This window comes from Halictus rubicundus, unplaced genomic scaffold (assembly GCF_050948215.1).
Source record: "Halictus rubicundus isolate RS-2024b unplaced genomic scaffold, iyHalRubi1_principal scaffold0039, whole genome shotgun sequence".
Lineage (NCBI taxonomy): Eukaryota > Metazoa > Arthropoda > Insecta > Hymenoptera > Halictidae > Halictus > Halictus rubicundus.
The window spans coordinates 581249-653337 of NW_027488580.1; positions in this window are offsets into that span (position 1 = coordinate 581249).

Sequence of the window (72089 nt, forward strand, 5' to 3'; positions counted from 1 at the left end):
TCCTATCCTCTTTCCTATCCTATCCTCTATCCTATCCTATCCTCTATCCTAACCTACCCTCTATCCTATCCTATCCTCTATCCTATCCTATCCTCAACGCTATCCTATCCTCATTCCTATCCTATACTCCATTATATCCTATCCGCTATCCTATATCATATCCTCTATCCTATAATATCCTCTATCATATCCAATCCTCTATCCTATCCTCTATCCTATCCTCTATCCTATCCTATCCTCTATCCTATCCTATCCTCTATCCTATCCTATCCTCTATCCAATCCTCTATCCTATCCTCTATCCTATCCTCTATCCTATCCTATCCTCTATCCTATCCTATCCTCTATCCTATCCTATCCTCTATCCTATCCTATCCTCTATCCTATCCTATCCTCTATCCTATCCTATCCTCTATCCTATCCTATCCTCTATCCTATCCTATCCTCTATCCTATCCTATCCTATCCTCTATCCTATCCTATCCTCTATCCTATCCTATCCTCTATCCTATCCTATCCTATCCTCTATTCTATCCTATCCTCTATCCTATCCTCTATCCTATCCTATCCTCTATCCTATCCTATCCTCTATCCTATCCTATCCTCTATCCTATCCTATCCTACCCTCTATCCTATCCTATCCTCTATCCTGTCCTATCCTCTATAATATCGTATCCTCTATCATATCCTATCCTCTTTCCTATTATATCACCTATCCTATCCAATCTCTATCGTCTCCTTTCCTCCATCCTATCCAATCCCCTATCCTATCTTCTATCGTCTCCTGTCATCTATCCTATCCAATCCCCTATCCTATCCTCTATCCTATCCTATCCTCTATCTTATCTTCTATCGTCTCCTGTCCTCTATCCTATACAATCCCCTATCCTATCCTCTATCCTATCCTATCCTCTATCCTATCCTACCCTCAATCCTATCCTAACCTATGCTCTATCCTATCCTATCCTCTATCCTATCCTATCCTCTATCCTATCCTATCCTCAATCCTATCCTATCCTCTATCCTCTCCTATCCTTTATACTAACCAATCCTCTATCCTATCCTCTATCCTATCCTATCCTCTATCCTATCCTATCCTCTATCCTATCCTATCCTCTATCCTATCCTATCCTCTATCCTATCCTATCCTCTACCCTGTCCTATCCTCTATCCTATCCTATCCTATCCTCTATCCTATCCTATCCTCTATCCTATCCTATCCTCTATCATATCCTATCCTCTATCCTATCCTATCCTATCCTATCCTCTATCCTATCCTACCCTCCATCCTATCCTATCCTCTATCCTATCCTATCCTCTATGCTATCCTATCCTCTATCCTATCCAATCCCCTATCTTATCTTCTATCGTCTCCTGTCCTCTATCCTATCCAATCCCCTATCCTATCCTCTATCCTATCCTATCCTCTATCCTATCCTACCCTCAATCCTATCCTATCCTATGCTCTATCCTATTCTATACTCTATCCTATCCTATCCTCTATCCTATCCTATCCTCTATCCTAACCTATCCTCTAACCTATCCTATCCTCTATCCTATCCTATCCTCTATCCTATCCTATCCTCTATCCTATCCTATCCTCTATCCTATCCTATCCTCTATCCTATCCTATCCTCTATCCTATCCTATCCTATCCTCTATCCTATCCTATCCTCTATCCTATCCTATCCTCTATCCTATCCTATCCTCTATGCTATCCTATCCTCTATCCTATCCTATACTCTATCCTAACCTATCCTCTATCCTATCCTATTCTCTATCCTATCCTATCCTCTATCCTATCCTATCCTCTATCCTATCCTATCCTCTATCCTAACCTACCCTCTATCCTATCCTATCCTCTATCCTATCCTATCCTCAACGCTATCCTATCCTCACTCCTATCCTATACTCCATTATATCCTATCCGCTATCCTATCATATCCTCTATCCTATAATATCCTCTATCCTATCCAATCCTCTATCCTATCCTCTATCCTATCCTCTATCCTATCCTCTATCCTATCCTATCCTCTATCCTATCCTATCCTCTATCCTATCCTATCCTCTATCCTATCCTATCCTCTATCCTATCCTATCCTATCCTCTATCCTAACTATCCTCTATCCTATTATATCCTCTATCCTATCCTATCCTCAACGCTATCCTATCCTCATTACTATCCTATACTCCATTATATCCTATCCGCTATCCTATCATATCCTCTATCCTATAATATCCTCTATCCTATCCAATCCTCTATCCTATCCTCTATCCTATCCTCTATCCTATCCTATCCTCTATCCTATCCTCTATCCTATCCTCTATCCTATCCTATCCTCTATCCTATCCTATCCTCTATCCTATCCTATCCTCTATCCTATCCTATCCTATCCTCTATCCTAACCTATCCTCTATCCTATTATATCCTCTATCCTATCCTATCCTCAACGCTATCCTATCCTCATTACTATCCTATACTCCATTATATCCTATCCGCTATCGTATCATATCCTCTATCCTATAATATCCTCCATCCTATCCTCTATCATATCCTCTATAGTATCCTATCCTCTATCCTATCCTCTATCCTATCCTATCCTCTATCCTCCCCTATCCTTTATACTAACCAATCCTCTATCCTATCCTCTATCCTATCCTATCCTCTATCCTATCCTATCCTCTATCCTATCCTATTCTCTATCCTATCCTATCCTATCCTCTATCCTATCCTTTCCTCTATCCTATCCTATCCTCTATCCTATCCTATCCCCTATCCTATCCTATCCTCAATCCTATCCTATCCTATGCTCTATCCTATTCTATACTGTATCCAATCCTATCCTCTATCCTATCCTATTCTCTACACTATCCTAACCTCTATCCTATCCTATCCTCAACCCAGCCTATCCTCATTCCTATCCTATACTCCATTATATCCTATCCTCTATCCTATCCCATCCTCTATCCTATCCTATCCTCTATCCTATCCTATCCTCTATCCTATCCTATCCTCTATTCTATCCTATCCTCTATCCTATCCTATACTCTTTCCTATCCTATCCTCTATCCTATCCTGTCCTCTATCCTAACCTATCCTCTATCCTATCCTATCCTCTATCCTATCCTATCCTGAACCCTATCCTATCCTCATTCCTATCCTATACTCCATTATATCCTATCCGCTATCCTATCATATCCTCTATCATATCCAATCCTCTATCCTATCCTCTATCCTATCCTATCCTCAACCCTATCCTATCCTCATTCCTATCCTATACTCCATTATATCCTATCCGCTTTCCTATCATATCCTCTATCCTATCCAATCCTCTATCCTATCCTCTATCCTATCCTGTATCCTATCCTCTCCTCTATCCTATCCTACCCTCTATCCTATCCTATCGTATCCTCTATCCTATCCTATCGTATCCTCTATCCTATCCTATCCTCTATCCTATTATATCCTCTATCCTATCCTATCCTCTATCCTATCCTATCCTCTATCCTATCCTATACTATATCCTAACATATCCTCTATCCTATCCTATTCTCTATCCTATCCTATTCTCTATCCTATCCTATCCTCTATAATATCGTATCCTCTATCATATCCTATCCTCTTGCCTATAATATCATCTACCCTATCCTATCCTCTATCCTATCCATTCCCCTACCCTATCCTCTATCCTATCCTATCCTCTATCGTCTGCTCTATCCTATCCTATCCACTATCCTATCCTATCCTCTATTCTATCCTATCCTCTATCCTATCCTATCCTCTATCCTATCCTATCGTATCCTCTATCCTATCCTATCCTCTATCCTATCCCATCCTCTATCCTATCCTATCCTCTATCCTATCCTATCCTCTATCCTATCCTATCCTCTATTCTATCCTATCCTCTATCCTATCCTATCCTCTATCCTATCCTATCCTCTATCCTATCCTATCCTCTATCCTAACCTATCCTCTATCCTATCCTATCCTCTATCCTATCCTATCCTGAACCCTATCCTATCCTCATTCCTATCCTATACTCCATTATATCCTATCCGCTATCCTATCATATCCTCTATCATATGCCATCCTCTATCCTATCCTCTATCCTATCCTATCCTCAACCCTATCCTATCCTCATTCCTATCCTATACTCCATTATATCCTATCCGCTATCCTATCATATCCTCTATCCTATCCAATCCTCTATCCTATCCTCTATCCTATCCTCTATCCTATCCTCTCCTCTATCCTATCCTACCCTCTATCCTATCCTATCGTATCCTCTATCCTATCCTATCGTATCCTCTATCCTATCCTATCCTCTATCCTATTATATCCTCTATCCTATCCTATCCTCTATCCTATCCTATCCACTATCCTATCCTATCCTCTATCCTATCCTATCCTCTATCCTAACCTATCCTCTATCCTATCCTATCCTCTATCCTATCCTATCCTCAACGCTATCCTATCCTCATTCCTATCCTATACTCCATTATATCCTATCCTCTATCCTATCCCATCCTCTATCCTATCCTATCCTCTATCCTATCCTATCCTCTATCCTATCCTATCCTCTATTCTATCCTATCCTCTATCCTATCCTATCCTCTATCCTATCCTATCCTCTATCCTATTATATCCTCTATCCTATCCTATCCTCTATCCTATCCTATCCTCTATCCTATCCTATCCTCTATCCTATCCTATCCTCTATCCTAACCTATCCTCTATCCTATCCTATCCTCTATCCTATCCTATCCTCAACGCTATCCTATCCTCATTCCTATCCTATACTCCATTATATCCTATCCTCTATCCTATCCCATCCTCTATCCTATCCTATCCTCTATCCTATCCTATCCTCTATCCTATCCTATCCTCTATCCTATCCTATCCTCTATCCTATCCTATCCTGAACCCTATCCTATCCTCATTCCTATCCTATACTCCATTATATCCTATCCGCTATCCTATCATATCCTCTATCATATCCAATCCTCTATCCTATCCTCTATCCTATCCTATCCTCAACCCTATCCTATCCTCATTCCTATCCTATACTCCATTATATCCTATCCGCTTTCCTATCATATCCTCTATCCTATCCAATCCTCTATCCTATCCTCTATCCTATCCTGTATCCTATCCTCTCCTCTATCCTATCCTACCCTCTATCCTATCCTATCGTATCCTCTATCCTACCCTATCCTATCCTCTATCCTATCCATTCCCCTACCCTATCCTCTATCCTATCCTATCCTCTATCGTCTGCTCTATCCTATCCTATCCACTATCCTATCCTATCCTCTATTCTATCCTATCCTCTATCCTATCCTATCCTCTATCCTATCCTATCGTATCCTCTATCCTATCCTATCCTCTATCCTATCCTCTATCCTATCCTATCCTCTATCCTATCCTATCCTCTATTCTATCCTATCCTCTATTCTATCCTATCCTCTATCCTATCCTATCCTCTATCCTATCCTATCCTCTATCCTAACCTATCCTCTATCCTATCCTATCCTCTATCCTATCCTATCCTGAACCCTATCCTATCCTCATTCCTATCCTATACTCCATTATATCCTATCCTCTATCCTATCCTATCGTATCCTCTATCCTATCCTATCCTCTATCCTATCCCATCCTCTATCCTATCCTATCCTCTATCCTATCCTATCCTCTATCCTATCCTATCCTCTATTCTATCCTATCCTCTATCCTATCCTATCCTCTATCCTATCCTATCCTCTATCCTATCCTATCCTCTATCCTAACCTATCCTCTATCCTATCCTATCCTCTATCCTATCCTATCCTGAACCCTATCCTATCCTCATTCCTATCCTATACTCCATTATATCCTATCCGCTATCCTATCATATCCTCTATCATATGCCATCCTCTATCCTATCCTCTATCCTATCCTATCCTCAACCCTATCCTATCCTCATTCCTATCCTATACTCCATTATATCCTATCCGCTATCCTATCATATCCTCTATCCTATCCAATCCTCTATCCTATCCTCTATCCTATCCTCTATCCTATCCTCTCCTCTATCCTATCCTACCCTCTATCCTATCCTATCGTATCCTCTATCCTATCCTATCGTATCCTCTATCCTATCCTATCCTCTATCCTATTATATCCTCTATCCTATCCTATCCTCTATCCTATCCTATCCTCTATCCTATCCTATCCTCTATCCTATCCTATCCTCTATCCTAACCTATCCTCTATCCTATCCTATCCTCTATCCTATCCTATCCTCAACGCTATCCTATCCTCATTCCTATCCTATACTCCATTATATCCTATCCGCTATCCTATCATATCCTCTATCCTATAATATCCTCTATCCTATCCAATCCTCTATCCTATCCTCTATCCTATCCTCTATCCTATCCTATCCTCTATCCTATCCTATCCTCTATCCTATCCTATCCTCTACCCTGTCCTATCCTCTATCCTATCCTATCCTATCCTCTATCCTATCCAATCCCCTATCCTATCCTCTATCCTATCCTATCCTCTATCATATCCTACTCTCGATCGTCTCCTGTCCTCTATTCTATCAAATCCCCTATCTTATCTTCTATCGTCTCCTGTCCTCTATCCTATCCAATCCCCAACCTATCCTCTGTCCTATCATATCCTCAATCCTACCCTATCCTATGCTCTTTCCTATTCTATCCTCTATCGCATCCTATCCTCTATCCTATCCAATCCTACATCCTATCCTATCCGCTATGCTATCCTATCCACTATCCTATCCTATCCTCTATCCTATCCTATCCTCTATCCTATCCTATCCTCTACCCTATCCTATCCTCTATCCTATCCTATCCTCTAGCCTATCCTATCCTCTATCCTATCCTATCCTCTATCGTATCCTATCCTCTATCCTATCAAATCCTACATCCTATCCTATCTTCCATCGTCTCCTATCCTCTATCCTATCCAATCCCCTATCCTATTCTCTATCCTATCCTATCCTCAATCCTATCCTATCATCTATCCTATCCTATCCTCTATCCTATCCTATCCTCTATCCTATCCTATCCTCTATCCTATCCTATCCTCTATCCTATCCTATCCTCTATCTGATCCTATCCTCTAGCCTATCCTATCCTCTCTCCTATCCTATCCTCTATAATATCGTATCCTCTATCATATCCTATCCTCTTGCCTATAATATCATCTATCCTATCCTATCCTCTATCCTATCCTATCCTCTATCCTATCCTATCCTCTATCCTATCCTATCCTCTATCCTATCCTATCCTCTATCTGATCCTATCCTCTAGCCTATCCTATCCTCTCTCCTATCCTATCCTCTATAATATCGTATCCTCTATCATATCCTATCCTCTTGCCTATAATATCATCTATCCTATCCTATTCTCTATCCTATCCTATCGTCTATCCTATCCTATCCTCTATCCTATCCTATCCTCTATCCTATCCTATCCTCTATCCTATCCTATCATCTATCCTATCCTATATCCTATCCTATCCTCTATCCTATGTTATCCTCTATCCCATCCTCTCCTCTATCCTATCCTATCCTCTATCCCATCCTATCCTCTATCCTATCATATCCTCTATCCTATCCTATCCTCTATCCTATCCTATCCTCTATCCTATCCTCTATCCTATCCTCTATCCTATCCTATCCTCTATCCTATCCTATCCTCTATCCTATCCTCTATCCTATCCTATCCTCTATCCAATCCTATCCTCTATCCTATCCTATCCTCTATCCTATCCTATCCTCTATCCTATCCTATCCTCTATCCTATCCTATCCTCTATCCTATCCTATCCTCTATCCCATCCTATCCTCAATCCTATCCTATCCTATGCTCTTTCCTATTCTATACTCTATCCTATCGTATCCTCTATCCTATCCTATCCTCTATCCTATCCTATCCTCTATCCTATCCTATCCTCTATCCTAGCATATCCTCTATCCTATCATGTCCTCTATCCTATCCTATCCTCAATCCTATCCTGTCCTGTATCCTCTCCTATCCTATATACTAACCAATCCTCTATCCTATCCTCTATCCTATCCTATCGTCCATCGTCTCCTATCCTCTATCCTATCCAATCCCCTACCCTATCCTCTATCCTATCCTATCCTCTATCCTATCCAATCCTACATCCTATCCTATCCTCCATCGTCTCCAATCCTCTATCCTATCCAATCCCCTATCCTATCCTCTATCCTATCCTATCTTCTATCCTATAATATCATCTATCCTATCCAATCTCTATCGTCTCCTGCCCTCTATCCTATCCAATCCCCTATCCTATCTTCTATCGTCTCCTGTCCTCTATCCTATCCAATCCCCTATCCTGTCCTATCCTCTATCCTATCCTATCCTCAATCCTATCCTATCCTATCCTCTATCCTATCCTATCCTCTATCCTATCCTATCCTCTATCCTATCCTATCCTCTATCCTATCCTATCCTCTATCCTATCCTATCCTCCATCGTCTCCTATCCTCTATCCTATCCAATCCCCTACCTTATCCTCTATCCTATCCTATCCTCTATAATATCCAATCCTACATCCCATCCTATCCTCCATCGTCTCCTATCCTCTATCCTATCCAATCCCCTATCCTATCCTCTATCCTATCCTATCCTCTATCCTATCCTATCCTCTATCCTATCCTATCATCTATCCTATCCTATATCCTATCCTATCCTCTATCCTATGTTATCCTCTATCCCATCCTCTCCTCTATCCTATCCTATCCTCTATCCCATCCTATCCTCTATCCTATCATATGCTCTATCCAATCCTATCCTCTATCCTATCCTATCCTATCCTCTATCCTATCCTACCCTCTATCCTATCCTATCCTCTATCCTATCCTATCCTCTATCCTATCCTATCCTCTATCCTATCCTATCCTCTATCATATCCTATCCTCTTTCCTATAATATCCTCTATCCTATCCTATCCCCTATCCTATCCTATCCTATCCCCTATCCTATCCTATCCTCAATCCTATCCTATCCTATGCTCTATCCTATTCTATACTGTATCCAATCCTATCCTCTATCCTATCCTATTCTCTACACTATCCTAACCTCTATCCTATCCTATCCTCAACCCAGCCTATCCTCATTCCTATCCTATACTCCATTATATCCTATCCTCTATCCTATCCCATCCTCTATCCTATCCTATCCTCTATCCTATCCTATCCTCTATCCTATCCTATCCTCTATTCTATCCTATCCTCTATCCTATCCTATCCTCTATCCTATCCTATCCTCTATCCTATCCTATCCTCTATCCTAACCTATCCTCTATCCTATCCTATCCTCTATCCTATCCTATCCTGAACCCTATCCTATCCTCATTCCTATCCTATACTCCATTATATCCTATCCGCTATCCTATCATATCCTCTATCCTATCCAATCCTCTATCCTATCCTCTATCCTATCCTCTCCTCTATCCTATCCTACCCTCTATCCTATCCTATCGTATCCTCTATCCTATCCTATCGTATCCTCTATCCTATCCTATCCTCTATCCTATTATATCCTCTATCCTATCCTATCCTCTATCCTATCCTATCCTCTATCCTATCCTATACTCTATCCTAACATATCCTCTATCCTATCCTATTCTCTATCCTATCCTATTCTCTATCCTATCCTATCCTCTATAATATCGTATCCTCTATCATATCCTATCCTCTTGCCTATAATATCATCTACCCTATCCTATCCTCTATCCTATCCATTCCCCTACCCTATCCTCTATCCTATCCTATCCTCTATCGTCTGCTCTATCCTATCCTATCCACTATCCTATCCTATCCTCTATTCTATCCTATCCTCTATCCTATCCTATCCTCTATCCTATCCTATCGTATCCTCTATCCTATCCTATCCTCTATCCTATCCCATCCTCTATCCTATCCTATCCTCTATCCTATCCTATCCTCTATCCTATCCTATCCTCTATTCTATCCTATCCTCTATCCTATCCTATCCTCTATCCTATCCTATCCTCTATCCTATCCTATCCTCTATCCTAACCTATCCTCTATCCTATCCTATCCTCTATCCTATCCTATCCTGAACCCTATCCTATCCTCATTCCTATCCTATACTCCATTATATCCTATCCGCTATCCTATCATATCCTCTATCATATGCCATCCTCTATCCTATCCTCTATCCTATCCTATCCTCAACCCTATCCTATCCCCATTCCTATCCTATACTCCATTATATCCTATCCGCTATCCTATCATATCCTCTATCCTATCCAATCCTCTATCCTATCCTCTATCCTATCCTCTATCCTATCCTCTCCTCTATCCTATCCTACCCTCTATCCTATCCTATCGTATCCTCTATCCTATCCTATCGTATCCTCTATCCTATCCTATCCTCTATCCTATTATATCCTCTATCCTATCCTATCCTCTATCCTATCCTATCCTCTATCCTATCCTATCCTCTATCCTATCCTATCCTCTATCCTAACCTATCCTCTATCCTATCCTATCCTCTATCCTATCCTATCCTCAACGCTATCCTATCCTCATTCCTATCCTATACTCCATTATATCCTATCCGCTATCCTATCATATCCTCTATCCTATAATATCCTCTATCCTATCCAATCCTCTATCCTATCCTCTATCCTATCCTCTATCCTATCCTCTATCCTATCCTATCCTCTATCCTATCCTACCCTCTATCCTATCCTATCCTCTATCCTATCCTATCCTCTATCCTAACCTATCCTCTATCCTATCCTATCCTCTATCCTATCCTATCCAAAACGCTATCCTATCCTCATTACTATCCTATACTCCATTATAACCTATCCGCTATCGTATCATATCCTCTATCCTATAATATCCTCTATCCAATCCAATCCTCTATCCTATCCTCTATCCTATCCTCTATCCTATCCTATCCTCTATCCTATCCTATCCTCTATCCTATCCTATCCTCTATCCTATCCTCTATCCTATCCTATCCTCTATCCTATCCTATCCTCTATCCTATCCTCTATCCTATCCTATCCTCTATCCAATCCTATCCTCTATCCTATCCTATCCTCTATCCTATCCTATCCTCTATCCTATCCTATCCTCTATCCTATCCTATCCTCTATCCTATCCTATCCTCTATCCCATCCTATCCTCAATCCTATCCTATCCTATGCTCTTTCCTATTCTATACTCTATCCTATCGTATCCTCTATCCTATCCTATCCTCTATCCTATCCTATCCTCTATCCTATCCTATCCTCTATCCTAGCATATCCTCTATCCTATCATGTCCTCTATCCTATCCTATCCTCAATCCTATCCTGTCCTGTATCCTCTCCTATCCTATATACTAACCAATCCTCTATCCTATCCTCTATCCTATCCTATCGTCCATCGTCTCCTATCCTCTATCCTATCCAATCCCCTACCCTATCCTCTATCCTATCCTATCCTCTATCCTATCCAATCCTACATCCTATCCTATCCTCCATCGTCTCCAATCATCTATCCTATCCAATCCCCTATCCTATCCTCTATCCTATCCTATCCTCTATCCTATAATATCATCTATCCTATCCAATCTCTATCGTCTCCTGCCCTCTATCCTATCCAATCCCCTATCCTATCTTCTATCGTCTCCTGTCCTCTATCCTATCCAATCCCCTATCCTATCCTATCCTCAATCCTATCCTATCCTATCCTCTATCCTATCCTATCCTCTATCCTATCCTATCCTCTATCCTATCCTATCCTCTATCCTATCCTATCCTCTATCCTATCCTATCCTCTATCCTATCCTATCCTCTATCCTATAATATCCTCTATCCTATAATATCCTCTATCCTATCCTATCCTCTATCCTATCCTATCCTCTATCCTATCCTATCCTCTATCCTATCCTATCCTCTATCCTGTCCTATCCTCTATAATATCGTATCCTCTATCATATCCTATCCTCTTTCCTATAATATCATCTATCCTATCCAATCTCTATCGTCTCCTTTCCTCTATCCTATCCTATATCCTATCCTATCCTCTATCCTATCCTATCCTCTATCCTATCCTATCCTCTATCCTATCCTATCCTCTATCCTATCCTATCCTCTATCCTATCCTATCCTCTATCCTATCCTATCCTCTATCCTATCCTATCCTCTATCCAGTCCTATCCTCTATAATATCGTATCCTCTATCATATCCTATCCTCTTTCCTATATTATCATCTATCCTATCCAATCTCTATCGTCTCCTTTCCTCTATCCTATCCAATCCCCTATCTTATCTACTATCGTCTCCTGTCCTCTATCCTATCCAATCCCCTATCCTATCCTCTATCCTATCCTATCCTCTATCCTATCCTACCCTCAATCCTATCCTATCCTATGCTCTATCCTATTCTATACTCTATCCTATCCCATCGTCTATCCTAACCTATCCTCTATCCTATCCTATCTTCTATCCTATCCTATCCTGTATCCTATCCTATCCTCTATCCTATCCTATCCTCTATCCTGTCCTATCCTCTATAATATCGTATCCTCTATCATATCCTATCCTCTTTCCTATAATATCATCTATCCTATCCAATCTCTATCGTCTCCTTTCCTCTATCCTATCCAATCCCCTATCTTATCTTCTATCGTCTCCTGTCCTCTATCCTATCCAATCCCCTATCCTATCCTCTATCCTATCCTATCCTCAATCCTATCCTACCCTCAATCCTATCCTATGCTCTATCCTATTCTATACTCTAACCTATCACATCCTCTATCCTATCCTATCCTCTATCCTATCCTATCCTCTATCCTATCCTATCCTCTATCCTATCCTATTCTCTATCCTATCCTATCCTCTATCCTATCCTATCCTCTATCCTATCCTATCCTCAATCCTATCCTATCCTCTATCCTATCCTATTCTCTATCCTATCCTATCCTCTATCCAATCCTATCCTTTATCCTATCCTATCCTCTATCCTATCCTATCCTCTATCCTATCCTATATCCTATCCTCTATCCTATCCTATATCCTATCCTATCCTCTATCCTATGTTATCCTCTACCCCATCCTATCCTCTATCCTATCCTATCCTCTATCCAATCCTATCCTCTATCCTATTATATCCTCTATCGTATCCTATCCTCTATCCTATCCTATCCTATCCTCTATCCTATCCTATCCTCTATCCTATCCTATCCTCTATCCTATCCTATCCTCTATCCTATCCATCCTCTATCCTTTCCTATCCTCTATCATATCCTATCCTCTTTCCTATAATATCCTCTATCCTATCCAATCTCTATCGTCTCCTTTCCTCTATCCTATCAAATCCCCTATCTTATCTTCTATCGTCTCCTGTCCTCTATCCTATCCAATCCCCTATCCTATCCTCTATCCTATCCTATCCTCAATCCTATCCTACCCTCAATCCTATCCTATGCTCTATCCTATTCTATACTCTATCCTATCACATCCTCTATCCTATCCTATCCTCTATCCTATCCTATCCTCTATCCTATCCTATCCTCTATCCTATCCTATTCTCTATCCTATCCTATCCTCTATCCTATCCTATCCTCTATCCTATCCTATCCTCAATCCTATCCTATCCTCTATCCTATCCTATTCTCTATCCTATCCTATCCTCTATCCAATCCTATCCTTTATCCTATCCTATCCTCTATCCTATCCTATCCTCTATCCTATCCTATATCCTATCCTATCCTCTATCCTATCCTATATCCTATCCTATCCTCTATCCTATGTTATCCTCTACCCCATCCTATCCTCTATCCTATCCTATCCTCTATCCAATCCTATCCTCTATCCTATCCTATCCTCTATCCTATCCTATCCTCTATCCTATCCTATCCTCTATCCTAACCTATCCTCTATCCTATCCTATCCTCTATCCTATCCTATCCTCAACGCTATCCTATCCTCATTCCTATCCTATACTCCATTATATCCTATCCGCTATCCTATCATATCCTCTATCCTATAATATCCTCTATCCTATCCAATCCTCTATCCTATCCTCTATCCTATCCTCTATCCTATCCTCTATCCTATCCTATCCTCTATCCTATCCTACCCTCTATCCTATCCTATCCTCTATCCTATCCTATCCTCTATCCTAACCTATCCTCTATCCTATCCTATCCTCTATCCTATCCTATCCAAAACGCTATCCTATCCTCATTACTATCCTATACTCCATTATAACCTATCCGCTATCGTATCATATCCTCTATCCTATAATATCCTCTATCCAATCCAATCCTCTATCCTATCCTCTATCCTATCCTCTATCCTATCCTATCCTCTATCCTATCCTATCCTCTATCCTATCCTATTCTCTATCCTATCCTATCCTCTATCCTATCCTATCCTCTATCCTATCCTATCCTCTATCCTATCCTATCCTCTATCCTATCCTATTCTCTATCCTATCCTATCCTCTATCCTATCCTATCCTCTATCCTATCCTATCCTCAATCCTATCCTATCCTCTATCCTATCCTATTCTCTATCCTATCCTATCCTCTATCCAATCCTATCCTTTATCCTATCCTATCCTCTATCCTATCCTATCCTCTATCCTATCCTATATCCTATCCTCTATCCTATCCTATATCCTATCCTATCCTCTATCCTATGTTATCCTCTACCCCATCCTATCCTCTATCCTATCCTATCCTCTATCCAATCCTATCCTCTATCCTATTATATCCTCTATCGTATCCTATCCTCTATCCTATCCTATCCTATCCTCTATCCTATCCTATCCTCTATCCTATCCTATCCTCTATCCTATCCTATCCTCTATCCTATCCATCCTCTATCCTTTCCTATCCTCTATCATATCCTATCCTCTTTCCTATAATATCCTCTACCCTATCCAATCTCTATCGTCTCCTTTCCTCTATCCTATCAAATCCCCTATCTTATCTTCTATCGTCTCCTGTCCTCTATCCTATCCAATCCCCTATCCTATCCTCTATCCTATCCTATCCTCAATCCTATCCTACCCTCAATCCTATCCTATGCTCTATCCTATTCTATACTCTATCCTATCACATCCTCTATCCTATCCTATCCTCTATCCTATCCTATCCTCTATCCTATCCTATCCTCTATCCTATCCTATTCTCTATCCTATCCTATCCTCTATCCTATCCTATCCTCTATCCTATCCTATCCTCAATCCTATCCTATCCTCTATCCTATCCTATTCTCTATCCTATCCTATCCTCTATCCAATCCTATCCTTTATCCTATCCTATCCTCTATCCTATCCTATCCTCTATCCTATCCTATATCCTATCCTATCCTCTATCCTATCCTATATCCTATCCTATCCTCTATCCTATGTTATCCTCTACCCCATCCTATCCTCTATCCTATCCTATCCTCTATCCAATCCTATCCTCTATCCTATCCTATCCTCTATCCTATCCTATCCTCTATCCTATCCTATCCTCTATCCTAACCTATCCTCTATCCTATCCTATCCTCTATCCTATCCTATCCTCAACGCTATCCTATCCTCATTCCTATCCTATACTCCATTATATCCTATCCGCTATCCTATCATATCCTCTATCCTATAATATCCTCTATCCTATCCAATCCTCTATCCTATCCTCTATCCTATCCTCTATCCTATCCTCTATCCTATCCTCTATCCTATCCTATCCTCTATCCTATCCTACCCTCTATCCTATCCTATCCTCTATCCTATCCTATCCTCTATCCTAACCTATCCTCTATCCTATCCTATCCTCTATCCTATCCTATCCAAAACGCTATCCTATCCTCATTACTATCCTATACTCCATTATAACCTATCCGCTATCGTATCATATCCTCTATCCTATAATATCCTCTATCCAATCCAATCCTCTATCCTATCCTCTATCCTATCCTCTATCCTATCCTATCCTCTATCCTATCCTATCCTCTATCCTATCCTCTATCCTATCCTATCCTCTATCCTATCCTATCCTCTATCCTATCCTCTATCCTATCCTCTATCCTATCCTATCCTCTATCCAATCCTATCCTCTATCCTATCCTATCCTCTATCCTATCCTATCCTCTATCCTATCCTATCCTCTATCCTATCCTATCCTCTATCCTATCCTATCCTCTATCCCATCCTATCCTCAATCCTATCCTATCCTATGCTCTTTCCTATTCTATACTCTATCCTATCGTATCCTCTATCCTATCCTATCCTCTATCCTATCCTATCCTCTATCCTATCCTATCCTCTATCCTAGCATATCCTCTATCCTATCATGTCCTCTATCCTATCCTATCCTCAATCCTATCCTGTCCTGTATCCTCTCCTATCCTATATACTAACCAATCCTCTATCCTATCCTCTATCCTATCCTATCGTCCATCGTCTCCTATCCTCTATCCTATCCAATCCCCTACCCTATCCTCTATCCTATCCTATCCTCTATCCTATCCAATCCTACATCCTATCCTATCCTCCATCGTCTCCAATCCTCTATCCTATCCAATCCCCTATCCTATCCTCTATCCTATCCTATCCTCTATCCTATAATATCATCTATCCTATCCAATCTCTATCGTCTCCTGCCCTCTATCCTATCCAATCCCCTATCCTATCTTCTATCGTCTCCTGTCCTCTATCCTATCCAATCCCCTATCCTGTCCTATCCTCTATCCTATCCTATCCTCAATCCTATCCTATCCTATCCTCTATCCTATCCTATCCTCTATCCTATCCTATCCTCTATCCTATCCTATCCTCTATCCTATCCTATCCTCTATCCTATCCTATCCTCTATCCTATCCTATCCTCTATCCTATCCTATCCTCTATCCTATAATATCCTCTATCCTATCCTATCCTCTATCCTATCCTATCCTCTATCCTATCCTATCCTCTATCCTATCCTATCCTCTATCCTGTCCTATCCTCTATAATATCGTATCCTCTATCATATCCTATCCTCTTTCCTATAATATCATCTATCCTATCCAATCTCTATCGTCTCCTTTCCTCTATCCTATCCTATATCCTATCCTATCCTCTATCCTATCCTATCCTCTATCCTATCCTATCCTCTATCCTATCCTATCCTCTATCCTATCCTATCCTCTATCCTATCCTATCCTCTATCCTATCCTATCCTCTATCCAGTCCTATCCTCTATAATATCGTATCCTCTATCATATCCTATCCTCTTTCCTATATTATCATCTATCCTATCCAATCTCTATCGTCTCCTTTCCTCTATCCTATCCAATCCCCTATCTTATCTACTATCGTCTCCTGTCCTCTATCCTATCCAATCCCCTATCCTATCCTCTATCCTATCCTATCCTCTATCCTATCCTACCCTCAATCCTATCCTATCCTATGCTCTATCCTATTCTATACTCTATCCTATCCCATCGTCTATCCTAACCTATCCTCTATCCTATCCTATCTTCTATCCTATCCTATCCTGTATCCTATCCTATCCTCTATCCTATCCTATCCTCTATCCTGTCCTATTCTCTATAATATCGTATCCTCTATCCTATCCTATCCTCTATCCTATCCTATGCTCTATCCTATCCTATCCTCTATCCTATCCTATGCTCTATCGTATTCTATACTCTATCCTATCCCATCCTCTATCCTAACCTATCCTCTATCCTATCCTATCTTCTATCCTATCCTATCCTGTATCCTATCCTATCCTCTATCCTATCCTATCCTCTATCCTGTCCTATCCTCTATAATATCGTATCCTCTATCATATCCTATCCTCTTTCCTATAATATCATCTATCCTATCCAATCTCTATCGTCTCCTTTCCTCTATCCTATCCAATCCCCTATCCTATCTTCTATCGTCTCCTGTCCTCTATCCTATCCAATAACCTATCCTATCCTCTATCCTATCCTATCCTCTATCCTATCCTATCCTCTATCCTATCCTATCCTCTATCCTATCCTATCCTCTATCCTATCCTATCCTCTATCCTATCCTATCCTCTATCCTATCCTATCCTCAATCCTATCCTATCCTCTCCTATCCTTTATACTAACCAATCCTCTATCCTATCCTCTATCCTATCCTATCCTCTATCCTATCTTATCCTCTATCCTATCCCATCCTCTATCCTATCCAATCCTCTATCCTATCCTCTATCCTATCCTATCCTCAACCCTATCCTATCCTCATTCCTATCCTATAGTCCATTATATCCTATCCGCTATCCTATCATATCCTCTATCCTATCCAATCCTCTATCCTATCCTCTATCCTATCCTATCCTCTATCCTATCCTATCCTCTATCCTATCCTATCCTCTATCCTATCCTATCCTCTATCCTATCCTATCCTCTATCCTATCCTATCCTCTATCCTAACCTATCCTCTATCCTATCCTATCCTCTATCCTATCCTATCCTGTATCCTATCCTATCCTCTATCCTATCCTATCCTCTATCCTGTCCTATCCTCTATCATATCCTATCCTCTTTCCTATTATATCATCTATCTTATCCAATCTCTATCGTCTCCTTTCCTCCATCCTATCCAATCCCCTATCTTATCTTCTATCGTCTCCTGTCCTCTATGCTATCCAATCCCCTATCCTATCTGCTATCGTCTCCTGTCATCTATCCTATCCAATCCCTTATCCTATCCTCTATCCTATCCTACCCTCAATCCTATCCTATCCTATGCTCTATCCTATCCTATCCTCTATCCTATCCTATCCTCTATCCTATCCTATCCTCAATCCTATCCTATCCTCTATCCTCTCCTATCCATTATACTAACCAATCCTCTATCCTATCCTCTATCCTATCCTATCCTCTATCCTATCCTATCCTCTATCCTATCCTATCCTCTATACTATCCTATCCTCTATCCTATCCTATCCTCTATCCTATCCCATCCTCTATCCTATCCAATCCTCTATCCTATACTATCCTCTATCCTATCCTATCCTATCCTCTATCCTATCCAATCCCCTATCCTAATCACTATCCTATCCTATCCTCTATCCTATCCTATCCTCTATCCCATCCTATCCTCTATCCTATCCTATCCTCTTTCCTATAATATCCTCTATCCTATCCAATCTCTATCGTCTCCTTTCCTCTATCCTATCCAATCCCCTATCGTATCTTCTATCTTCTCCTGTCCTCTATCCTATCCAATCCCCTATCCTATCCTCTAACCCATCCTATCCTCTATCCTATCCTATCCTCTATCCCATCCTATCCTCTATCCTATCATATCCTCTATCCTATACTATCCTCTATCCTATCCTATCCTATCCTCTATCCTATCCAATCCCCTATCCTATCCACTATCCTATCCTATCCTCTATCCTATCCTATCTTTTATCCTATCCTATCCTCTATCCTATCCGATCCTCTATCCTATCCTATCATCTACCCTATCCTATCCTCTATCCTATCCTATCCTCTATCCTATCCGATCCTCTATCCTATACTATCCTCTATCCTATATTATCCTCTATCCAGTCCTATCCTCTATAATATCGTATCCTCTATCATATCCTATCCTCTTTCCTATCCTATCCTCTATCCTATCCTATCCTCTATCCTATCCTATCCTCTATCCTATCCTATCCTCAATCCTATCCTATCCTCTCCTATCCTTTATACTAACCAATCCTCTATCCTATCCTCTATCCTATCCTATCCTCTATCCTATCTTATCCTCTATCCTATCCCATCCTCTATCCTATCCAATCCTCTATCCTATCCTCTATCCTATCCTATCCTCAACCCTATCCTATCCTCATTCCTATCCTATAGTCCATTATATCCTATCCGCTATCCTATCATATCCTCTATCCTATCCAATCCTCTATCCTATCCTCTATCCTATCCTCTATCCTATCCTATCCTCTATCCTATCCTATCCTCTATCCTATCCTATCCTCTATCCTATCCTATCCTCTATCCTATCCTATCCTCTATCCTATCCTATCCTCTATCCTAACCTATCCTCTATCCTATCCTATCCTCTATCCTATCCTATCCTGTATCCTATCCTATCCTCTATCCTATCCTATCCTCTATCCTGTCCTATCCTCTATCATATCCTATCCTCTTTCCTATTATATCATCTATCTTATCCAATCTCTATCGTCTCCTTTCCTCCATCCTATCCAATCCCCTATCTTATCTTCTATCGTCTCCTGTCCTCTATGCTATCCAATCCCCTATCCTATCTGCTATCGTCTCCTGTCATCTATCCTATCCAATCCCTTATCCTATCCTCTATCCTATCCTACCCTCAATCCTATCCTATCCTATGCTCTATCCTATCCTATCCTCTATCCTATCCTATCCTCTATCCTATCCTATCCTCAATCCTATCCTATCCTCTATCCTCTCCTATCCATTATACTAACCAATCCTCTATCCTATCCTCTATCCTATCCTATCCTCTATCCTATCCTATCCTCTATCCTATCCTATCCTCTATACTATCCTATCCTCTATCCTATCCTATCCTCTATCCTATCCCATCCTCTATCCTATCCAATCCTCTATCCTATACTATCCTCTATCCTATCCTATCCTATCCTCTATCCTATCCAATCCCCTATCCTAATCACTATCCTATCCTATCCTCTATCCTATCCTATCCTCTATCCCATCCTATCCTCTATCCTATCCTATCCTCTTTCCTATAATATCCTCTATCCTATCCAATCTCTATCGTCTCCTTTCCTCTATCCTATCCAATCCCCTATCGTATCTTCTATCTTCTCCTGTCCTCTATCCTATCCAATCCCCTATCCTATCCTCTAACCCATCCTATCCTCTATCCTATCCTATCCTCTATCCCATCCTATCCTCTATCCTATCATATCCTCTATCCTATACTATCCTCTATCCTATCCTATCCTATCCTCTATCCTATCCAATCCCCTATCCTATCCACTATCCTATCCTATCCTCTATCCTATCCTATCTTTTATCCTATCCTATCCTCTATCCTATCCGATCCTCTATCCTATCCTATCATCTACCCTATCCTATCCTCTATCCTATCCTATCCTCTATCCTATCCGATCCTCTATCCTATACTATCCTCTATCCTATATTATCCTCTATCCAGTCCTATCCTCTATAATATCGTATCCTCTATCATATCCTATCCTCTTTCCTATAATATCATCTATCCTATCCAATCTCTATCGTCTCCTTTCCTCTATCCTATCCAATCCCCTATCTTATCTTCTATCGTCTCCTGTCCTCTATCCTATCCAATCCCCTATCCTATCCTCTGTCCTATCCTATCCGATACTCCATCCTATCCTATCCTCTATCCTATCCTATCCTCTATCCTGTCCTATCCTCTATAATATCGTATCCTCTATCCTATCCTATCCTCTATCCTATCCTATCCTATCCTCTATCCTATCCAATCCCCTATCCTATCCACTATCCTATCCTATCCTCTATCCTATCCTATCTTTTATCCTATCCTATCCTCTATCCTATCCGATCCTCTATCCTATCCTATCATCTACCCTATCCTATCCTCTATCCTATCCTATCCTCTATCCTATCCGATCCTCTATCCTATCCTATCCTCTATCCTATCTTATCCTCTATACTATCCAATCCCCTATCCTATCCTCTATACAATCCTATCCTCTATTCTATCCTATCCTCTATCCTATCCTATTCTCTATCCTATCATCTACCCTATCCTATCCTCTATCCTATCCAATCACCTATCCTATCCTCTATACGATCCTATCCTCTATCCTATCCTATCCTCTACCCTATCCTATCATATCCTCTATCCTATCCAATCCCCTATCCTATCCTCTATCCTATCCTATCCTCTATCCCATCCTATCCTCTATCCTATCATATCCTCTATCCTATACTATCCTCTATCCTATCCTATCCTATCCTATCCTATCCTCTATCCTATCCAATCCCCTATCCTATCCACTATCCTATCCTATTGTCTATCCTATCATCTACCCTATCCTATCCTCTATCCTTTCCAATCACCTATCCTATCCTCTATACGATCCTATCCTCTATGCTATCCTATCCTCTACGCTATCCTATCATATCCTCTATCCTATCCAATCCTCTATCCTATCCTCTATCCTATCCTATCCTCTATCCTATCCTATCCTCTATCCTATCCTATCCTCTATCCTCTCCTATCGTCTATCCTATCCTATCCTCTATCCTATCCTATCCTCTATCCTATCCTATCCTCTATCCTATCCTATCCTCAATCGTCTCCTATCCTCTATCCTATCCAATCCCCTACCCCATCCTCTATCCTATCCTATATTCTATCCTATCCAATCCTACATCCTATCCTATCCTCCATCGTCTCCTATCCTCTATCCTATCCAATCCCCTATCCTATCCTCTATCCTATCCTATCCTCTATCCTATCCTATCCTCTATCCTAACCTATCCTCTATCCTATCCTATCCTCTATCCTATATTATCCTCTATCCTATCCTATCCTCTATCCTAACCTATCCTCTATCCTATCCTATCGTGTATCCTATCCTATCCTCAACGCTATCCTATCCTCATTCCTATCCTATACTCCATTATATCCTATCCGCTATCCTATCATATCCTCTATCCTATAATATCCTCTATCCTATCATATCCTCTATCCTATAATATCCTCTATCCTATCCAATCCTCTATCCTATCCTATCCTCTATCCTATCCTATCCTCTATCCTATCCTATCCTCTATCCTGTCCTGTCCTCTATAATATCGTATCCTCTATCATATCCTATCCTCTTACCTATAATATCATCTATCCTATCCAATCTCTATCGTCTCCTTTCCTCTATCCTATCCAATCCCCTATCTTATCTTCTATCGTCTCCTGTCCTCTATCCTATCCAATCCCCTATCCTATCCTCTATCGTATCCTATCCTCTATCCTATCCTACCCTCAATCCTATCCTATCCTATGCTCTATCCTATTCTATACTCTATCCTATCACATCCTCTATCCTATCCTATCCTCTATCCTATCCTATCCTCTATCCTATCCTATCCTCTATCCTATCCTATCCTCTATCCTGTCCTATCCTCTATAATATCGTATCCTCTATCATATCCTATCCTCTTTCCTATAATATCATCTATCCTATCCAATCTCTATCGTCTCCTTTCCTCTATCCTATCCTATATCCTATCCTATCCTCTATCCTATCCTATCCTCTATCCTATCCTATCCTCTATCCTATCCTATCCTCTATCCTATCCTATCCTCTATCCTATCCTATCCTCTATCCTATCCTATCCTCTATCCAGTCCTATCCTCTATAATATCGTATCCTCTATCATATCCTATCCTCTTTCCTATATTATCATCTATCCTATCCAATCTCTATCGTCTCCTTTCCTCTATCCTATCCAATCCCCTATCTTATCTACTATCGTCTCCTGTCCTCTATCCTATCCAATCCCCTATCCTATCCTCTATCCTATCCTATCCTCTATCCTATCCTACCCTCAATCCTATCCTATCCTATGCTCTATCCTATTCTATACTCTATCCTATCCCATCGTCTATCCTAACCTATCCTCTATCCTATCCTATCTTCTATCCTATCCTATCCTGTATCCTATCCTATCCTCTATCCTATCCTATCCTCTATCCTGTCCTATTCTCTATAATATCGTATCCTCTATCCTATCCTATCCTCTATCCTATCCTATGCTCTATCCTATCCTATCCTCTATCCTATCCTATGCTCTATCGTATTCTATACTCTATCCTATCCCATCCTCTATCCTAACCTATCCTCTATCCTATCCTATCTTCTATCCTATCCTATCCTGTATCCTATCCTATCCTCTATCCTATCCTATCCTCTATCCTGTCCTATCCTCTATAATATCGTATCCTCTATCATATCCTATCCTCTTTCCTATAATATCATCTATCCTATCCAATCTCTATCGTCTCCTTTCCTCTATCCTATCCAATCCCCTATCCTATCTTCTATCGTCTCCTGTCCTCTATCCTATCCAATAACCTATCCTATCCTCTATCCTATCCTATCCTCTATCCTATCCTATCCTCTATCCTATCCTATCCTCTATCCTATCCTATCCTCTATCCTATCCTATCCTCTATCCTATCCTATCCTCTATCCTATCCTATCCTCAATCCTATCCTATCCTCTCCTATCCTTTATACTAACCAATCCTCTATCCTATCCTCTATCCTATCCTATCCTCTATCCTATCTTATCCTCTATCCTATCCCATCCTCTATCCTATCCAATCCTCTATCCTATCCTCTATCCTATCCTATCCTCAACCCTATCCTATCCTCATTCCTATCCTATAGTCCATTATATCCTATCCGCTATCCTATCATATCCTCTATCCTATCCAATCCTCTATCCTATCCTCTATCCTATCCTCTATCCTATCCTATCCTCTATCCTATCCTATCCTCTATCCTATCCTATCCTCTATCCTATCCTATCCTCTATCCTATCCTATCCTCTATCCTATCCTATCCTCTATCCTAACCTATCCTCTATCCTATCCTATCCTCTATCCTATCCTATCCTGTATCCTATCCTATCCTCTATCCTATCCTATCCTCTATCCTGTCCTATCCTCTATCATATCCTATCCTCTTTCCTATTATATCATCTATCTTATCCAATCTCTATCGTCTCCTTTCCTCCATCCTATCCAATCCCCTATCTTATCTTCTATCGTCTCCTGTCCTCTATGCTATCCAATCCCCTATCCTATCTGCTATCGTCTCCTGTCATCTATCCTATCCAATCCCTTATCCTATCCTCTATCCTATCCTACCCTCAATCCTATCCTATCCTATGCTCTATCCTATCCTATCCTCTATCCTATCCTATCCTCTATCCTATCCTATCCTCAATCCTATCCTATCCTCTATCCTCTCCTATCCATTATACTAACCAATCCTCTATCCTATCCTCTATCCTATCCTATCCTCTATCCTATCCTATCCTCTATCCTATCCTATCCTCTATACTATCCTATCCTCTATCCTATCCTATCCTCTATCCTATCCCATCCTCTATCCTATCCAATCCTCTATCCTATACTATCCTCTATCCTATCCTATCCTATCCTCTATCCTATCCAATCCCCTATCCTAATCACTATCCTATCCTATCCTCTATCCTATCCTATCCTCTATCCCATCCTATCCTCTATCCTATCCTATCCTCTTTCCTATAATATCCTCTATCCTATCCAATCTCTATCGTCTCCTTTCCTCTATCCTATCCAATCCCCTATCGTATCTTCTATCTTCTCCTGTCCTCTATCCTATCCAATCCCCTATCCTATCCTCTAACCCATCCTATCCTCTATCCTATCCTATCCTCTATCCCATCCTATCCTCTATCCTATCATATCCTCTATCCTATACTATCCTCTATCCTATCCTATCCTATCCTCTATCCTATCCAATCCCCTATCCTATCCACTATCCTATCCTATCCTCTATCCTATCCTATCTTTTATCCTATCCTATCCTCTATCCTATCCGATCCTCTATCCTATCCTATCATCTACCCTATCCTATCCTCTATCCTATCCTATCCTCTATCCTATCCGATCCTCTATCCTATACTATCCTCTATCCTATATTATCCTCTATCCAGTCCTATCCTCTATAATATCGTATCCTCTATCATATCCTATCCTCTTTCCTATAATATCATCTATCCTATCCAATCTCTATCGTCTCCTTTCCTCTATCCTATCCAATCCCCTATCTTATCTTCTATCGTCTCCTGTCCTCTATCCTATCCAATCCCCTATCCTATCCTCTGTCCTATCCTATCCGATACTCCATCCTATCCTATCCTCTATCCTATCCTATCCTCTATCCTGTCCTATCCTCTATAATATCGTATCCTCTATCCTATCCTATCCTCTATCCTATCCTATCCTATCCTCTATCCTATCCAATCCCCTATCCTATCCACTATCCTATCCTATCCTCTATCCTATCCTATCTTTTATCCTATCCTATCCTCTATCCTATCCGATCCTCTATCCTATCCTATCATCTACCCTATCCTATCCTCTATCCTATCCTATCCTCTATCCTATCCGATCCTCTATCCTATCCTATCCTCTATCCTATCTTATCCTCTATACTATCCAATCCCCTATCCTATCCTCTATACAATCCTATCCTCTATTCTATCCTATCCTCTATCCTATCCTATTCTCTATCCTATCATCTACCCTATCCTATCCTCTATCCTATCCAATCACCTATCCTATCCTCTATACGATCCTATCCTCTATCCTATCCTATCCTCTACCCTATCCTATCATATCCTCTATCCTATCCAATCCCCTATCCTATCCTCTATCCTATCCTATCCTCTATCCCATCCTATCCTCTATCCTATCATATCCTCTATCCTATACTATCCTCTATCCTATCCTATCCTATCCTATCCTATCCTCTATCCTATCCAATCCCCTATCCTATCCACTATCCTATCCTATTGTCTATCCTATCATCTACCCTATCCTATCCTCTATCCTTTCCAATCACCTATCCTATCCTCTATACGATCCTATCCTCTATGCTATCCTATCCTCTACGCTATCCTATCATATCCTCTATCCTATCCAATCCTCTATCCTATCCTCTATCCTATCCTATCCTCTATCCTATCCTATCCTCTATCCTATCCTATCCTCTATCCTCTCCTATCGTCTATCCTATCCTATCCTCTATCCTATCCTATCCTCTATCCTATCCTATCCTCTATCCTATCCTATCCTCAATCGTCTCCTATCCTCTATCCTATCCAATCCCCTACCCCATCCTCTATCCTATCCTATATTCTATCCTATCCAATCCTACATCCTATCCTATCCTCCATCGTCTCCTATCCTCTATCCTATCCAATCCCCTATCCTATCCTCTATCCTATCCTATCCTCTATCCTATCCTATCCTCTATCCTAACCTATCCTCTATCCTATCCTATCCTCTATCCTATATTATCCTCTATCCTATCCTATCCTCTATCCTAACCTATCCTCTATCCTATCCTATCGTGTATCCTATCCTATCCTCAACGCTATCCTATCCTCATTCCTATCCTATACTCCATTATATCCTATCCGCTATCCTATCATATCCTCTATCCTATAATATCCTCTATCCTATCATATCCTCTATCCTATAATATCCTCTATCCTATCCAATCCTCTATCCTATCCTATCCTCTATCCTATCCTATCCTCTATCCTATCCTATCCTCTATCCTGTCCTGTCCTCTATAATATCGTATCCTCTATCATATCCTATCCTCTTACCTATAATATCATCTATCCTATCCAATCTCTATCGTCTCCTTTCCTCTATCCTATCCAATCCCCTATCTTATCTTCTATCGTCTCCTGTCCTCTATCCTATCCAATCCCCTATCCTATCCTCTATCGTATCCTATCCTCATTCCTATCCTATACTCCATTATATCCTATCCGCTATCCTATCATATCCTCTATCCTATAATATCCTCTATCCTATCATATCCTCTATCCTATAATATCCTCTATCCTATCCAATCCTCTATCCTATCCTATCCTCTATCCTATCCTATCCTCTATCCTATCCTATCCTCTATCCTGTCCTGTCCTCTATAATATCGTATCCTCTATCATATCCTATCCTCTTACCTATAATATCATCTATCCTATCCAATCTCTATCGTCTCCTTTCCTCTATCCTATCCAATCCCCTATCTTATCTTCTATCGTCTCCTGTCCTCTATCCTATCCAATCCCCTATCCTATCCTCTATCGTATCCTATCCTCTATCCTATCCTACCCTCAATCCTATCCTATCCTATGCTCTATCCTATTCTATACTCTATCCTATCACATCCTCTATCCTATCCTATCCTCTATCCTATCCTATCCTCTATCCTATCCTATCCTATCCTCTATCCTATCCTCTATCCTATCCTATCCTTCATACTAACCAATCCTCTATCCTATCCTCTATCCTATCCTATCCTCTATCCTATCTTATCCTCTATCCTATCCCATCCTCTATCCTATCCAATCCTCTATCCTATCCTCTATCCTATCCTCTATCCTATCCTATCCTCAACCCTATCCTATCCTCATTCCTATCCTATAGTCCATTATATCCTATCCGCTATCCTATCATATCCTCTATCCTATCCAATCCTCTATCCTATCCTCTATCCTATCCTCTATCCTATCCTATCCTCTATCCTATCCTATCCTCTATCCTATCCTATCCTGTATCCTATCCTATCCTCTATCCTATCCTATCCTCTATCCTATCCTATCCTCTATCCTATCCTACCCTCAATCCTATCCTATCCTATGCTCTATCCTATTCTATACTCTATCCTATCAAATCCTCTATCGTATCCTATTCTCTATCCTATCCCATCTTCTATCCTATCCTATCATCTATCCTAACCTATCCTCTATCCTATCCTATCCTGTATCCTATCCTATCCTGTATCCTATCCTATCCTCTATCCTATCCTATCCTCTATCCTATCCTATCCTCTATAATATCGTATACTCTATCATATCCTATCCTCTTTCCTATAATATCATCTATCCTATCCAATCTCTATCGTCTCCTTTCCTCTATCCTATCCAATCCCCTATCCTATCTGCTATCGTCTCCTGTCATCTATCCTATCCAATCCCTTATCCTATCCTCTATCCTATCCTACCCTCAATCCTATCCTATCCTATGCTCTATCCTATCCTATCCTCTATCCTATCCTATCCTCTATCCTATCCTATCCTCAATCCTATCCTATCCTCTATCCTCTCCTATCCATTATACTAACCAATCCTCTATCCTATCCTCTATCCTATCCTATCCTCTATCCTATCCTATCCTCTATCCTATCCTATCCTCTATACTATCCTATCCTCTATCCTATCCTATCCTCTATCCTATCCCATCCTCTATCCTATCCAATCCTCTATCCTATCCTATCCTCTACCCTATCCTATCATATCCTCTATCCTATCCAATCCCCTATCCTATCCTCTATCCTATCCTATCCTCTATCCCATCCTATCCTCTATCCTATCATATCCTCTATCCTATACTATCCTCTATCCTATCCTATCCTATCCTATCCTATCCTCTATCCTATCCAATCCCCTATCCTATCCACTATCCTATCCTATTGTCTATCCTATCATCTACCCTATCCTATCCTCTATCCTTTCCAATCACCTATCCTATCCTCTATACGATCCTATCCTCTATGCTATCCTATCCTCTACCCTATCCTATCATATCCTCTATCCTATCCAATCCTCTATCCTATCCTCTATCCTATCCTATCCTCTATCCTATCCTATCCTCTATCCTATCCTATCCTCTATCCTCTCCTATCGTCTATCCTATCCTATCCTCTATCCTATCCTATCCTCTATCCTATCCTATCCTCTATCCTATCCTATCCTCAATCGTCTCCTATCCTCTATCCTATCCAATCCCCTACCCCATCCTCTATCCTATCCTATATTCTATCCTATCCAATCCTACATCCTATCCTATCCTCCATCGTCTCCTATCCTCTATCCTATCCAATCCCCTATCCTATCCTCTATCCTATCCTATCCTCTATCCTATCCTATCCTCTATCCTAACCTATCCTCTATCCTATCCTATCCTCTATCCTATATTATCCTCTATCCTATCCTATCCTCTATCCTAACCTATCCTCTATCCTATCCTTTCGTGTATCCTATCCTATCCTCAACGCTATCCTATCCTCATTCCTATCCTATACTCCATTATATCCTATCCGCTATCCTATCATATCCTCTATCCTATAATATCCTCTATCCTATCATATCCTCTATCCTATAATATCCTCTATCCTATCCAATCCTCTATCCTATCCTATCCTCTATCCTATCCTATCCTCTATCCTATCCTATCCTCTATCCTGTCCTGTCCTCTATAATATCGTATCCTCTATCATATCCTATCCTCTTACCTATAATATCATCTATCCTATCCAATCTCTATCGTCTCCTTTCCTCTATCCTATCCAATCCCCTATCTTATCTTCTATCGTCTCCTGTCCTCTATCCTATCCAATCCCCTATCCTATCCTCTATCGTATCCTATCCTCTATCCTATCCTACCCTCAATCCTATCCTATCCTATGCTCTATCCTATTCTATACTCTATCCTATCACATCCTCTATCCTATCCTATCCTCTATCCTATCCTATCCTCTATCCTATCCTATCCTATCCTCTATCCTATCCTCTATCCTATCCTATCCTTCATACTAACCAATCCTCTATCCTATCCTCTATCCTATCCTATCCTCTATCCTATCTTATCCTCTATCCTATCCCATCCTCTATCCTATCCAATCCTCTATCCTATCCTCTATCCTATCCTCTATCCTATCCTATCCTCAACCCTATCCTATCCTCATTCCTATCCTATAGTCCATTATATCCTATCCGCTATCCTATCATATCCTCTATCCTATCCAATCCTCTATCCTATCCTCTATCCTATCCTCTATCCTATCCTATCCTCTATCCTATCCTATCCTCTATCCTATCCTATCCTGTATCCTATCCTATCCTCTATCCTATCCTATCCTCTATCCTGTCCTATCCTCTATCATATCCTATCCTCTTTCCTATTATATCATCTATCTTATCCAATCTCTATCGTCTCCTTTCCTCCATCCTATCCAATCCCCTATCTTATCTTCTATCGTCTCCTGTCCTCTATGCTATCCAATCCCCTATCCTATCCTCTATCCTATCCTATCCTCTATCCTATCCTACCCTCAATCCTATCCTATCCTATGCTCTATCCTATTCTATACTCTATCCTATCAAATCCTCTATCCTATCCTATTCTCTATCCTATCCTATCTTCTATCCTATCCTATCATCTATCCTAACCTATCCTCTATCCTATCCTATCCTCTATCCTATCCTATCCTGTATCCTATCCTATCCTCTATCCTATCCTATCCTCTATCCTATCCTATCCTCTATAATATCGTATACTCTATCATATCCTATCCTCTTTCCTATAATATCATCTATCCTATCCAATCTCTATCGTCTCCTTTCCTCTATCCTATCCAATCCCCTATCCTATCTGCTATCGTCTCCTGTCATCTATCCTATCCAATCCCTTATCCTATCCTCTATCCTATCCTACCCTCAATCCTATCCTATCCTATGCTCTATCCTATCCTATCCTCTATCCTATCCTATCCTCTATCCTATCCTATCCTCAATCCTATCCTATCCTCTATCCTCTCCTATCCATTATACTAACCAATCCTCTATCCTATCCTCTATCCTATCCTATCCTCTATCCTATCCTATCCTCTATCCTATCCTATCCTCTATACTATCCTATCCTCTATCCTATCCTATCCTCTATCCTATCCCATCCTCTATCCTATCCAATCCTCTATCCTATACTATCCTCTATCCTATCCTATCCTATCCTCTATCCTATCCAATCCCCTATCCTATCCACTATCCTATCCTATCCTCTATCCTATCCTATCCTCTATCCCATCCTATCCTCTATCCTATCCTATCCTCTATCATATCCTATCCTCTTTCCTATAATATCCTCTATCCTATCCAATCTCTATCGTCTCCTTTCCTCTATCCTATCCAATCCCCTATCGTATCTTCTATCTTCTCCTGTCCTCTATCCTATCCAATCCCCTATCCTATCCTCTATCCCATCCTATCCTCTATCCTATCCTATCCTCTATCCTATCCTATCCTCTATCCTATCCAATCCCCTATCCTATCCACTATCCTATCCTATCCTCTATCCTATCCTATCTTTTATCCTATCCTATCCTCTATCCTATCCGATCCTCTATCCTATCCTATCATCTACCCTATCCTATCCTCTATCCTATCCTATCCTCTATCCTATCCGATCCTCTATCCTATCCTATCCTCTATCCTATCTTATCCTCTATACTATCCAATCCCCTATCCTATCCTCTATACAATCCTATCCTCTATTCTATCTTATCCTCTATCCTATCCTATTCTCTATCCTATCATCTACCCTATCCTATCCTCTATCCTATCCAATCACCTATCCTATCCTCTATACGATCCTATCCTCTATCCTATCCTATCCTCTACCCTATCCTATCATATCCTCTATCCTATCCAATCCTCTATCCTATCCTCTATCCTATCCTATCCTCTATCCTATCCTATCCTCTATCCTATCCTATCCTCTATCCTATCCTATCCTCTATCCTATCCTATCCTCTATCCAGTCCTATCCTCTATAATATCGTATCCTCTATCCTATCCGATCCTCTATCCTATCCTATCCTCTATCCTATCTTATCCTCTATACTATCCAATCCCCTATCCTATCCTCTATACAATCCTATCCTCTATTCTATCCTATCCTCTATCCTATCCTATTCTCTATCCTATCATCTACCCTATCCTATCCTCTATCCTATCCAATCACCTATCCTATCCTCTATACGATCCTATCCTCTATCCTATCCTATCCTCTACCCTATCCTATCATATCCTCTATCCTATCCAATCCCCTATCCTATCCTCTATCCTATCCTATCCTCTATCCCATCCTATCCTCTATCCTATCATATCCTCTATCCTATACTATCCTCTATCCTATCCTATCCTATCCTCTATCCTATCCAATCCCCTATCCTATCCACTATCCTATCCTATTGTCTATCCTATCATCTACCCTATCCTATCCTCTATCCTTTCCAATCACCTATCCTATCCTCTATACGATCCTATCCTCTATGCTATCCTATCCTCTACCCTATCCTATCATATCCTCTATCCTATCCAATCCCCTATCCTATCCTCTATCCTATCCTATCCTCTATCCCATCCTATCCTCTATCCTATCCTATCCTCTATCCTATCCTATCCTCGACCCTATCCTGTCCTCATTCCTATCCTATACTCCATTATATCCTATCCGCTATCCTATCATATCCTCTATCCTATCCAATCCTCTATCCTATCCTCTATCCTATCCTCTATGCTATCCTATCCTCTATCCTATCCTATCCTCAATCCTATCCTATCCTCTATCCTATCCTCTATCCTATCCAATCCTCTATCCTATCTTCTATCCTATCGGCTATCCTATCATATCCTATATCCTATAATATCCTCTATCCTATCCAATCCACCTATCCTATCCAATATCCTATCCTCTATCCTATCCTATCCTCTATCCTATCCTCTATCCTATCCTATCCTCTATCCTATCCTCTATCCTATCCTCTATCCTATCCTATCCTCTATCCTATCCTATCCTCTATCCTGTCCTATCCTCTATAATATCGTATCCTCTATCATATCCTATCCTCTATCCTATCCTATCCTCTATCGTATCCTATCCTCTATCCTATCCAATCCTACATCCTATCCTATCCGCTATGCTATCCTATCCTCTGTCCTATCCATTCCTATATCCTGTCCTCTATCATATCCTATCCTCTTTGCTATAATATCATCTATCCTATCCGATCTCTATCGTCCCCTGTCATCTATCCTAGCAAATCCCCAATCTTATCCTGTATCGTCTCCTGCCCTCTATCCTATCCAATCCCCTATCCTATCCTCTATCCTATCCTATCCTCTATCCTATCCTATCCTCTATCCTATCTTATCCTCTATACTATCCAATCCCCTATCCTATCCTCTATCCGATCCTATCCTCTATTCTATCCTATCCTCTATCAAATCCTATTCTCTATCCTATCATCTACCCTATCCTATCCTCCATCCTATCCAATCACCTATCCTATCCTCTATACGATCCTATCCTCTATCCTATCCTATCCTCTCCCCTATCTTATCATATCCTCTATCCTATCCAATCCTCTATCCTATCCTCTATCCTATCCTATCCTCTATCCTATCCTCTCCTCTATCCTATCCTATCCTCTATCCTCTCCTATCCTCAATCCTATCCTATCCTCTATCCTATCCTATCCTCTATCCTATCCTATCCTCTATCCTATCCTATCCGCTATCCTATCCTATCCTCTATCCTATCCTATACTCTATCCTATCCTATACTCTATCCTATCCTATCCTATCCTCTATCCTATCCTATCCTCTATCCAATCCTATCCTCTATCCTATCCTATCCTCTATCCTATCCTATCCTCTATCCTATCCTATCCTCAATCCTATCCTATCCTCTATCCTCTCCTATCATGTATACTAACCAATCCTCTATCCTATCCTCTATCCTATCCTATCCTCTATCCTATCCTATCCTCTATCCTATCCTATCCTCTATTGTATCCTATCCTCTATCCTATCCTATCCTCCATCCTCTCCTATCCTCTATCCTATCCTATCCTCTATCCTATCCTATCCTATCCTCTATCCTAACCTATCCTCTATCTTATCCTTTCCTCCATCCTATCCAATCCCCTATCTTATCTTCTATCGTCTCCTGTCCTCTATCCTATCCAATCCCCTATCCTATCCTCTATCCTATCCTATCCTCTATCCTATCCCATCCTCTATCCTATCCAATCCTCTATCCTATACTATCCTCTATCCTATCCTATCCTATCCTCTATCCTATCCAATCCCCTATCCTATCCACTATCCTATCCTATCCTCTATCCTATCCTATCCTCTATCCCATCCTATCCTCTATCCTATCCTATCCTCTATCATATCCTATCCTCTTTCCTATAATATCCTCTATCCTATCCAATCTCTATCGTCTCCTTTCCTCTATCCTATCCAATCCCCTATCGTATCTTCTATCTTCTCCTGTCCTCTATCCTATCCAATCCCCTATCCTATCCTCTATCCCATCCTATCCTCTATCCTATCCTATCCTCTATCCTATCCTATCCTCTATCCTATCCAATCCCCTATCCTATCCACTATCCTATCCTATCCTCTATCCTATCCTATCTTTTATCCTATCCTATCCTCTATCCTATCCGATCCTCTATCCTATCCTATCATCTACCCTATCCTATCCTCTATCCTATCCTATCCTCTATCCTATCCGATCCTCTATCCTATCCTATCCTCTATCCTATCTTATCCTCTATACTATCCAATCCCCTATCCTATCCTCTATACAATCCTATCCTCTATTCTATCTTATCCTCTATCCTATCCTATTCTCTATCCTATCATCTACCCTATCCTATCCTCTATCCTATCCAATCACCTATCCTATCCTCTATACGATCCTATCCTCTATCCTATCCTATCCTCTACCCTATCCTATCATATCCTCTATCCTATCCAATCCTCTATCCTATCCTCTATCCTATCCTATCCTCTATCCTATCCTATCCTCTATCCTATCCTATCCTCTATCCTATCCTATCCTCTATCCTATCCTATCCTCTATCCTATCCTATCCTCTATCCTATCCTATCCTCTATCCAGTCCTATCCTCTATAATATCGTATCCTCTATCCTATCCGATCCTCTATCCTATCCTATCCTCTATCCTATCTTATCCTCTATACTATCCAATCCCCTATCCTATCCTCTATACAATCCTATCCTCTATTCTATCCTATCCTCTATCCTATCCTATTCTCTATCCTATCATCTACCCTATCCTATCCTCTATCCTATCCAATCACCTATCCTATCCTCTATACGATCCTATCCTCTATCCTATCCTATCCTCTACCCTATCCTATCATATCCTCTATCCTATCCAATCCCCTATCCTATCCTCTATCCTATCCTATCCTCTATCCCATCCTATCCTCTATCCTATCATATCCTCTATCCTATACTATCCTCTATCCTATCCTATCCTATCCTCTATCCTATCCAATCCCCTATCCTATCCACTATCCTATCCTATTGTCTATCCTATCATCTACCCTATCCTATCCTCTATCCTTTCCAATCACCTATCCTATCCTCTATACGATCCTATCCTCTATGCTATCCTATCCTCTACCCTATCCTATCATATCCTCTATCCTATCCAATCCCCTATCCTATCCTCTATCCTATCCTATCCTCTATCCCATCCTATCCTCTATCCTATCCTATCCTCTATCCTATCCTATCCTCGACCCTATCCTGTCCTCATTCCTATCCTATACTCCATTATATCCTATCCGCTATCCTATCATATCCTCTATCCTATCCAATCCTCTATCCTATCCTCTATCCTATCCTCTATCCTATCCTATCCTCAATCCTATCCTATCCTCTATCCTATCCTCTATCCTATCCAATCCTCTATCCTATCTTCTATCCTATCGGCTATCCTATCATATCCTATATCCTATAATATCCTCTATCCTATCCAATCCACCTATCCTATCCAATATCCTATCCTCTATCCTATCCTATCCTCTATCCTATCCTATCCTCTATCCTATCCTCTATCCTATCCTCTATCCTATCCTATCCTCTATCCTATCCTATCCTCTATCCTGTCCTATCCTCTATAATATCGTATCCTCTATCATATCCTATCCTCTATCCTATCCTATCCTCTATCGTATCCTATCCTCTATCCTATCCAATCCTACATCCTATCCTATCCGCTATGCTATCCTATCCTCTGTCCTATCCATTCCTATATCCTGTCCTCTATCATATCCTATCCTCTTTGCTATAATATCATCTATCCTATCCGATCTCTATCGTCCCCTGTCATCTATCCTAGCAAATCCCCAATCTTATCCTGTATCGTCTCCTGCCCTCTATCCTATCCAATCCCCTATCCTATCCTCTATCCTATCCTATCCTCTATCCTATCCTATCCTCTATCCTATCTTATCCTCTATACTATCCAATCCCCTATCCTATCCTCTATCCGATCCTATCCTCTATTCTATCCTATCCTCTATCAAATCCTATTCTCTATCCTATCATCTACCCTATCCTATCCTCCATCCTATCCAATCACCTATCCTATCCTCTATACGATCCTATCCTCTATCCTATCCTATCCTCTACCCTATCCTATCATATCCTCTATCCTATCCAATCCTCTATCCTATCCTCTATCCTATCCTATCCTCTATCCTATCCTCTCCTCTATCCTATCCTATCCTCTATCCTCTCCTATCCTCAATCCTATCCTATCCTCTATCCTATCCTATCCTCTATCCTATCCTATCCTCTATCCTATCCTATCCGCTATCCTATCCTATCCTCTATCCTATCCTATACTCTATCCTATCCTATCCTCTATCCTATCCTATCCTATCCTCTATCCTATCCTATCCTCTATCCTATCCTATCCTCTATCCTATCCTATCCTCTATCCTATCCTATCCTCTATCCTATCCTATCCTCAATCCTATCCTATCCTCTATCCTCTCCTATCATTTATACTAACCAATCCTCTATCCTATCCTCTATCCTATCCTATCCTCTATCCTATCCTATCCTCTATCCTATCCTATCCTCTATTGTATCCTATCCTCTATCCTATCCTATCCTCCATCCTCTCCTATCCTCTATCCTATCCTATCCTCTATCCTATCCTATCCTATCCTCTATCCTAACCTATCCTCTATCTTATCCTTTCCTCCATCCTATCCAATCCCCTATCTTATCTTCTATCGTCTCCTGTCCTCTATCCTATCCAATCCCCTATCCTATCCTCTATCCTATCCTATCCTCTATCCTATCCCATCCTCTATCCTATCCAATCCTCTATCCTATACTATCCTCTATCCTATCCTATCCTATCCTCTATCCTATCCAATCCCCTATCCTATCCACTATCCTATCCTATCCTCTATCCTATCCTATCCTCTATCCCATCCTATCCTCTATCCTATCCTATCCTCTATCATATCCTATCCTCTTTCCTATAATATCCTCTATCCTATCCAATCTCTATCGTCTCCTTTCCTCTATCCTATCCAATCCCCTATCGTATCTTCTATCTTCTCCTGTCCTCTATCCTATCCAATCCCCTATCCTATCCTCTATCCCATCCTATCCTCTATCCTATCCTATCCTCTATCCTATCCTATCCTCTATCCTATCCAATCCCCTATCCTATCCACTATCCTATCCTATCCTCTATCCTATCCTATCTTTTATCCTATCCTATCCTCTATCCTATCCGATCCTCTATCCTATCCTATCATCTACCCTATCCTATCCTCTATCCTATCCTATCCTCTATCCTATCCGATCCTCTATCCTATCCTATCCTCTATCCTATCTTATCCTCTATACTATCCAATCCCCTATCCTATCCTCTATACAATCCTATCCTCTATTCTATCTTATCCTCTATCCTATCCTATTCTCTATCCTATCATCTACCCTATCCTATCCTCTATCCTATCCAATCACCTATCCTATCCTCTATACGATCCTATCCTCTATCCTATCCTATCCTCTACCCTATCCTATCATATCCTCTATCCTATCCAATCCTCTATCCTATCCTCTATCCTATCCTATCCTCTATCCTATCCTATCCTCTATCCTATCCTATCCTCTATCCTATCCTATCCTCTATCCTATCCTATCCTCTATCCTATCCTATCCTCTATCCAGTCCTATCCTCTATAATATCGTATCCTCTATCCTATCCGATCCTCTATCCTATCCTATCCTCTATCCTATCTTATCCTCTATACTATCCAATCCCCTATCCTATCCTCTATACAATCCTATCCTCTATTCTATCCTATCCTCTATCCTATCCTATTCTCTATCCTATCATCTACCCTATCCTATCCTCTATCCTATCCAATCACCTATCCTATCCTCTATACGATCCTATCCTCTATCCTATCCTATCCTCTACCCTATCCTATCATATCCTCTATCCTATCCAATCCCCTATCCTATCCTCTATCCTATCCTATCCTCTATCCCATCCTATCCTCTATCCTATCATATCCTCTATCCTATACTATCCTCTATCCTATCCTATCCTATCCTCTATCCTATCCAATCCCCTATCCTATCCACTATCCTATCCTATTGTCTATCCTATCATCTACCCTATCCTATCCTCTATCCTTTCCAATCACCTATCCTATCCTCTATACGATCCTATCCTCTATGCTATCCTATCCTCTACCCTATCCTATCATATCCTCTATCCTATCCAATCCCCTATCCTATCCTCTATCCTATCCTATCCTCTATCCCATCCTATCCTCTATCCTATCCTATCCTCTATCCTATCCTATCCTCGACCCTATCCTGTCCTCATTCCTATCCTATACTCCATTATATCCTATCCGCTATCCTATCATATCCTCTATCCTATCCAATCCTCTATCCTATCCTCTATCCTATCCTCTATGCTATCCTATCCTCTATCCTATCCTATCCTCAATCCTATCCTATCCTCTATCCTATCCTCTATCCTATCCAATCCTCTATCCTATCTTCTATCCTATCGGCTATCCTATCATATCCTATATCCTATAATATCCTCTATCCTATCCAATCCACCTATCCTATCCAATATCCTATCCTCTATCCTATCCTATCCTCTATCCTATCCTCTATCCTATCCTCTATCCTATCCTATCCTCTATCCTATCCTATCCTCTATCCTGTCCTATCCTCTATAATATCGTATCCTCTATCATATCCTATCCTCTATCCTATCCTATCCTCTATCGTATCCTATCCTCTATCCTATCCAATCCTACATCCTATCCTATCCGCTATGCTATCCTATCCTCTGTCCTATCCATTCCTATATCCTGTCCTCTATCATATCCTATCCTCTTTGCTATAATATCATCTATCCTATCCGATCTCTATCGTCCCCTGTCATCTATCCTAGCAAATCCCCAATCTTATCCTGTATCGTCTCCTGCCCTCTATCCTATCCAATCCCCTATCCTATCCTCTATCCTATCCTATCCTCTATCCTATCCTATCCTCTATCCTATCTTATCCTCTATACTATCCAATCCCCTATCCTATCCTCTATCCGATCCTATCCTCTATTCTATCCTATCCTCTATCAAATCCTATTCTCTATCCTATCATCTACCCTATCCTATCCTCCATCCTATCCAATCACCTATCCTATCCTCTATACGATCCTATCCTCTATCCTATCCTATCCTCTACCCTATCCTATCATATCCTCTATCCTATCCAATCCTCTATCCTATCCTCTATCCTATCCTATCCTCTATCCTATCCTCTCCTCTATCCTATCCTATCCTCTATCCTCTCCTATCCTCAATCCTATCCTATCCTCTATCCTATCCTATCCTCTATCCTATCCTATCCGCTATCCTATCCTATCCTCTATCCTATCCTATACTCTATCCTATCCTATCCTCTATCCTATCCTATCCTATCCTCTATCCTATCCTATCCTCTATCCTATCCTATCCTCTATCCTATCCTATCCTCTATCCTATCCTATCCTCTATCCTATCCTATCCTCAATCCTATCCTATCCTCTATCCTCTCCTATCATTTATACTAACCAATCCTCTATCCTATCCTCTATCCTATCCTATCCTCTATCCTATCCTATCCTCTATCCTATCCTATCCTCTATTGTATCCTATCCTCTATCCTATCCTATCCTCCATCCTCTCCTATCCTCTATCCTATCCTATCCTCTATCCTATCCTATCCTATCCTCTATCCTAACCTATCCTCTATCTTATCCTTTCCTCCATCCTATCCAATCCCCTATCTTATCTTCTATCGTCTCCTGTCCTCTATCCTATCCAATCCCCTATCCTATCCTCTATCCTATCCTATCCTCTATCCTATCCTACCCTCAATCCTATCCTATCCTATGCTCTATCCTATTGTATACCCTATCCTATCCCATCCTCTATCCTATCCTATCCTATCCTCTATCCTATCCTATCCTCTATCCTATCCTATCCTCTATCCTATCCTATCCTCTATCCTATCCCATCCTCTATCCTATTCAATCCTCTATTCTATCCTCTATCCTATCCTCTATCCTATCCTCTATCCTATCCTATCCTCAACCCTATCCTATCCTCATTCCTATCCTATAGTCCATTATATCCTATCCGCTATCCTATCATATCCTCTATCCTATCCAATCCTCTATCCTATCCTCTATCCTATCCTATCCTCTATCCTTACCTATCCTCTATCCTATCCTATCCTCTATCCTATCCTATCCTCTATCCTAACCTATCCTCTATCCTATCCTATCCTCTATCCTATCCTATCCTGTATCCTATCCTATCCTCTATCCTATCCTATCCTATATCCTGTCCGATCCTCTATAATATCGTATCCTCTATCATATCCTATCCTCTTTCCTATAATATCATCTATCCTATCCAATCTCTATCGTCTCCTTTCCTCTATCCTATCCAATCCCCTATCCTATCTTCTATCGTCTCCTGTCCTCTATCCTATCCAATAACCTATCCTATCCTCTATCCTATCCTATCCTCTATCCTATCCTATCCTCTATCCTATCCTATCCTCTATCCTATCCTATCCTCTATCCTATCCTATCCTCTATCCTATCCTATCCTCTATCCTATCCTATCCTCTATCCTATCCTATCCTCAATCCTATCCTATCCTCTCCTATCCTTTATACTAACCAATCCTCTATCCTATCCTCTATCCTATCCTATCCTCTATCCTATCTTATCCTCTATCCTATCCCATCCTCTATCCTATCCAATCCTCTATCCTATCCTCTATCCTATCCTCTATCCTATCCTATCCTCAACCCTATCCTATCCTCATTCCTATCCTATAGTCCATTATATCCTATCCGCTATCCTATCATATCCTCTATCCTATCCAATCCTCTATCCTATCCTCTATCCTATCCTATCCTCTATCCTTACCTATCCTCTATCCTATCCTATCCTCTATCCTATCCTATCCTCTATCCTAACCTATCCTCTATCCTATCCTATCCTCTATCCTATCCTATCCTGTATCCTATCCTATCCTCTATCCTATCCTATCCTCTATCCTGTCCTATCCTCTATAATATCGTATCCTCTATCATATCCTATCCTCTTTCCTATAATATCATCTATCCTATCCAATCTCTATCGTCTCCTTTCCTCTATCCTATCCAATCCCCTATCCTATCTTCTATCGTCTCCTGTCCTCTATCCTATCCAATAACCTATCCTATCCTCTATCCTATCCTATCCTCTATCCTATCCTATCCTCTATCCTATCCTATCCTCTATCCTATCCTATCCTCTATCCTATCCTATCCTCTATCCTATCCTATCCTCTATCCTATCCTATCCTCTATCCTATCCTATCCTCAATCCTATCCTATCCTCTCCTATCCTTTATACTAACCAATCCTCTATCCTATCCTCTATCCTATCCTATCCTCTATCCTATCTTATCCTCTATCCTATCCCATCCTCTATCCTATCCAATCCTCTATCCCATCCTCTATCCTATCCTCTATCCTATCCTATCCTCAACCCTATCCTATCCTCATTCCTATCCTATAGTCCATTATATCCTATCCGCTATCCTATCATATCCTCTATCCTATCCAATCCTCTATCCTATCCTCTATCCTATCCTCTATCCTATCCTATCCTCTATCCTATCCTATCCTCTATCCTATCCTATCCTCTATCCTATCGTATCCTCTATCCTATCCTATCCCCTATCCTATCCTATCCTCTATCCTAACCTATCCTCTATCCTATCCTATCCTCTATCCTATCCTATCCTGTATCCTATCCTATCCTCTATCCTATCCTATCCTCTATCCTGTCCTATCCTCTATCATATCCTATCCTCTTTCCTATTATATCATCTATCTTATCCAATCTCTATCGTCTCCTTTCCTCCATCCTATCCAATCCCCTATCTTATCTTCTATCGTCTCCTGTCCTCTATGCTATCCAATCCCCTATCCTATCCTCTATCCTATCCTATCCTCTATCCTATCCTACCCTCAATCCTATCCTATCCTATGCTCTATCCTATCCTATCCTCTATCCTATCCTATCCTCTATCCTATCCTATCCTCTATCCTATCCTATCCTCAATCCTATCCTATCCTCTATCCTCTCCTATCCATTATACTAACCAATCCTCTATCCTATCCTCTATCCTATCCTATCCTCTATCCTATCCTATCCTCTATCCTATCCTATCCTCTATCCTATCCTATCCTCTATCCTATCCTATCCTCCATCCTATCCTATCCTCTATCCTATCCTATCCTCTATCCTATCCTATCCTCTATCTTATCCTATCCTCTATCCTATCCTATCCTCTATCCTGTCCTGTCCTCTATAATATCGTATCCTCTATCATATCCTATCCTCTTTCCTATAATATCATCTATCCTATCCAATCTCTATCGTCTCCTTTCCTCTATCCTATCCAATCCCCTATCTTATCTTCTATCGTCTCCTGTCCTCTATCCTATCCAATCCCCTATCTTATCTTCTATCGTCTCCTGTCCTCTATCCTATCCAATCCCCTATCCTATCCTCTATCCCATCCTATCCTCTATCCTATCCTATCCTGTATCCTATCCTATCCTCTATCCTATCCTATCCTCTATCCTGTCCTATCCTCTATCATATCCTATCCTCTTTCCTATTATATCATCTATCTTATCCAATCTCTATCGTCTCCTTTCCTCCATCCTATCCAATCCCCTATCTTATCTTCTATCGTCTCCTGTCCTCTATGCTATCCAATCCCCTATCCTATCCTCTATCCTATCCTATCCTCTATCCTATCCTACCCTCAATCCTATCCTATCCTATGCTCTATCCTATTCTATACTCTATCCTATCAAATCCTCTATCCTATCCTAGTCTCTATCCTATCCTATCTTCTATCCTATCCTATCATCTATCCTAACCTATCCTCTATCCTATCCTATCCTCTATCCTATCCTATCCTGTATCCTATCCTATCCTCTATCCTATCCTATCCTCTATCCTATCCTATCCTCTATAATATCGTATACTCTATCATATCCTATCCTCTTTCCTATAATATCATCTATCCTATCCAATCTCTATCGTCTCCTTTCCTCTATCCTATCCAATCCCCTATCCTATCTGCTATCGTCTCCTGTCATCTATCCTATCCAATCCCTTATCCTATCCTCTATCCTATCCTACCCTCAATCCTATCCTATCCTATGCTCTATCCTATCCTATGCTCTGTCCTATCCTATCCTCTATCCTATCCTATCCTCAATCCTATCCTATCCTCTATCCTCTCCTATCCATTATACTAACCAATCCTCTATCCTATCCTCTATCCTATCCTATCCTCTATCCTATCCTATCCTCTATCCTATCCTATCCTCTATACTATCCTATCCTCTATCCTATCCTATCCTCTATCCTATCCCATCCTCTATCCTATCCAATCCTCAATCCTATCCTCTATCCTATCCTCTATCCTTTCCTCTATCCTATCCTCTATCCTATCCTATCCTCAACCCTATCCTATCCTCATTCCTATCCTATAGTCCATTATATCCTATCCGCTGTCCTATCATATCCTCTATCCTATCCAATCCTCTATCCTATCCTCTATCCTATCCTCTATCCTATCCTATCCTCTATCCTATCCTATCCTATCCTCTATCCTATCCTATCCTCTATCCTATCCTATCCTCTATCCTATCCTATCCTCTATCCTATCCTACCCTCAATCCTATCCTATCCTATGCTCTATCCTATTCTATACTCTATCCTATCCCATCCTCTATCCTATCCTATCCTCTATCCTATCCTATCTTCTATCCTATCCTATCATCTATCCTAACCTATCCTCTATCCTATCCTATCCTCTATCCTATCCTATCCTGTATCCTATCCTATCCTCTATCCTATCCTATCCTCTATCCTGTCCTATCCTCTATAATATCGTATACTCTATCATATCCTATCCTCTTTCCTATAATATCATCTATCCTATCCAATCTCTATCGTCTCCTTTCCTCTATCCTATCCAATCCCCTATCCTATCTGCTATCGTCTCCTGTCATCTATCCTATCCAATCCCTTATCCTATCCTCTATCCTATCCTACCCTCAATCCTATCCTATCCCATGCTCTATCCTATCCTATCCTCCATCCTATCCTATCCTCTATCCTATCCTATCCTCAATCCTATCCTATCCTCTATCCTCTCCTATCCATTATACTAACCAATCCTCTATCCTATCCTCTATCCTATCCTATCCTCTATCCTATCCTATCCTCTATCCTATCCTATCCTCTATACTATCCTATCCTCTATCCTATCCTATCCTCTATCCTATCCCATCCTCTACCCTATCCAATCCTCTATCCTATCCTCTATCCTATCCTCTATCCTTTCCTCTATCCTATCCTCTATCCTATCCTATCCTCAACCCTATCCTATCCTCATACCCATCCTATAGTCCATTATATCCTATCCGCTGTCCTATCATATCCTCTATCCTATCCAATCCTCTATCCTATCCTCTATCCTATCCTATCCTCTATCCTATCCTATCCTATCCTCTATCCTATCCTATCCTCTATCCTATCCTATCCTCTATCCTATCCTATCCTCTATCCTATCCTATCCTCTATCCTATCCTATCCTCTATCCTATCCTATCCTCTATCCTATCCTATCCTCTATCCTATCCTATCCTCTATCCTATCCTATCCTCTATCCTATCCTATCCTCTATCCTATCCTATCCTCTATCCTATCCTATCCTCTATCCTATCCTATACTCTATCCTAACCTATCCTCTATCGTATCCTATTCTCTATCCTATCCTATCCTCTATAATATCGTATCCTCTATCATATCCTATCCTCTTGCCTATAATATCATCTACCCTATCCTATCCTCTATCCTATCCAATCCCCTACCCTATCCTCTAACCTATCCTATCCTCTATCGTCTGCTCTATCCTATCCTATCCTCTATCCTATGCTATCCTCCATCGTCTCCTATCCTCGATCCTATCCAATCCCCTATCCTATCCTCTATCCTATCCTATCCTCTATCCTATCCAATCCCCTATCTTATCATCTATCGTCTCCTATCCTCTATCCTATCCAATCCCCTATCCTATCCTACCCTCAATCCTATCCTATCCTATGCTCTATCCTATTCTATACTCTATCCTATCACATCCTCTATCCTATCCTATCCACTATCCTATCCTATCCTCTATCCTATCCTATCCTATCCTCTATCCTATCCTCTATCCTATCCTATCCTCTATCCTATCCTATCCTCTATCCTATCCTATCCTCTATCCTATCCTATCCTCTATCCTATCCTATCCTCCATCCTATCCTATCCTCTATCCTATCCTATCCTCTATCCTATCCTATCCTCTATCCTATCCTATCCTCTATCCTATCCTATCCTCTATCCTGTCCTGTCCTCTATAATATCGTATCCTCTATCATATCCTATCCTCTTTCCTATAATATCATCTATCCTATCCAATCTCTATCGTCTCCTTTCCTCTATCCTATCCAATCCCCTATCTTATCTTCTATCGTCTCCTGTCCTCTATCCTATCCAATCCCCTATCTTATCTTCTATCGTCTCCTGTCCTCTATCCTATCCAATCCCCTATCCTATCCTCTATCCCATCCTATCCTCTATCCTATCCTATCCTCTATCCCATCCTATCCTCTATCCTATCATATCCTCTATCCTATACTATCCTCTATCCTATCCTATCCTATCCTCTATCCTATCCAATCCCCTATCCTATCCACTATCCTATCCTATCCTCTATCCTATCCTATCCTCTATCCTATCCGATCCTCTATCCTATCCTATCCTCTACCCTATCTTATCCTCTATACTATCCAATCCCCTATCCTATCCTCTATCCGATCCTATCCTCTATTCTATCCTATCCTCTATCCTATCCTATTCTCTATCCTATCATCTACCCTATCCTATCCTCTATCCTATCCTATCCTCTATCCTATCCTATCCTCTATCCTAACCTATCCTCTATCCTATCCTATCCTCTATCCTATCCTATCCTGTATCCTATCCTATCCTCTATCCTATCCTATCCTCTATCCTGTCCTATCCTCTATCATATCCTATCCTCTTTCCTATTATATCATCTATCTTATCCAATCTCTATCGTCTCCTTTCCTCCATCCTATCCAATCCCCTATCTTATCTTCTATCGTCTCCTGTCCTCTATGCTATCCAATCCCCTATCCTATCCTCTATCCTATCCTATCCTCTATCCTATCCTACCCTCAATCCTATCCTATCCTATGCTCTATCCTATTCTATACTCTATACTATCAAATCCTCTATCCTATCCTATTCTCTATCCTATCCTATCTTCTATCCTATCCTATCATCTATCCTAACCTATCCTCTATCCTATCCTATCCTCTATCCTATCCTATCCTGTATCCTATCCTATCCTCCATCCTATCCTATCCTCTATCCTATCCTATCCTCTATCCTATCCTATCCTCTATCCTATCCTATCCTCTATCCTATCCTATCCTCTATCCTGTCCTGTCCTCTATAATATCGTATCCTCTATCATATCCTATCCTCTTTCCTATAATATCATCTATCCTATCCAATCTCTATCGTCTCCTTTCCTCTATCCTATCCAATCCCCTATCTTATCTTCTATCGTCTCCTGTCCTCTATCCTATCCAATCCCCTATCTTATCTTCTATCGTCTCCTGTCCTCTATCCTATCCAATCCCCTATCCTATCCTCTATCCCATCCTATCCTCTATCCTATCCTATCCTCTATCCCATCCTATCCTCTATCCTATCATATCCTCTATCCTATACTATCCTCTATCCTATCCTATCCTATCCTCTATCCTATCCAATCCCCTATCCTATCCACTATCCTATCCTATCCTCTATCCTATCCTATCCTCTATCCTATCCGATCCTCTATCCTATCCTATCCTCTACCCTATCTTATCCTCTATACTATCCAATCCCCTATCCTATCCTCTATCCGATCCTATCCTCTATTCTATCCTATCCTCTATCCTATCCTATTCTCTATCCTATCATCTACCCTATCCTATCCTCTATCCTATCCTATCCTCTATCCTATCCTATCCTCTATCCTAACCTATCCTCTATCCTATCCTATCCTCTATCCTATCCTATCCTGTATCATATCCTATCCTCTTTCCTATTATATCATCTATCTTATCCAATCTCTATCGTCTCCTTTCCTCCATCCTATCCAATCCCCTATCCTATCTGCTATCGTCTCCTGTCATCTATCCTATCCAATCCCTTATCCTATCCTCTATCCTATCCTACCCTCAATCCTATCCTATCCTATGCTCTATCCTATCCTATGCTCTATCCTATCCTATCCTCTATCCTATCCTATCCTCAATCCTATCCTATCCTCTATCCTCTCCTATCCATTATACTAACCAATCCTCTATCCTATCCTCTATCCTATCCTATCCTCTATCCTATCCTATCCTCTATACTATCCTATCCTCTATCCTATCCTATCCTCTATCCTATCCCATCCTCTATCCTATCCAATCCTCAATCCTATCCTCTATCCAATCCTCTATCCTTTCCTCTATCCTATCCTCTATCCTATCCTATCCTCAACCCTATCCTATCCTCATTCCTATCCTATAGTCCATTATATCCTATCCGCTGTCCTATCATATCCTCTATCCTATCCAATCCTCTATCCTATCCTCTATCCTATCCTCTATCCTATCCTATCCTCTATCCTATCCTATCCTATCCTCTATCCTATCCTATCCTATCCTCTATCCTATCCTATCCTCTATCCTATCCTATCCTCTATCCTATCCTATCCTCTATCCTATCCTACCCTCAATCCTATCCTATCCTATGCTCTATCCTATTCTATACTCTATCCTATCCCATCCTCTATCCTATCCTATCCTCTATCCTATCCTATCTTCTATCCTATCCTATCATCTATCCTAACCTATCCTCTATCCTATCCTATCCTCTATCCTATCCTACCCTCAATCCTATCCTATCCTATGCTCTATCCTATCCTATGCTCTATCCTATCCTATCCTCTATCCTATCCTATCCTCAATCCTATCCTATCCTCTATCCTATCCTACCCTCAATCCTATCCTATCCTATGCTCTATCCTATTCTATACTCTATCCTATCCCATCCTCTATCCTATCCTATCCTCTATCCTATCCTATCTTCTATCCTATCCTATCATCTATCCTAACCTATCCTCTATCCTATCCTATCCTCTATCCTATCCTATCCTGTATCCTATCCTATCCTCTATCCTATCCTATCCTCAATCCTATCCTATCCTCTATCCTATCCTATCCTCTATACTATCCTATCCTCTATCCTATCCTATCCTCTATCCTATCCCATCCTCTACCCTATCCAATCCTCTATCCTATCCTCTATCCTATCCTCTATCCTTTCCTCTATCCTATCCTCTATCCTATCCTATCCTCAACCCTATCCTATCCTCATACCCATCCTATAGTCCATTATATCCTATCCGCTGTCCTATCATATCCTCTATCCTATCCAATCCTCTATCCTATCCTCTATCCTATCCTATCCTCTATCCTATCCTATCCTATCCTCTATCCTATCCTATCCTCTATCCTATCCTATCCTCTATCCTATCCTATCCTCTATCCTATCCTATCCTCTATCCTATCCTATCCTCTATCCTATCCTATCCTCTATCCTATCCTATCCTCTATCCTATCCTATACTCTATCCTAACCTATCCTCTATCGTATCCTATTCTCTATCCTATCCTATCCTCTATAATATCGTATCCTCTATCATATCCTATCCTCTTGCCTATAATATCATCTACCCTATCCTATCCTCTATCCTATCCAATCCCCTACCCTATCCTCTAACCTATCCTATCCTCTATCGTCTGCTCTATCCTATCCTATCCTCTATCCTATGCTATCCTCCATCGTCTCCTATCCTCGATCCTATCCAATCCCCTATCCTATCCTCTATCCTATCCTATCCTCTATCCTATCCAATCCCCTATCTTATCATCTATCGTCTCCTATCCTCTATCCTATCCAATCCCCTATCCTATCCTCTATCCTATCCTATCCTCTATCCTATCCTATCCTCTATCCTATACTGCCCTCAATCCTATCCTATCCTATGCTCTATCCTATTCTATACTCTATCCTATCCTATCCTCTATCCTATCTTATCCTCAACCCTATCCTATGCTCATTCCTATCCTATAGTCCATTATATCCTATCCGCTATCCTATCATATCCTCTATCCTATCCAATCCTCTATCCTATCCTCTATCCTATCCTCTATCCTATCCTATCCTCTATCCTATCCTATCCTCTATCCTATCCTATCCTCTATCCTAACCTATCCTCTATCCTATCCTATCCTCTATCCTATCCTATCCTGTATCCTATCCTATCCTCTATCCTATCCTATCCTCTATCCTGTCCTATCCTTTATCATATCCTATCCTCTTTCCTATTATATAATCTATCTTATCCAATCTCTATCGTCTCCTTTCCTCCATCCTATCCAATCCCCTATCTTATCTTCTATCGTCTCCTGTCCTCTATGCTATCCAATCCCCTATCCCATCCTCTATCCTATCCTATCCTCTATTCTATCCTATCCTCTATCCTGTCCTATCATCTATCCTAACCTATCCTCTATCCTATCCTATCCTCTATCCTATCCTATCCTGTATCCTATCCTATCCTCTATCCTATCCTATCCTCTATCCTGTCCTATCCTCTATAATATCGTATACTCTATCATATCCTATCCTCTTTCCTATAATATCATCTATCCTATACAATCTCTATCGTCTCCTTTCCTCTATCCTATCCAATCCCCTATCCTATCTGCTATCGTCTCCTGTCATCTATCCTATCCAATCCCTTATCCTATCCTCTATCCTATCCTACCCTCAATCCTATCCTATCCTATGCTCTATCCTATCCTATCCTCTATCCTATCCTATCCTCTATCCTATCCTATCCTCTATCCTGTCCTATCCTCTTTAATGTCGTATCCTCTATCCTAACCTATCCTCTATCCTATCCTATCCTCTATCCTATCCTGTCCTGTATCCTATCCTGTCCTCTATCCTATCCTATCCTCTATCATGTCCTATCCTCTATAATATCGTATCCTCTATCATATCCTATCCTCTTCCCTATAATATCATCTATCCTATCCAATCTCTATCGTCTCCTTTCCTCTATCCTATCCAATCCCCTATCCTATCTTCTATCGTCTCCTGTCCTCTATCCTATACAATCCCCTATCCTATCCTCTATCCTATCCTATCCTCTATCCTATCCTATCCTCTATCCTATCCTATCCTCTATCATATCCTATCCTCTATCCTATCCTATCCTCTATCCTATCCTATCCTCTATCCTATCCTATCCTATCCTCTATCCTATCCTATCCTCTATCCTATCCTATCCTCTATCCTATCCTATCCTCTATCCTATCCTATCCTCTATCCTATCCTATCCTCTATCCTATCCTATCCTCTATCCTCTCCTATCCTCTATACTATCCTATCCTCTATCCTATCCTATCCTATCCTCTATCCTAACCTATCCTCTATCTTATCCTATCCTCTATCCTATCCTATCCTCTATCCTATCCTATCCTCAATCCTATCCTATCCTCTATCCTATCCTATCCTCTATCCTGTCCTATCCTCTATAATATCGTATCCTCTATCATATCCTATCCTCTTTCCTATAATATTATCTATCCTATCCAATCTCTATCGTCTCCTTTCCTCTATCCTATCCAATCCCCTATCCTATCTTCTATCGTCTCCTGTAATCTATCCTATCCAATCCCCTATCCTATCCTCTATCCTATCCTATCCTCTATCCTATCCTATCCTCTATCCTGTCCTATCCTGTATCCTATCCTATCCTCTATCCTATCCTATCCTCTATCCTGTCTTATCCTCTATAATATCCCATCCTCTATCCTATCCTATCCTGAAACCTATCCTATCCTCATTCCTATCCTATACTCCATTATATCCTATCCGCTATCCTATCATATCCTCTATCCTATCCAATCCTCTATCCTATCCTATCCTCTATCCTATCCTATCCTCTATCCTATCCTATCCTCTATCCTATCCTATCCTCTATCCTATCATATCCTCTATCCTATCCTATCCTATCCTCTATCCTATCCTATCCTCTATCCTATCCTATCCTCTATCCTATCCTATCCTCTATCCTGTCCTATCCTCTATAATATCGTATCCTCTATCCTATCCTATCCTCTATCCTAACCTATCCTCTGTCTTATCCTATCCTCTATCCTATCCTATCCTGAAACCTATCCTATCCTCATTCCTATCCTATACTCCATTATATCCTATCCGCTATCCTATCATATCCTCTATCCTATCCAATCCTCTATCCTATCCTATCCTCTATCCTATCCTATCCTCTATCCTATCCTATCCTCTATCCTGTCCTATCCTCTATAATATCGTATCCTCTATCCTATCCTATCCTCTATCCTATCCTATCCTCTATCCTATCCTATCCTCAATCCTATCCTATCCTCTATCCTCTCCTATCCTTTATACTAACCAATCCTCTATCCTATCCTCTATCCTATCCTATCCTCTATCCTAACCTATCCTCTGTCTTATCCTATCCTCTATCCTATCCTATCCTGAAACCTATCCTATCCTCATTCCTATCCTATACTCCATTATATCCTATCCGCTATCCTATCATATCCTCTATCCTATCCAATCCTCTATCCTATCCTATCCTCTATCCTATCCTATCCTCTATCCTATCCTATCCTCTATCCTATCCTATCCTCTATCCTATCCTATCCTCTATCCTATCATATCCTCTATCCTATCCTATCCTATCCTCTATCCTATCCTATCCTCTATCCTATCCTATCCTCTATCCTATCCTATCCTCTATCCTGTCCTATCCTCTATAATATCGTATCCTCTATCCTATCCTATCCTCTATCCTATCCTATCCTCTATCCTATCCTATCCTCTATCCTATCCTATCCTCAATCCTATCCTATCCTCTATCCTCTCCTATCCTTTATACTAACCAATCCTCTATCCTATCCTCTATCCTATCCTATCCTCTATCCTAACCTATCCTCAGTCTTATCCTATCCTCTATCCTATCCTATCCTGAAACCTATCCTATCCTCATTCCTATCCTATACTCCATTATATCCTATCCGCTATCCTATCATATCCTCTATCCTATCCAATCCTCTATCCTATCCTATCCTGAAACCTATCCTATCCTCATTCCTATCCTATACTCCATTATATCCTATCCGCTATCCTATCATATCCTCTATCCTATCCAATCCTCTATCCTATCCTATCCTCTATCCTATCCTATCCTCTATCCTATCCTATCCTCTATCCTGTCCTATCCTCTATAATATCGTATCCTCTATCCTATCCTATCCTCTATCCTATCCTATCCTCTATCCTATCCTATCCTCAATCCTATCCTATCCTCTATCCTCTCCTATCCTTTATACTAACCAATCCTCTATCCTATCCTCTATCCTATCCTATCCTCTATCCTAACCTATCCTCTGTCTTATCCTATCCTCTATCCTATCCTATCCTGAAACCTATCCTATCCTCATTCCTATCCTATACTCCATTATATCCTATCCGCTATCCTATCATATCCTCTATCCTATCCAATCCTCTATCCTATCCTATCCTCTATCCTATCCTATCCTCTATCCTATCCTATCCTCTATCCTATCCTATCCTCTATCCTATCCTATCCTCTATCCTATCATATCCTCTATCCTATCCTATCCTATCCTCTATCCTATCCTATCCTCTATCCTATCCTATCCTCTATCCTATCCTATCCTCTATCCTGTCCTATCCTCTATAATATCGTATCCTCTATCCTATCCTATCCTCTATCCTATCCTATCCTCTATCCTATCCTATCCTCTATCCTATCCTATCCTCAATCCTATCCTATCCTCTATCCTCTCCTATCCTTTATACTAACCAATCCTCTATCCTATCCTCTATCCTATCCTATCCTCTATCCTAACCTATCCTCAGTCTTATCCTATCCTCTATCCTATCCTATCCTGAAACCTATCCTATCCTCATTCCTATCCTATACTCCATTATATCCTATCCGCTATCCTATCATATCCTCTATCCTATCCAATCCTCTATCCTATCCTATCCTCTATCCTATCCTATCCTCTATCCTATCCTATCCTCTATCCTATCCTATCCTCTATCCTATCCTATCCTCTATCCTATCATATCCTCTATCCTATCCTATCCTATCCTCTATCCTATCCTATCCTCTATCCTATCCTATCCTCTATCCTATCCTATCCTCTATCCTATCCTATACTCTATCCTAACCTATCCTCTATCGTATCCTATTCTCTATCCTATCCTATCCTCTATAATATCGTATCCTCTATCATATCCTATCCTCTTGCCTATAATATCATCTACCCTATCCTATCCTCTATCCTATCCAATCCCCTATCCTATCCTCTATCCTATCCTATCCTCTATCCTATACTGCCCTCAATCCTATCCTATCCTATGCTCTATCCTATTCTATACTCTATCCTATCCTATCCTCTATCCTATCCTATCCTCTATCCTATCCTATCCTCTATCCTAACCTATCCAATCCCCTATCTTATCATCTATCGTCTCCTGTCCTCTATCCTATCCAATCCCCTATCCTATCCTCTATCCTAACCTATCCTCTATCCTATCCTATCCTCTTACCTATCCTATCCTCTATCCTATCCTATCCTCTATCCTAACCTATCCTCTATCGTATCCTATCCTCTATCCTATACTATCCTCAACGCTATCCTATCCTCATTCCTATCCTATACTCCATTATATCCTATCCGCTATCCTATCATATCCTCTTTCCTATAATATCATCTATCCTATCCAATATCTATCGTCTCCTTTCCTCTATCCTATCCAATCCCCTATCCTATCTTCTATCGTCTCCTGTCCTCTATCCTATCCAATCCCCTATCCTATCCTCTATCCTATCCTATCCTCTATCCTATCCTATCCTATATCCTATCCTATCCTCTATCCTATCCTATCCTCAATCCTATCCTATCCTCTATCCTCTCCTATCCTTTATACTAACCAATCCTCTATCCTATCCTATCCTCTATCCTATCTTATCCTCTATCCTAACCTATCCTCTATCCTCTCCTATCCTCTATCCTATCCTATCCTCTATGATATCCTATCCTCTATCCTATCCTATCCTCTATCCTACCCTATCCTCTATACTATCCTATCCTCTTTCCTATCCTATCCTCTATCCTATCCTATTCTCTATCCTAACCTATCCTCTATCCTATCCTATCCTCTATCCTATCCTATCCTCAACGCTATCCTATCCTCATTCCTATCCTATACTCCATTATATCCTATCAGCTATCCTATCCTATCCTCTATCCTATCCTATTCTCTATCCTAACCTATCCTCTATCCTATCCTATCCTCTATCCTATCCTATCCTCAACGCTATCCTATCCTCATTCCTATCCTATACTCCATTATATCCTATCCGCTATCCTATCATATCCTCTATCCTATAAAATCCTCTATCTTATCCAATCCTCTATCCTATCCTCTATCCTATCCAATCCTCTATCCTATCCTCTATCCTATCCTATCCTCTATCCTATCCTATTCTCTATCCTATCCTATCCTCTATCCTAACCTATCCTCTATCCTATCCTATCCTCTATCCTATCCTATCCTCAACGCTATCCTATCCTCTATCCTATCCTATCCGCAACGCTATCCTATCCTCATTACTATCCTATACTCCATTATATCCTATCCGCTATCGTATCATATCCTCTATCCTATCCTCTATCCTATCCTATCCTCTATCCTATCCTCTATCCTTTCCTCTATCCTATCCTCTATCCTATCCTATCCTCAACCCTATCCTATCCTCTATCCTATCCTATCCTCTATCCTATCCTATCCTCTATCCTATCCTATCCTCTATCCTCTCCTATCCTCTATCCTATCCTATCCTCTATCCTATGCTATCCTCTATCCTATCCTATCCTCTATCCTATACTATCCGCTATCCTATCCTATTCTCTATCCTATCCTCTCCTGAACCCTATCCTATCCTCATTCCTAACCTATACTCCAGTATATCCTATCCGCTATCCTATCATATCCTCTATCCTATCCAATCCTCTATCCTATCCTCTATCCTATCCTATCCTCAACCCTATCCTATCCTCATTCCTATCCTATAGTCCATTATATCCTATCCGCTATCCTATCCAATCCTCTATCCTATCCTCTATCCTATCCTCTATCCTATCCTCTATCCTATCCTATCCTCTATCCTATCCTATCCTCTATCCTATCCTATCCTCTATCATATCCTATCCTCTATCCTATCCTATCCTCTATCCTATCCTATCATCCATCCTATCCTATCCTATCCTATCCTCTATCCTATCCTATCCTATCCTGTATCCTATCCTATCCTCTATCCTATCCTATCCTCTATCCTATCCTATCCTCTATCCTATCCTATCCTCTATCCTATCCTATACTCTATCCTAACCTATCCTCTATCGTATCCTATTCTCTATCCTATCCTATCCTCTATAATATCGTATACTCTATCATATCCTATCCTCTTGCCTATAATATCACCTACCCTATCCTATCCTCTATCCTATCCAATCCCCTACCCTATCCTCTATCCTATCCTATCCTCTATCGTCTGCTCTATCCTATCCTATCCTCTATCCTATGCTATCCTCCATCGTCTCCTATCCTCGATCCTATCCAATCCCCTATCCTATCCTCTATCCTATCCAATCCCCTATCTTATCATCTATCGTCTCCTGACCTCTATCCTATCCAGTCCCCTATCCTATCCTCTATCCTATCCTATCCTCTATCCTATACTGCCCTCAATCCTATCCTATCCTATGCTCTATCCTATTCTATACTCTATCCCATCCTATCCTCTATCCTATCTTATCCTCTATCCTATCCTATCCTCTATCCTAACCTATCCTCTATCCTATCCTATCCTCTTTCCTATCGTATCCTCTATCCTATCCTATCCTCTATCCTAACCTATCCTCTATCCTATCCTATCCTCTATCCTATCCTATCCTCAACGCTATCCTATCCTCATTCCTATCCTATACTCCATTATATCCATTCCGCTATCCTATCATATCCTCTATCCTATAATATCCTCTATCATATCCAATCTCTATCGTCTCCTTTCCTCTATCCTATCCAATCCCCTATCTTATCTTCTATCGTCTCCTGTCCTCTATCGTCTCCTGTCCTCTATCCTATCCAATCCCCTATCCTATCCTCTATCCTATCCTATCCTCTATCCTATACTGCCCTCAATCCTATCCTATCCTATGCTCTATCCTATTCTATACTATATCCTATCCTATCCTCTATCCTATCCTATCCTCTATCCTAACCTATCCTCTATCCTAACCTATCCTCTATCTTATCCTATCCTCTATCCTATCCTATCCTGAACCCTATCCTATCCTCTATCCTATCCTATCCTCTATCCTATCCTATCCTCTATCCTAGCCTATCCTCTATCCTATCCTATCCTCTATCGTATCCTATCCTCAATCCTATCCTATCCTCTATCCTATCCTATCCTCTATCCTGTCCTATCCTCTATAATATCGTATCCTCTATCATATCCTATCCTCTTTCCTATAATATCATCTATCCTATCCAATCTCTATCGTCTCCTTTCCTCTATCCTATCCAATCCCCTATCCTATCTTCTATCGTCTCCTGTCCTCTATCCTATCCAATCCCCTATCCTATCCTCTATCCTATCCTATCCTCTATCCTATCCTATCCTCTATCCTGTCCTATCCTCTTTAATGTCGTATCCTCTATCATATCCTATCCTCTTTCCTATTATATCATCTATCCTATCCAATCTCTATCGTCTCCTTTCCTCTATCCTATCCAATCCCCTATCTTATCTTCTATCGTCTCCTGTAATATATCCTATCCAATCCCCTATCCTGTCCTCTATCCTATCCTATCCTCTATCCTGTCCTATCCTCTATAATATCGTATCCTCTATCCTATCCTATCCTCTATCCTATCCTATCCTCTATCCTATCCTATCCTCAAACCTATCCTATCCTCTATCCTCTCCTATCCTTTATACTAACCAATCCTCTATCCTATCCTCTATCCTATCCTATCCTCTATCCTATCTTATCCTCTATCCTAACCTATCCTCTATCCTCTCCTATCCTCTATCCTATCCTATCCTCAACGCTATCCTATCCTCTATCCTATCCTATCCCCTATCCTAACCTGTCCTCTATCCTATCCTATCCTCTTTCCTATCCTATCCTCTATCCTATCCTATTCTCTATCCTAACCTATCCTCTATCCTATCCTATCCTCTATCCTATCCTATCCTCAACGCTATCCTATCCTCATTCCTATCCTATACTCCATTATATCCTATACGCTATCCTATCATATCCTCTATCCTATAAAATCCTCTATCTTATCCAATCCTCTATCCTATCCTCTATCCTATCCAATCCTCTATCCTATCCTCTATCCTATCCTATCCTCTATCCTATCCTATTCTCTATCCTATCCTATCCTCTATCCTAACCTATCCTCTATCCTATCCTATCCTCTATCCTATCCTATCCTCAACGCTATCCTATCCTCTATCCTATCCTATCCTCAACGCTATCCTATCCTCATTACTATCCTATACTCCATTATATCCTATCCGCTATCGTATCATATCCTCTATCCTATAATATCCTCTATCCTATCCAATCCTCTATCCTATCCTCTATCATATCCTCTATCCTATCCTATCCTCTATCCTATCCTATTCTCTATCCTATCCTATCCTCTATCCTGTCCTATCCTCTATAATATCGTATCCTCTATCCTATCCTATCCTCTATCCTATCCTATCCTCTATCCTATCCTATCCTCTATCCTATCCTATCCTCAATCCTATCCTATCCTCTATCCTCTCCTATCCTTTATACTAACCAATCCTCTATCCTATCCTCTATCCTATCCTATCCTCTATCCTATCCTATCCTCTATCCTATCCTATCCTATCCTCTATCCTATCCTATCCTCTATCCTCTCCTATCCTTTATACTAACCAATCCTCTATCCTATCCTCTATCCTATCCTATCCTCTATCCTATCTTATCCTCTATCCTAACCTATCCTCTATCCTCTCCTATCCTCTATCCTATCCTATCCTCAACGCTATCCTATCCTCTATCCTATCCTATCCTCTATCCTCTCCTATCCTCTATCCTATCCTATCCTCAACGCTATCCTATCCTCTATCCTATCCTATAATCTATCCTATCCTATTCTCTATCCTATCCTATCCTCTATCCTATCCTATCCTGAAACCTATCCTATCCTCATTCCTATCCTATACTCCATTATATCCTATCCGCTATCCTATCATATCCTCTATCCTATCCGCTATCCTATCCTCTATCCTATCCTATCCTCTATCCTATCCTATCCTCTATCCTATCCTATCCTCTATCCTCTCCTATCCTCTATCCTATCCTATCCTCTATCCTATGCTATCCTCTATCCTATCCTATCCTCTATCCTATACTATCCGCTATCCTATCCTATTCTCTATCCTATCCTCTCCTGAACCCTATCCAATCCTCATTCCTAACCTATACTCCATTATATCCTATCCGCTATCCTATCCTATCGTCTATCCTATCCAATCCTCTATCCTATCCTCTATCCTATCCTATCCTCAACCCTATCCTATCCTCATTCCTATCCTATAGTCCATTATATCCTATCCGCTATCCTATCCAATCCTCTATCCTATCCTCTATCCTATCCTCTATCCTATCCTCTATCCTATCCTATCCTCTATACTATCCTATCCTCTATCCTATCCTATCCTCTATCCTATCCCATCCTCTATCCTATCCAATCCTCTATCCTATCCTCTATCCTATCCTCTATCCTTTCCTCTATCCTATCCTCTATCCTATCCTATCCTCAACCCTATCCTATCCTCATTCCTATCCTATAGTCCATTATATCCTATCCGCTATCCTATCATATCCTCTATCCTATCCAATCCTCTATCCTATCCTCTATCCTATCCTCTATCCTCTCCTATCCTCTATCCTATCCTATCCTCTATCCTATCCTATCCTCTATCCTATACTATCCGCTATCCTATCCTATTCTCTATCCTATCCTCTCCTGAACCCTATCCTATCCTCATTCCTAACCTATACTCCATTATATCCTATCCGCTATCCTATCATATCCTCTATCCTATCCAATCCTCTATCCTATCCTCTATCCTATCCTATCCTCAACCCTATCCTATCCTCATTCCTATCCTATAGTCCATTATATCCTATCCGCTATCCTATCCAATCCTCTATCCTATCCTCTATCCTATCCTCTATCCTATCCTCTATCCTATCCTATCCTCTATCCTAACCTATCCTCTATCCTATCCTATCCTCTATCCTATCCTATCCTGTATCCTATCCTATCCTCTATCCTATCCTATCCTCTATCCTGTCCTATCCTCTATAATATCGTATACTCTATCATATCCTATCCTCTTTCCTATAACATCATCTATCCTATCCAATCTCTATCGTCTCCTTTCCTCTATCCTATCCAATCCCCTATCGTATCTTCTATCGTCTCCTGTCCTCTATCCTATCCAATAACCTATCCTATCCTCTATCCTATCCTATCCTCTATCCTATCCTATCCTCTATCCTATCCTATCCTCTATCCTATCCTATCCTCTATCCTATCCTATCCTCTATCCTATCCTATCCTCAATCCTATCCTATCCTCTCCTATCCTTTATACTAACCAATCCTCTATCCTATCCTCTATCCTATCCTATCCTCTATCCTATCTTATCCTCTATCCTAAACTATCCTCTATCCTCTCCTCTATCATATCCTCTATCCTATCCTATCCTCTATCCTATCCTATCCCCTATCCTGTCCTCTATCCTATCCTATCCTCTATCCTATCCTACCCTCAATCCTATCCTATCCTATGCTCTATCCTATTCTATACTCTATCCTATCCCATCCTCTATCCTATCCTATCCTCTATCCTATCCTATCCTCTATCCTATTCTATCCTCTATCCTAACCTATCCTCTATCCTATCCTATCCTGTATCCTATCCTATCCTCATTCCTATCCTATACTCCATTATATCCTATCCGCTATCCTATCATATCCTCTATCCTATCCTCTATCCTATCCTCTATCCTATCCTATCCTCTATCCTATCCTATCCTCTATCCTATCTTATCCTCTATCCTCTCCTATCCTCTATCCTATCCTATCCTCTATCCTATGCTATCCTCTATCCTATCCTATCCTCTATCCTATACTATCCGCTATCCTATCCTATTCTCTATCCTATCCTCTCCTGAACCCTATCCTATCCTCATTCCTAACCTATACTCCATTATATCCTATCCGCTATCCTATCATATCCTCTATCCTATCCAATCCTCTATCCTATCCTCTATCGTATCCTATCCTCAACCCTATCCTATCCTCATTCCTATCCTATAGTCCATTATATCCTATCCGCTATCCTATCCAATCCTCTATCCTATCCTCTATCCTATCCTCTATCCTATCCTCTATCCTATCCTATCCTCTATCCTATCCTATCCTCTATCATATCCTATCCTCTATCCTATCCTATCCTCTATCCTATCCTATCCTCTATCCTATCCTATCCTATCCTCTATCCTATCCTATCCTCTATCCTATCCTATCCTCTATCCTATCCTATCCTCTATCCTATCCTATCCTCTATCCTATCCTATCCTCTATCCTATCCTATACTCTATCCTATCCTATCCTCTATAATATCGTATCCTCTATCATATCCTATCCTCTTGCCTATAATATCATCTACCCTATCGTATCCTCTATCCTATCCTATCCTCTATCCTATCCTCTATCCTATCCTCTATCCTATCCTATCCTCTATCCTGTCCTATCCTCTTTAATGTCGTATCCTCTATCATATCCTATCCTCTTTCCTATTATATCATCTATCCTATCCAATCTCTATCGTCTCCTTTCCTCTATCCTATCCAATTCCCTATCTTATCTTCTATCGTCTCCTGTCCTATATCCTATCCAATCCCCTATCCTGTCCTCTATCCTATCCTATCCTCTATCCTATCCTACCCTCAATCCTATCCTATCCTATGCTCTAACCTATTATATACTCTATCCTATCCCATCCTCTATCCTATCCTATCCTCTATCCTATCCTATCCTCTATCCTATTCTATCCTCTATCCTAACCTATCCTCTATCCTATCCTATCCTGTATCCTATCCTATCCTCTATCCTATCCTATCCTCTATCCTGTCCTATCCTCTATAATATCGTATCCTCTATCCTATCCTATCCTCTATCCTATCCTATCCTCAATCCTATCCTATCCTCTATCCTCTCCTATCCTTTATACTAACCAATCCTCTATACTATCCTCTATCCTATCCTGTCCTCTATCCTATCCTATCCTATCCTCTATCCTATCCTATCCTCTATCCTCTCCTATCCTCTATCCTATCCTATCCTATCCTCTATCCTATCCTATCCTATCCTATCCTCTATCCTAACCTATCCTCTGTCTTATCCTATCCTCTATCCTATCCTATCCTGAAACCTATCCTATCCTCATTCCTATCCTATACTCCATTATATCCTATCCGCTATCCTATCATATCCTCTATCCTATCCGCTATCCTATCCTCTATCCTATCCTATCCTCTATCCTATCCTATCCTCTATCCTATCCTATCCTCTATCCTCTCCTATCCTCTATCCTATCCTATCCTCTATCCTATGCTATCCTCTATCCTATCCTATCCTCTATCCTATACTATCCGCTATCCTATCCTATTCTCTATCCTATCCTCTCCTGAACCCTATCCAATCCTCATTCCTAACCTATACTCCATTATATCCTATCCGCTATCCTATCATATCCTCTATCCTATCCAATCCTCTATCCTATCCTCTATCCTATCCTATCCTCAACCCTATCCTATCCTCATTCCTATCCTATAGTCCATTATATCCTATCCGCTATCCTATCCAATCCTCTATCCTATCCTCTATCCTATCCTCTATCCTATCCTCTGTCCTATCCTATGCTCTATACTATCCTATCCTCTATCCTATCCTATCCTCTATCCTATCCCATCCTCTATCCTATCCAATCCTCTATCCTATCCTCTATCCTATCCTCTATCGTTTCCTCTATCCTATCCTCTATCCTATCCTATCCTCAACCCTATCCTATCCTCATTCCTATCCTATAGTCCATTATATCCTATCCGCTATCCTATCATATCCTCTATCCTATCCAATCCTCTATCCTATCCTCTATCCTATCCTATCCTCTATCCTATCCTATCCTATCCACTATCCTATCCTATCCTCTATCCTATCCTATCCTCTATCCTATCCTATCCTCTATCCTATCCTATCCTCTATCCTATCCTATCCTGTATCCTATCCTATCCTCTATCCTATCCTATCCTCTATCCTGTCCTATCCTCTATAATATCGTATACTCTATCATATCCTATCCTCTTTCCTATAACATCATCTATCCTATCCAATCTCTATCGTCTCCTTTCCTCTATCCTATCCAATCCCCTATCGTATCTTCTATCGTCTCCTGTCCTCTATCCTATCCAATAACCTCTCCTATCCTCTATCCTATCCTATCCTCTATCCTATCCTATCCTCTATCCTATCCTATCCTCTATCCTATCCTATCCTCTATCCTATCCTATCCTCTATCCTATCCTATCCTCAATCCTATCCTATCCTCTCCTATCCTTTATACTAACCAATCCTCTATCCTATCCTCTATCCTATCCTATCCTCTATCCTATCTTATCCTCTATCCTAAACTATCCTCTATCCTCTCCTCTATCATATCCTCTATCCTATCCTATCCTCTATCCTATCCTCTATCCTATCCTCTATCCTATCCTCTATCCTATCCTATCCTCTATCCTATCCTATCCTCTATCCTATCCTATCCTCTATCCTGTCCTATCCTCTTTAATGTCGTATCCTCTTTCCTATTATATCATCTATCCTATCCAATCTCTATCGTCTCCTTTCCACTATCCTATCCAATTCCCTATCTTATCTTCTATCGTCTCCTGTCCTATATCCTATCCAATCCCCTATCCTGTCCTCTATCCTATCCTATCCTCTATCCTATCCTATCCCCTATCCTGTCCTCTATCCTATCCTATCCTCTATCCTATCCTACCCTCAATCCTATCCTATCCTATGCTCTATCCTATTCTATACTCTATCCTATCCCATCCTCTATCCTATCCTATCCTCTATCCTATCCTATCCTCTATCCTATTCTATCCTCTATCCTAACCTATCCTCAACCCTATCCTATCCTCATTCCTATCCTATAGTCCATTATATCCTATCCGCTATCCTATCCAATCCTCTATCCTATCCTCTATCCTATCCTCTATCCTATCCTCTATCCTATCCTCTATCCTATAGTATCCTCTATCCTATCCTATCCTCTATCCTATCCTATCCTCTATCATATCCTATCCTCTATCCTATCCTATCCTCTATCCTATCCTATCCTCTATCCTATCCTATCCTATCCTCTATCCTATCCTATCCTCTATCCTATCCTATCCTCTATCCTATCCTATCCTCTATCCTATCCTATCCTCTATCCTATCCTATACTCTATCCTATCCTATCCTCTATAATATCGTATCCTCTATCATATCCTATCCTCTTGCCTATAATATCATCTACCCTATCGTATCCTCTATCCTATCCAATCCCCTACCCTATCCTCTATCCTATCCTATCCTCTATCGTCTGCTCTATCCTATCCTATCCACTATCCTATCCTATCCTCAATGCTATCCTATTCTCTATCCTCACCTATCCTTTATACTATCAAATCCTCTATCCTATCCTATCCTCTATCCTATGCTATCCTCCATCGTCTCCTATCCTCTATCCTATCCAATCCCCTATCCTATCCTCTATCCTATCCTATCCTCTATCCTATCCAATCCCCTATCTTATCATCTATCGTCTCCTGTCCTCTATCCTATCCAATCCCCTATCCTATCCTCTATCCTATCCTATCCTCTATCCTATACTGCCCTCAATCCTATCCTATCCTATGCTCTATCCTATTCTATACTCTATCCTATCCTATCCTCTATCCTATCTTATCCTCTATCCTATCCTATCCTCTATCCTAACCTATCCTCTATCCTATCTTATCCTCTATCCTAACCTATCCTCTATCCTCTCCTCTATCATATCCTCTATCCTATCCTATACTCTATCCTATCCTCTATCCTATCCTATCCTCTATCCTATCCTATCCTCTATCCTATCCTATCCTCTATCCTGTCCTATCCTCTTTAATGTCGTATCCTCTATCATATCCTATCCTCTTTCCTATTATATCATCTATCCTATCCAATCTCTATCGTCTCCTTTCCTCTATCCTATCCAATTCCCTATCTTATCTTCTATCGTCTCCTGTCCTATATCCTATCCAATCCCCTATCCTGTCCTCTATCCTATCCTATCCTCTATCCTATCCTCTATCCTATCCTATCCTCTATCCTATCCTATCCTCTATCCTATCCTATCCTCTATCCTATTCTATCCTCTATCCTATCCTACCCTCTATCCTATCCTATCCGCTATCCTATCATATCCTCTATCCTATAATATCCTCTATCCTATCCTCTATCCTATCCTATCCTCTATCCTATCCTGTATCCTATCCTATCCTCTATCCTATCCTATCCTCTATCCTATCCTATCCTCTATCCTATCCTATCCTATCCTCTATCCTATCCTATCCTCTATCCTATCCTATCCTCTATCCTCACCTATCCTTTATACTATCCAATCCTCTATCCTAACCTATCCTCTATCCTATCCTATCCTCTTTCCTATCCTATCCTCTATCCTATCCTATCCTCTATCCTAACCTACCCTCTATCCTATCCTATCCTCTATCCTATCCTATCCTCAACGCTATCCTATCCTCATTCCTATCCTATACTCCATTATATCCTATCCGCTATCGTATCATATCCCCTATCCTATAATATCCTCTATCCTATCCAATCGTCTATCCTATCCTCTATCATATCCTCTATCCTATCCTATCCTCTATCCTATCCTCTATCCTATCCTATCCTCTATCCTATCCTATCCTCTATCCTATCCTATCCTCTATCCTATCCTATCCTCTGTCCTATCCTATCCTCTATCCTGTCCTATCCTCTATAATATCGTATCCTCTATCATATCCTATCCTCTTTCCTATTATATCATCTATCCTATCCAATCTCTATCGTCTCCTTTCCTCCATCCTATCCAATCCCCTATCTTATCTTCTATCGTCTCCTGTCCTCTATCCAATACAATCCCCTATCCTATCCTCTATCCTATCCTATCCTCTATCATATCCTACCCTCAATCCTATCCTATCCTATGCTCTATCCTATTCTATACTCTATCCTATCCCATCCTCTATCCTATCCTATCCTCTATCCTATCCTATCCCCTATCCTATCCTATCCTCTATCCTAACCTATCCTCTATCCTATCCTATCCTCTATCCTATCCTATCCTGTATCCTATCCTATCCTCTATCCTATCCTATCCTCTATCCTTTCCTATCCTCTATGCTATCCTATCCTCTATCCTATCCTATACTCTATCCTAACCTATCCTCTATCCTATCCTATCCTCTATCCTATCCTATCCTCTATCCTATCCTACCCTCAATCCTATCCTATCCTCTTTCCTATCCTATCCTCTATCCTATCCTATTCTCTATCCTAACCTATCCTCTATCCTATCCTATCCTCAATCCTATCCTATCCTCAACGCTATCCTATCCTCATTCCTATCCTATACTCCATTATATCCTATCCGCTATCCTATCATATCCTCTATCCTATAAAATCCTCTATCCTATCCAATCCTCTATCCTATCCTCTATCCTATCCAATCCTCTATCCTATCCTCTATCCTATCCTCTATCCTATCCTATCCTCTATCCTATCCTCTATCCTATCCTATCCTCTATCCTATCCTATGCTCTATCCTATCCTATCCTCTATCCTATCCTATTCTCTATCCTATCCTATCCTCTATCCTAACCTATCCTCTATCCTATCCTATCCTCTATCCTATCCTATCCTCAACGCTATCCTATCCTCTATCCTATCCTATCCTCAACGCTATCCTATCCTCATTCCTATCCTATACTCCATTATATCCTATCCGCTATCCTATCATATCCTCTATCCTATAATATCCTCTATCCTATCCTCTATCCTATCCTATCCTCTATCCTATCCTCTATCCTATCCTATCATCTATCCTATCCTATCCTCTAACCTATCCTATCCTCTATCCTATCCTATCCTCTATCCTATCCTATCCTCTATCCTAACCTATCCTCTATCCTATCCTATCCTCTATCCTATCCTATCCTCAACGCTATCCTATCCTCATTACTGTCCTATACTCCATTATATCCTATCCGCTATCGTATCATATCCTCTATCCTATAATATCCTCTATCCTATCCAATCCGCTATCCTATCCTCTAACATATCCTCTATCCTATCCTATTCTCTATCCTATCCTCTATCCTATCCTATCCTCTATCCTCTCCTATCCTTTATACTAACCAATCATCTATCCTATCCTCTATCCTATCCTATCCTCTATCCTATCCTGTCCTCTATCCTATCCTATCCTCTATCCTATCCTATCCTCTATCCTATCCTATCCTCTGTCCTCTCCTATCCTCTATCCTATCCTATCCTCTATCCTATCCTATCCTATCCTCTATCCTGTCCTATCCTCTATAAAATCGTATCCTCTATCATATCCTATCCTCTTTCCTAACCTATCCTCTATCCTATCCTATTCTCTATCCTATCCTATCCTCTATAATATCGTATCCTCTATCATATCCTATCCTCTATCCTATCCTATCCTCTATCCTATCCTATCCTCTATCCTATCCTATCCTCTATCCTATCCTATCCTCTATCCTAACCTATCCTCTATCCTATCCTATCCTCTATCCTATCCTATCCTCAACGCTATCCTATCCTCATTACTATCGTATACTCCATTATATCCTATCCGCTATCGTATCATATCCTCTATCCTATAATATCCTCTATCCTATCCAATCGTCTATCCTATCCTCTGTCATATCCTCTATCCTATCCTATCCTCTATCCTATCCTCTATCCTATCCTATCCTCTATCCTATCCTATCCTCTATCCTATCCTATCCTCTATCCTATCCTATCCTCTATCCTATCCTATCCTCTGTCCTATCCTATCCTCTATCCTGTCCTATCCTCTATAATATCGTATCCTCTATCATATCCTATCCTCTTTCCTATTATATCATCTATCCTATCCAATCTCTATCGTCTCCTTTCCTCCATCCTATCCAATCCCCTATCTTATCTTCTATCGTCTCCTGTCCTCTATCCAATACAATCCCCTATCCTATCCTCTATCCTATCCTATCCTCTATCATATCCTACCCTCAATCCTATCCTATCCTATGCTCTATCCTATTCTATACTCTATCCTATCCCATCCTCTATCCTATCCTATCCTCTATCCTATCCTATCCCCTATCCTATCCTATCCTCTATCCTAACCTATCCTCTATCCTATCCTATCCTCTATCCTATCCTATCCTGTATCCTATCCTATCCTCTATCCTATCCTATCCTCTATCCTTTCCTATCCTCTATGCTATCCTATCCTCTATCCTATCCTATACTCTATCCTAACCTATCCTCTATCCTATCCTATTCTCTATCCTATCCTATCCTCTATAATATCGTATCCTCTATCCTATCCTATCCTCTATCGTCTGCTCTATCCTATCCTATCCACTATCCTATCCTATCCTCAATGCTATCCTATTCTCTATCCTCACCTATCCTTTATACTATCCAATCCTCTATCCTAACCTATCCTCTATCCTATCCTATCCTCTTTCCTATCCTATCCTCTATCCTATCCCATCCTCAACGCTATCCTATCCTCATTCCTATCCTATACTCCATTATATCCTATCCGCTATCCTATCATATCCTCTATCCTATAATATCCTCTATCCTATCCTCTATCCTATCCTATCCTCTATCCTATCCTCTATCCTATCCTATCCTCTATCCTATCCTATCCTCTATCCTATCCTATCCTCTATCCTATCCTATCCTCTATCCTATCCTACCCTCTATCCTATCCTATCCACTATCCTATCCTATCCTCAATGCTATCCTATTCTCTATCCTCACCTATCCCTTATACTATCCAATCCTCTATCCTAACCTATCCTCTATCCTATCCTATCCTCTTTCCTATCCTATCCTCTATCCTATCCTATCCTCTATCCTAACCTACCCTCTATCCTATCAAATCCTCTATCCTATCCCATCCTCAACGCTATCCTATCCTCATTCCTATCCTATACTCCATTATATCCTATCCGCTATCCTATCATATCCTCTATCCTATAATATCCTCTATCCTATCCTCTATCCTATCCTATCCTCTATCCTATCCTCTATCCTATCCTATCCTCTATCATATCCTATCCTCTATCCTATCCTATCCTCTATCCTATCCTATCCTCTATCCTATCCTATCCTCTGTCCTCTCCTATCCTCTATCCTATCCTATCCTCTATCCTATCCTATCCTCTATCCTATCCTATCCTCTATCCTATCCTATCCTCTATCCTATCCTATCCTATCCTCTATCCTGTCCTATCCTCTATAAAATCGTATCCTCTATCATATCCTATCCTCTTTCCTAACCTATCCTCTATCCTATCCTATTCTCTATCCTATCCTATCCTCTATAATATCGTATCCTCTATCATATCCTATCCTCTTGCCTATGATATCATCTACCCTATCGTATCCTCTATCCTATCCAATCTCCTACCCTATCCTCTATCCTATCCTATCCTCTATCGTCTGCTCTATCCTATCCTATCCACTATCCTATCCTATCCTCAATGCTATCCTATTCTCTATCCTCACCTATCCTTTATACTATCCAATCCTCTATCCTAACCTATCCTCTATCCTATCCTATCCTCTTTCCTATCCTATCCTCTATCCTATCCTATCCTCTATCCTAACCTACCCTCTATCCTATCCTATCCTCTATCCTATCCTATCCTCAACGCTATCCTATCCTCATTCCTATCCTATACTCCATTATATCCTATCCGCTATCGTATCATATCCTCTATCCTATAATATCCTCTATCCTATCCAATCGTCTATCCTATCCTCTATCATATCCTCTATCCTATCCTATCCTCTATCCTATCCTCTATCCTATCCTATCCTCTATCCTATCCTATCCTCTATCCTATCCTATCCTCTATCCTATCCTATCCTCTGTCCTATCCTATCCTCTATCCTGTCCTATCCTCTATAATATCGTATCCTCTATCATATCCTATCCTCTTTCCTATTATATCATCTATCCTATCCAATCTCTATCGTCTCCTTTCCTCCATCCTATCCAATCCCCTATCTTATCTTCTATCGTCTCCTGTCCTCTATCCAATACAATCCCCTATCCTATCCTCTATCCTATCCTATCCTCTATCATATCCTACCCTCAATCCTATCCTATCCTATGCTCTATCCTATTCTATACTCTATCCTATCCCATCCTCTATCCTATCCTATCCTCTATCCTATCCTATCCCCTATCCTATCCTATCCTCTATCCTAACCTATCCTCTATCCTATCCTATCCTCTATCCTATCCTATCCTGTATCCTATCCTATCCTCTATCCTATCCTATCCTCTATCCTTTCCTATCCTCTATGCTATCCTATCCTCTATCCTATCCTATACTCTATCCTAACCTATCCTCTATCCTATCCTATCCTCTATCCTATCCTATCCTCTATCCTATCGTACCCTCAATCCTATCCTATCCTCTTTCCTATCCTATCCTCTATCCTATCCTATTCTCTATCCTAACCTATCCTCTATCCTATCCTATCCTCAATCCTATCCTATCCTCAACGCTATCCTATCCTCATTCCTATCCTATACTCCATTATATCCTATCCGCTATCCTATCATATCCTCTATCCTATAAAATCCTCTATCCTATCCAATCCTCTATCCTATCCTCTATCCTATCCAATCCTCTATCCTATCCTCTATCCTATCCTCTATCCTATCCTATCCTCTATCCTATCCTCTATCCTATCCTATCCTCTATCCTATCCTATGCTCTATCCTATCCTATCCTCTATCCTATCCTATTCTCTATCCTATCCTATCCTCTATCCTAACCTATCCTCTATCCTATCCTATCCTCTATCCTATCCTATCCTCAACGCTATCCTATCCTCTATCCTATCCTATCCTCAACGCTATCCTATCCTCATTCCTATCCTATACTCCATTATATCCTATCCGCTATCCTATCATATCCTCTATCCTATAATATCCTCTATCCTATCCTCTATCCTATCCTATCCTCTATCCTATCCTCTATCCTATCCTATCATCTATCCTATCCTATCCTCTAACCTATCCTATCCTCTATCCTATCCTATCCTCTATCCTATCCTATCCTCTATCCTAACCTATCCTCTATCCTATCCTATCCTCTATCCTATCCTATCCTCAACGCTATCCTATCCTCATTACTATC